Source organism: Artemia sp. Qi Xiang Cuo, chromosome 5 (assembly GCF_049724085.1).
Source record: "Artemia sp. Qi Xiang Cuo chromosome 5, ASM4972408v1, whole genome shotgun sequence".
NCBI classification, from domain to species: Eukaryota; Metazoa; Arthropoda; class Branchiopoda; order Anostraca; family Artemiidae; genus Artemia; species Artemia sp. Qi Xiang Cuo.
In genome coordinates, this window is record NC_142798.1 from 80,427,520 (window position 1) to 80,499,608 (window position 72,089).

Sequence of the window (72,089 nt, forward strand, 5' to 3'; positions counted from 1 at the left end):
ACATCCTTTGCGATTCAGGGGTCATTCTTAAAGAATTAGAACAAGATTAGAACTTTAGCGTAAAGAGCGACGTATTGACGAGGGGGCAACCCCCTCATATTACGTATATGAGGAAGTTCAGTCCCTCATCAATGCCGTGCTCTTTACGCTAAAGTTCAAATTTTGTTAAATAATGGCCGACATAAGCATTGATTTGTTTGTCTTATTTTCCGGCCAATCTTAGCATGTAATTTTACCTTAAGAAGCTTCATAGCTATGATTTTTATGTGATAATAAACCAAAGATATTGTATGTCTTCGGCTTGTGGTTTTTATTAAATAAAAAAAATGAAGTTTTTCCAACTGAAAGTAAGGAATAACATTAAAACTTAAAACGAACATAAATTATTACGTATATCTTTTAAAGATCTTTTCTTTAAATCATCGCATTCAGTCATTTGAAGATTGCTCCACTTGTTACTTTCATTTTCGTAAAAATAGTTTTGACTGCTTTGGCTGTTTTGTTACTATGCATTACAATATTATTTTCGCTAACATCGCTAATTTAAGCTACGTGGGAGAATCTTTCCATGGACAAATTTCTCGTGGGGGATGAAAATCCATGTAAGGGTCAGCTGGATTTCCCCACTTATTTAAAACGACTAGCAATTGAATGAAAAACAAGTTTTTTTCAACTGAAAGTAAGAAGCAATTGAATGAAAAACAAGTTTTTTTTCAACTGAAAGTAAGAAGCAATATTAAAACTTAAAAAACAGAAAATATTAGAGATGGGTTGCCTCTCCTCAATAGCTCGCTCTTGCGCTAAAATTTCTTTTTTAACTTTTAAAAGAGGTTATTATTCTAATTAAAGAGTCTTTGTGATTCAGGAGTCATCAGATAATAAAGTAATGGCCATACGGCTCCATTTTAAAGAATAAATTAAAGATTAAAAAATAAATGAAATCCGAAACGAAAATAAATTAAATAAACAATCATAGCAAAAACACATACAACAAGTAATAATATAAATGGATAAATAGATCTTAAAGCGAGTAATACTTGAATTGAATATTCAAATCAAGCTTAAAACGAAAAAAAAATATTTTGCTATTGAATTGTAAATGAAACTAAAAACGAACAGAAATTAAATAAACAATCAATACTAGCAAACACACAATAGATATTAATTTAAAAGAATAAATAAATCTTAAAAATAGTGAAACTTAAGTTGAATATGCGAATCAAGCTTGAAAAGAACAAAAATCACTACAAACAAGGGTTTGGGTATCCCCTCCTTCTCTCACTGTAAAAGTCTACAACCTACTGCGTCATTTGGCGCTTTACTGAAAACTATGTGTCTTGGACAGTCTTGGAAAGTATAAACAAAATAAAATTGAATATTTGACATGCAATGATATTAATTGTTGAGATATCTATCAGTTCAAGACTTTACTTCACGGTAATTTTATTTTCATTTTCAATGCTGTAAGAACTGGAAAAGAAAATATTTGTAATATAATTCTTTTTCAATGGGACACCAATGACCCGGTAGGCTTTAGATTTTTACAATTAAGGAAGGGGGCAGTATCCAAACTCTTGTTTGTAGTGAAACTATATTCGTCTTGAACAATTTTAGAAGGAACTAACAAATTAAACTCAATATTTGATGTACAATGATATTAATTGACGAAAGCTCATCAGTTCAAAATTTTACTACAATTTTAATGTTTATTTTCAATATTAAGTACAAAAGAAAATATTTGTAATACAATTCGTTTTCAGTAAAGTACCAATGACGCAGTAAGTATTGGAATTTTACAGTAAGAGAAGGAGGCGATACCCAAACTCTTGTTTGTAGTGATTTTTGTTTGTTTCAAGCTTGATTTGCATATTCAATTTAAGTCCCACTCGTTTCAAGATTTATTTATTCATTTCAATTAATATCTATTGTATGTTTGTTTGCATTGATTGTTTATTTAATTTCTATTCGTTTTGAGTTTCATTTATAATTCAATAGCAAAATACTTTTTTTTTTCGTTTTAAGCTTGATTTGCATATTCAATTTAAGCATTACTCGCTTTAAGATATATTTATTACTTATATTATTACTTGTTGTATGTTTTTTTGCTATGATTGTTTATTTAATTCCTGTTCGTTTTGTGTTTTATTTATTCTTTAACAGTAATTTCTGGTCGTTTTGATCCGGAATTTTAACAGGTATTTGTATCTGCTGATCTTAAGTTCAAAATAGCCTTTACTTTTCGTTGAAAAACTTCTTTTTCGGAAAGTTTTTTTAAAATTAACTTTTAAACAACATTAACAAAAATCAAACTTAGGTTATTATTAGTTAAAAAAAGTAAAATTAATATGCAAATTTAGTTTTAATCGTTTATGTACAGTTTTAAATTTTAATATCGCTCCTTACTTTCAGTTGAAAACTTGTTTTTTCATTTAATTCAAAAAAGAAAAGCCTATTGCTTACACACAGCATTTGTCACTGGGAAGTATACTGACATTTTCCGAGAGGCAAATTTTCTCTGGGGAATTTTCAGTGGTGGGATTTGGGGGATGCCCCCTCTTAAACACTTCGCTCCTTATGCTAAAGTATGATTTTGTATCCCAATCTTTTATGAACAAAAAGTGAAACACAAGGTTCGTTCAATTAGAATAAGATAGCTTTTTGAACATTCTAAATAACGTTAGCGTGAAGAGTGAGGTATTATGGAAGGTGTACCCTCCCCATATCGTAATAATTTCTGTTCATTTAACGTTTAATGCTGATCCTTACTTTCAGTTGAAAAAAACCTGCTTTGTTTGTTTAATCACTCAAAGGCACAAACAATTCTCAGGGGAAACATTGAAATGCCGCTGATTTCACGCTTTGGATAAGTGAGTTAATAGAATATAGGCAGTTATGTTGCCTTTGCATCCAATTTGTCAACGTAGCATTAATCAGCAATATGAGCGTAGAATATGACGTAAATTATGTTAATAATGTACAAATATTTCTGATATAAAAATCTTTCTGTACAAATCTTTCGGCTATAACTGATAGACAGCTTCTTGGTTACTTAACGAAATAACTTCACTGCCATCTATAAATACGCAGCTGATAAATTACGAAAAAACAAAACATGGTTTCTGGATTTGCACAATCGAAATTTGAGGTTTTTGGTCAAGTTCAAGGTAGGCAACTGCAGATTCTTAGCAATGTCCTGACAGAACATAAAAACGAATTTCTTTTTTAGGACTAATGAGTTTTTTTTATTAGGAATGATGATGGTGTGACTTCTGATCTGAATTTTGGTAATAGCCTATTGTTTCAAGACAAATTTTGTAAACTAGCCTACAATAAAACCAAATCATTAAATTGCTGTGTTTGTATCAGAGAAAATTTAAGTAATAGTTAATTAAAATAAAGGGACTACTTGAAGACCTATAAAATTCTGAAGCCTAAGATAGGCCTACTTTAAAAAGAAGAAAACAATTCTGGGCCAGGGCTTTTTCTGAAGGAAATATCTCAGCATAAGCCTAGAATTGGGGCTGCTGAGAAGAAGAAGAGGAATGGTGTAGGGTAAACTGTGGCAGAATTGCAGTAAAAATGTGTGAACTACAATTAGGTTATTCTGTAGGCTATAGGCTATTATGAAGTAGCCTAGGCTAAGAATTGTGGTAGCCTAAGATTCTACTTTAGCCACTTTCAAATATCTTGGAGAGTGGTTAGGTTAGGAAAATGAAACTTTCAGGGATGGGTCTACAGGCTAAAGTATGTCCTGAAAAGGTATTTTGAAGTACCTGTAGTGTTTCTCAATTTAAGATTTATTTAGACCCAGGCACCTACAAAATAATAAAGCATAAGCACAAGCAAGGTAAGCAAGCATCAACACAAGCCCAGGCACAAGCACAAGATCATATTGCTTCATCCTCCTTCTTCCATAATTCTAAAGACTCATCATATTATTCCTTGGAACTATGAATCACTCATTGCAGATGGTGCTAGGCTTGTATCTTCTTTGTATTATTTCACTAACTGATCAGATGACATAATAAACTGTTATGGCTATTCTGTTCTTGGTTCTTTGATGGACTTCAACTATATACATGCAGTGGATACTGCTGAGGGTTGTAAGTTCTATTGAGCAGGGGGTCTTACAATCCAGCCAGACCTTGTAGTAGTATTACCTGCCCCAGCACTATCAGCATTTTCTTTGCAATGGTGATCAGTTATGTTATCTGGTCTGGTGCAAGGTTCAGAATTGATGCTGGTCCCAGTGGCATTCCACATGCTGGTCTCCCACATTGTCTCTGGCATATCATTGCTACTCTGGGGAGGCTGATCCAGGAGAGAAGACTCATGTATAGGTTTTCTGTTTCTTCTCAGTTCTTTGCCTTCTCTTTGCAAAAGGTGGTAGGATCTTGGGCTATCAGCCATTGCTATCACACAGGCAGTGTCCCAGACCCCATTGGGTTGCTTTTGATACAGGACAGTGTTGCCAGGTTTTACTGACTTCAAGGTTTTGGCATGTTGATCATAGCTTGTTTTTTGACGTGTCTGTGCTTCTGTGCAGCATTGTCTGAATTCTTCAGTTGGAACTTCCTTCTTTTGCAGGTGATCTGGAGCACATGGGACAATGGACTGCAACTGGCAGCTCAGTAACAGCTGAGATGGTGAGGTGAACCCATCTACTGGCATATTCCTATGTTCAAGTAGAGCAAGGTAAGGGTCATTGTTTTTTTCAGCAGACTTCACAAGAATTTGTTTACATGTCTGGACAGTTTTTTTGGCAAGTCCATTGGATTGTGGAAAGTTCAGGCTGGATATGACATGTTTGATGCCCCAGTCAGATGTGAATTTTTGAAACTCAGAGGAGGTGTACTGGCTTCCATTGTCTGTCATCAGTGAATAGGGGATACCATGCCTTGCAAAGTGTGATTTGAGCTTTGCAATGACTTCACCTGAGGTCATATCTTTGAGTCTGTTCATCTCAAAAAACCTACTATGATAATCAACCAAAACCTGGTAAGTTGTGCCCTTCCAGCTGAATAGATCTGATGCAACATACTGCCATGGCAACTGCGGTATCTTAGTTGGGATAAGGGTTTCTTTCTGATTGTTCTGACTAAACCTCTGACATGCAGAACGTGTTTGGATTATTCTTTTGATGTCTGCATTCAGACCTGGCCAATAGACAAGCATTATTGCTTGCTGCTTAGTTTTTTCAATCCCTAGGTGAGATGCATGCAGTTGTTTTAGTGTGTCAGACCTAAGTTTCTCAGGGATTACTATTCTCTTGCCCTTGAATATAATGCCATTTTGAAAGAAAAGCTCCTTCTGGACTGTCCAGTATGGCAAAAGATCCATACTGCAGAGCTTGAGGCTGCTTGGCCATTCTTTGCTTATGATGCAGGACAGTTTAGCCAGTTGAGGGTCTTCCTGCGTTTCCCATGAGATTTCCATGAGTTTTGTGTTGCTGACAGGTAGAAATCTAACAACTTGATGAATATAGATTTCCAGCTCCCTATGCGGGCTCTCATCAGTGTCAGCAAGATGTAATCTTGATAACGTATCTGCTATGGGTATCTCTTTTCCAGGTCGGTAAGTAAAGGTCAGATCATATGGTTGAATTTGTAGCATCATTCTCTGAATTCTCAGCAGTGCTTTCTGAAGAGGCTTTGACAGTATAGCCTCCAGCAGATGGTGATCCATAGTAATGCTTATTTTCCTGCCATATAGACAATGGTGAAAATATCTACAACCAAAAACAATAGCATACAACTCCTTCTCGAGTTGTGAGTACTTCTGTTCAGTTGTGTTCAATGACCTGGCTGCATAAGCAATGGCATTTCCTTCCGACAAGATGTATGCTCCAAGGCCATGTGAAGAAGCGTCAATGGTGAGATCTAGCATTTTGCAAGTTGGGTTGAAGAAACTCAGGTGTGATACCATTGACTTCTTAACTGCATTTAAGGCTTCTTTATGTTTCTCTTTCCAGATAAATTCCTTCTGCTTTAAAAGGTCTTGCAAGTCCTTGTTTTGGGAGGAAAGATTAGGGATGTATTTAGCCAAGAAGTTCAACATTCCTAGCAAAGTGGCCAATTCCTCTTTGTTGTTTGGTCTTGGCATGTCATTGATTGCATGCAGTTTTTGTGGATTGGGTTGCATCCAGCTTGAGTTCACAATATGTCCAAAGTAGTACACAGAAGGGGCACTTCTCTTGATTGAATTTTATCCCTTTGGCTCTTGCTCTTTCCAGTACTGCAGAGAGTCACCTATCATGCTCTTCTATAGTTGAGCTGTAAACCAGTAGGTCATCAACAATGACTGCAAACCCATCTAACCCTTCAAGGGCTTCTTCAATTTTCTTTTGGAACTCGTCTTGTGCTGAAATTATCCCAAAAGGCATGCATTTGAAGTGGTATCTACCATGAATAGTATTGAAGGTTGTCATACCAGACAATTTGTGATCCAAGACAAGCAACCAGTAGCCAGATCTAGCACCCAGCTTGCTGAAGTATTTTGTTCCATGTAATTTCGTGGTTATATCTTTGAGAGTAGGTATGGGGTAGAATGGGAACTTGATGGATTTGTTCAGCTCCACTGGATTGATGCAGATTCTTAAGCTCCCATCCTTTTTTTCAATGGCGACCATGGCATTTACCCATTTCCTGGGTGTGGTTACCTTCTCTATTATACCTTGTTCCTCCATTCTGTCTAGCTCTTGTTTCAGCTTATCTTTGAGAGATGCAGGCACTTTTCTTGGTGGATACACCTTTGGCATGCTGTCCTCCTTCAAATAAAAATTGCATTTTCCTTCTAATCTTCCAATACCTTTGAATAGGTCCTTGTATTTTTCAACAGTGTTGCTGACATTATTTATGGTTGGTTCATTTTCTATGTTCATCACCAACTTCACTAGGTTCATATCAATGCTGGATCTGAAGCCAAGGATTGGTAACAAGTTGGCTTTGACTACATAGAAAGGCAACTTTTCTGGCGCTGAAGAAAGGTAAGTACATTTGACTTGGCAATTTCCTCTCACTGGGATTCTGAAACCACAGTAGCTAGTCAGTTTCTGAGTTGATGGAATGATGTCTGGTTTGGGTTTAAGTAAGTCAAAGTACTTAGCAGGGAGAATGTTAGCTTGTGCGCCAGTATCTAGTTTAAAACGAACTGGAATCTGATTGTTGATACTAAGCATGACAAAAGCTTCATCCCTACTGTCAGTTGTCTCAATTGCATGCAGGAAGATTTCATCTTCTGTCTCCTTGCATCCTGAATTACTGATGTTATCATCTGTGACAGCATCAGTGGCTTTCGAGCTTTTGCAAACATGTGCAAAATGGTTAGGCTTTTTGCACTTGGCACAAGTCTTCCCTTTGGCTGGGCACAAATGGTATGGCGTGAACTCCCCACCAAAGAAATAGCAGACTTGGGATTTCCAAGGGCCTGAATATCTATGGTCCTGTTTGTTTCTTTCCATAGAATGGCATGTACTCCTATGCAGTAGGTCTACTTCCTTCTTTATGGTAGCCTCTTTTTCTTCAAACATTTTCAATTGCACCTGGATCATTTGTGTAGTTTGCATTTCTGTTCTGCTGTTTGCAATGTAAGAGAGTCTCCCTCTATCAGTAGCCATTCTCTTGTTTGGGTATCTTGTATTCCACAAACTATACAGTCTTGTACCATTTCATTGGGTTTGTCATACCCACATGGTCTAACTAGCTTTTTCAGTTCTGTAATGAAGTTTTCAATAGTCTCTAGGTTTGTTTGATCTCTCTTGTGGAACAAAAATATTGCAAAAAGGCTGGTTGTTTTTGATGCTGCACGTTCATGAAACTTGGTCAGATAGACCTCAATCTTGTCAGAGTCATCACCATGTACTGTGAATGTGTCAAAGATTTCTCATCCCTTGTCTCCTGTCCATATCAAAAGGTAGGCGCACATGACCTTCTCTGACTTCCCTGACAGTGGGCTGCTGAACATGAGCTTGGCATGCTTTTCAAACCTTTTCCATTCATCACTAAGACATCTGGCATCCCAGTTTATTGTTGGCTGATCTACATCCATGGTTGGTTTTGAGGAGTGCTTCTGCGTGGTCAGTCTGATTCCACTTCTGACACCATGTAGTGTTTCTCAATTTAAGATTTATTTAGACCCAGGCACCTACAAAATAATAAAGCATAAGCACAAGCAAGCATATGTCCCTGCTTAGAAATCAGAAGAAGGTTAACATAGAAGCTTGGCAATACTTTCTCAGAGTATGTCGTTTTGCTCTGGATTCATTACTGAAACTTGTGTTTTCCTAACCCAACACCTTTCCAAGATAGCAAAAAGTAGCTAAACTAGAATTTTACCATGTTTCCTTCTGAGGAAACCCTTACCTAGAATTTTCCTTAGTAAATCAGGATTAAGCTAAGACATAAGGCTCAAAACACTTTCCTTATGTCTTGTCTGAGCAGTAACCTAGATCTATTTTGTAAGGTTACACTTTTTTAGACAATATTGTAAAAGGTCATCAAAAGTTGGAGTTTTTTTGGAAGCAGGAATGAGTAAGGATATGTACTTCAAAATACCACCTCAGGAGATCATTAGGGCTCTGAATCCATTCCTGACAGCTCTGTTCACCTAACTCAACTATATTTCAAGATAGGCTACACAAAAGCCCCTAGGCCTAATATAGAATTTTACCATTTACTAGTCTTCAAATTTTTATGGGCTTCTTTCAAATGGTCCTCTGGCTGTACCTATTCCTAATGTATTCAGTTTTTTTTTTATATTCACTTCTTCTACTGCTACTAACAACTCACCACAGCCCCAAGCTGCCCAAGGCCAACACAGTTGTGCATGCCCCTCCTCTATCCCAATCAATTAAAGGCTTTTCTCTTTAGCCCCTCCCCAAAAATTTCCTTTAGATCCTTCTTTGCAAACTCTTCCTACCCTATTTAAGAATACCATGCTTTTTGTTTGGTTGTAGATAAATGGCCAAAAAGGATGATGTTTTGGCAATCTAGTTTAGCTTGCTCAATTAAAAGTGTAAATGAGCAAGTTAGGCTATCCACTTGATCAATCTCCTGATTACCCAACATTGTTAATTTACCTTCATTTATTCCTAGTCTGAGTGACTTAGTCTTCTTAACTTCAATTTTTCAGACCTATTCTAGCACCCTGAACTCTCAAAATCTTCAAAAATTCAATCATTTTGGTAAAATTTCCATGTAGAACACTCTGATCATCTGCATAATCTGAGTCTAGGAGAGTTTTACCTTTCCATTTGGTTCCATGCTCTCCCATAGCCTTTGCCATATTCCTTAGGATAAGGTCCATCAAAATCTTTGCTTCACAACTCCTCTCCTTTAAAGTTTATGGATCCCTTGGGGGTCAGTGATTTTAATTATTGAAGGAGTTTTGTTATTTGTTTATTTAAAGTCTATCTATTTATCTATCTTTGTAAATGATCTAGGCCTATCTATCTATCTAAATGATCCATGTGAACGAAGATATAACACAACCCTGCTTAACTTCTCATCCAACACCAAACCAACTACAAAGCTAATGTTGTAATTTCATTTTTAATTTGCCCAAACTAAATCTCTCATGTAACCATATACCAGTCAATGCTAAAAAAAAACTGCTGAATAAGGTCTAAATTATAAGTAACGTTGCAATTAATCTGGTTTAAATTTTGCATACTTGTCATGTAAATACATTCTAAGACCTCAATGGCTGTACATGACATATGAAACAGAAAAGAAATGATACAATATATGAAAAATAAAATCAAATAGGTGAGAAGAAACAAGGATTTTGTCAGCCAGTAGTAAAATATGAAGACAAGAAACAAATATTTTGACAAGGACCTCTGCCGAGTTGTCCTCAGTGCTCATAAAAAACAAAATCTAACCTTTTGAAGTGAACTCTACAAGAAGAGAAAAGATACTTAATAAAAAAAAACTAGCTAGAAATCAATGAAAGAATTCACCAATTGGATTAGATAAGCATTCCTTGCTTTGCAATAGATTTTGCCTGTCTGCAGCCTCAGTTTTTATTAGATATGCAGACAGGTTGTCTTAAATTAGACTGAGTGAAAATATTGATGAAGTCTTTTTATTATCAAGTCTTTTTAGTGTGTCTCTATTTATAGCAAAATTTATGGTTTTTTTTTTTTTTTTTTTTTTTTTTTTTTTTTTTTAATATCTCGGTTGCCTCTTTAAAATATATTGGTAGGCCACTTACAGTAGATATTAAAGTTGCCTCTTCAAAAAGGACTAAAATATCAGGATTTTCAAAGATATGGAGGGACAAAACAAAATCAAAGTTGTCATTTTTATTTTCAAATCTCAGAGACATATCTATTGAAATTTAGCATTGATGCAATTGTTCCCCCAGATGTTGATGGTTCCTACCAATATAAAATTTGTTGCATGAACACAGGACTCTGTAGACACCACTACCCAGTACTATGAACACAGGACTCTGTAGACACCACTATCCAGTACTAGTTGAACATTTTTTCAACTCGGGAAAGGACAAAACTGACCCTATACTGGGTAGTGGTGTTTACAGAGTCCCATGTTCATTTGGGAAAGTTTATGTTGGTAGGACCCATCAACTATTGGGAGAGCAATTGCTTGAACACAGAATTTCAATAAATAAGTCCCTGAGATTTGAAAATAAAAATGACCACTTTGATTCTGATTCAGCCCTCCTTATATTTGAAATTGCTGATTGTTTTTTTTTTTTGAAGAGACAACTTCAATATCTACTGTAAGTGGCCTACTACAATCTTTTAAAGAGGGAACTGAAATGAAACAATATATAAACTGGAACTTTGCCATAAATAGAGACACAGGAGATATTTCCTTAAGCCCAATTTATTATAACTTAATATTAAAAGAATCAGTATTTTTGCCCAGTCTATTTAAGACAACCTGTCCACATATCTAATGGAAATTGAGGTTGCAGAGAGGAAAATTCTGTTGCAAAGCAAAGAATACTTATCCAATCCAATTGGTGAATTGTCTTTCCTTTATTTCTGGTTGATTTTTTGATTCAGCATCTTTTCTCTTCTTGTAGAGTTCACTTTCAAAGGTTAGATTTTGTTTTTGGTTTTTCTTGTGAGCACTGAGGACAACTTGGCAGAGGTCCTTGTCAAAATATTTGCTTGTTTCTGTCTTCATATTCATATGGCTAATGGCTTTATATGGCGAATGGCTGAAAAAATTGTCATTTTCCTCCCCTATTTGATTTAATTTTTCATTGATTATACCCTTTATTTTCTTTGTTTCATACATTACATACTGAGACAAGGATAATTTGAACAAAAAATACCATCAAATTAATATCTTACAGTAAGAAACAGACTTTAGGCAGAAAAATAAAGGAAGTTCATTTGGGGGACTTTGGGTATTCCCCTCATGGAGAAAACTTTATGATATCATTCCTGCAGTTTTGGATGTTTCAATCAGTGGCTGCTTATAGACCCCGGCGCCGCGCCGGCGGATCGACCGAACGCCGCCGACGAGAGGCCCGGTTGAACGCCGCAGGCGCGCCGCTGCCGGCAGAGGCGGCGGCGTTTGGTCGACTTTAAATCAATTTTGCGGTAATTCTTTATTGCGTCAACCGCAAAGTCGGAGCTTTTCCTTCTCGTGTGGTTTAGTATTTCAATTTTCCTGATTAGAAATCAAGCAGGGCTTGCACTATCCCCGAATTTTCGGGTATTTCGCCAAAAATCTATGCGTCACCCCGAAAAAAAATTTGGTTCCCGGAATCCTCGAAAATCACGGAACCACCCCTAGCGATTTATCACCAGTGACTTTCCCTGCCAAATATTACTTTGCTTACCATAATTCTTCACTACTCTCTTATTCATTAATTTTCGTCTCTTTTGTTACTTTGAATAAAAACCAGACAGATGCAATATGCAATTGCAGATATTGCAGTATACACATTCTTCATATGTTGACAAAAACAAAACTATCGTCTTTATGAAATGAGTTTAAATCATTTAGAATTCAGTTTCCCAATCGCTATTTCTTACACCATTCGTAGTCAAGAATTTTAATTTCAAGTTTAACAGAATTATAGAACGTATTCACTACTATACAGCTTCAGCCTTCAGTTGGATTTTGAAATTGACAGCCGACAGATTGCTTTTACTGCTGAATTGTAAGTTTGCAGATTTTTTTTTTTTTGCTGTTTTAAGCTAATATTTTCTTAATTTTTAGTACTCAATTTTTGAACTCCTGATAGAAAATACAATCTTCTTTCTGAAACAATTTTACCCCCCCCCCCCCCCAAAAAAAACAACCATCTATTGAGACAAAATTTAGCTATAGACTAAGCTATTTAAAAGGACGGGGAATTAAAGATTGAACCGGAAGTTACCCCAAAAATATGATTCATAAATAAATTGTAAGTTTTTGCCTATAAGGGGGGGGGGGTAGGGGATTATCATTTTTAAATGATAATACCTCATTTTTTTATTGAAAGGAGGGATGCCAAAAAGATAATTAGTTTTTTCATTTAAAGTGGAGACAGAAGAAAATGATATTAAATTCCCTGGGAAACCATTGAAATATTTTGATAGACCCAGGGCCCCCCACTAGGACTTGTTCATTGTCTAAGGTATTTTGCGATTTCTCATAGGCTACTGGCCTAATTTGCCTTTTGTGTGTGCTCCCTCTTAATTAGATTTTTTGGATCCTATTGAATGCCACGACGAATCTATGAGTTTTCCAATAATTTGAGGTATAAGTGAATAATTTCGACATTTATGTTGTTGTCTTTGTACCTCTTTACTCATACCCCCAATTTTTTTTTTCAAGGAACACTAAGCTGTGTAACGTTATTTTGCGTGTTTGTTTGAACCATATAGTGACTTAGTTAAATATTAAGTAAATTATTTTTCTAACGAAGGCTGAAACGGTATCCTATCAAGGTGGGATCCAGAGGGGGGGGGGGGGGCGGGAGTTATTACATTTAAATGATAATATCTCGACATTTTTTTTATTGAAAGCAGGGATCCCAAAAGGTTATTTTTTTTTTAATTTAAAGCAGAGACAGCATCCTATCAAGGTGGTATCCAGAAAGGGGGGAGGGGTAGTGAGCTATTATATTTAAATGATAATACCTCGTTTTTTTTAAAGCAGGGGTCCCAATAAGTTAATTATTTTTTTTTATTTAAAGCAGAGACGGTATCCTATCAAGATGGTATCCGGATGGGGGAGGAGGGGCTTAGGGAGTTATTATATTTAAGTGATAGTACCTTGATTTTTTTTTCATTGAAAGCAGGGATGCCAAAAAGTTGAAAAGTTGACAAAAATTAACAAGATTTTCGTGAGTTATACTTGATACAGCACTTGCATGGTTTTACCGTCCAAAGGGAAAGGACCATATGCGCCCAACCCATTTTTTTTCTTATTGATGCGACGCGTTTACTTCGAAAACATTCATTCATAAGTACCAGGCAGATTCACCCTAAAACGAATTGGTGTGACGAAAGCGATATCCACATCCCCACCTAACTTTGCGTTCGAGTGACAATGGCACCCTTTTTCCAAGGCCCAAATAACATTAAAAGGCCAGGTCGTAATAAAAGCTTTCAAATTGATAGGTTCAAGGGGGGGTCTTAGACAGCCTTATGACCTCAGGGTACTAGATCTTGCAACGCTCTTAGGTGTCTACAGTGGTTTAAAAAGTTCGATCACCCCACAAAAGATTACCAAAAATATGCACACAAATGTAACATTTGGAATATTATAACAATTTTTTCAAAGCTTTGAAGAAAAGCAAAAAAGGCTAAATACCCCTAATTACGCTTGAAATCTATTTTAAAAAGAAACTCTTTGGAGATTTTCATGGAAATGACCATAGCAGAAGCTTTGAGCCTGGGTGGGGATCAAAGAGGAGTCTTGAGTATTTTGACCACAGGTGGCTTATTGTTGCGACTTTCTTAAATTCGGTAATTTTTGTGAGCATTTGGAAATCAAAGCTTAAACTCAATAACTGATGCTAAGTGTCTTACATTTTGCTGGGATTAAAAGTGACGAACTAGGATGAAAATCTCAACATCTTCCTGGAGCTACTTCAGTCTGCATATTATTTCATTTAATTACATTTAAAATGGATGAGCTTTTCATTTTTTACCTAAGAAAATAGGTAACACTTCATTTTTCTTCATACCGAATAAACCATTAAGTTTTTTTTTTCATTTTAATTGAAGTGTTCTCATGTGAAGTGTTGATGAAATTTGTGTTGATGAAAAGTAAAAAATACAAAATGACAATGTCCATTAAGCCTAATGGCTTCTGCGACCATCTCTTCACTAAAAAGCCACAGGTGGATTAAAAGTGACGAACTAGGATGAAAATCTCAACATCTTCCTGGAGCTACTTCAGTCTGCATATTATTTCATTTTATTACATTTAAAATGGATGAGCTTTTCATTTTTTACAATCATCATGTATTTTTCAATTTGATAAATTTACTCCTTTTAGATGCAGTTTATAATTAGACTGATATTAGGTATTTATCAGTTTATAATTTGGAATGAATCTCCAAAAGAAAAAATGAATAATATCCAAAAGACCAGCCAAAAGCAATAAAAAAGCAGCAGTTCAGCCTTAGCATACATGACATATTCTATAAAGAAGCCAAAAAAACTTTAAAATGAATTTTTTTTTAAAAATGTTATTAAAAACCAGTTTTTAATACAAGAAGGTTTTTAGGAATCCAAAAGAGCAAAAAAAAAAAAAAATCAATATCAAAGTCGCCCATCTCAACTGTTTTAAAGGAGAAAAAAAAGATATAGGCAAAAGATGTTATGAAAAGATTAAGCTTCTAAGTTCAAACTTATATTCAAAGTTTTTAACCAAATAACTGACAAATTTTGTGATATGGTATTTAAAGTTTTGTGTGCAGTTATGCTCGATGAAAAAAACCTACTAATTTTGATAATTATTTATGTTACGAATACATAGCTAATTGATACTTCAACTACTCGTATTATGCAAGGGTTCTGAAACGCCACAGTCATTTCGTTTCTACCAAATTTCTGCTTCTCTTGAAGAATAACGAAGAAGACTAGTTTCCAGCCAACGGCTTGTTAAGTTTTGAGCTCATGAATAGGCTCGAATCTGTTGTAAATTTAAGCTGTGATTTGAGAAAGACTGATGGAAACATTAATGTTTGCGGTGAACATTGATCGCGCCGGCGGCGCGCCACCGACATGTTACTTGCGGCGCGGCACGCTGTTTTTGGCCCCGCCGCCACCGGTCTTCCCTCATCCGTGCGGCGCCGGGGTCTAGCTGCTTATGTTGGTGTAATTAAATATTTTGTATAAAATGTTAGTTGTGTTGGTAATTTTGGATTTATTGGCTATCTTATGCATCACGTCTATAGTTCGCAAATCAGTGAATCAATGATAATTGATTGAACTAATTGTTGATGAAATAATTCATAGTAATAGGCTAATTAGCAATTCTGTTACAACTTCGCATACTTTGAAAAGTATAAAGGACCCTACATGCTGCTAAGATTACTGTTAGCACTTAACTTCATTGGTGATTACTGTCTTGCTATTGTTGCATTGTTTATTGGTTTGAGTAACATATTTCAGGCAAAAACAGCCTACAAGTTCTATTGAGATAAGGTCACTATTTGCACAAATCTATGATTCAATGACAATTGATTGAATTAATTGTCTATGAATTAATTCATACTAATAATTAGTAATTCTGTTACAACTATGCATACTTTGAAAAATATAAAGGACCCTACATGTTGCTAAGATTACTGTTGGCACTAAATTTCATTGGTGATTACTGTCTTGCTATTATTTTATTGTTTCTTGGTTTTGAGTAATATATCTCTGGCAAAAACAGCTTACAAGTTTTATTGACATAAGTTCACATCAATGACAATTTAGGTTCAACCAGATTGTATGTATGTCACATAAAGGAAAAAGTATAAATGTCTTCCTTGAAGCAAAACTACTTTGGAAAACACTGGCTGCCTTTACTTTTTAACTAATATAACTTGTTTGAAATTTAAAACACTTTCGAAAGTGCTTGGGAAGTTTCATTCACCTGGATAAACAACTCCCAAGTCAAACATTTAATCAGGCAGATAGTTTCTCCTTAAAAACTGTGTCCCTTGACTAAATGCATGGTACTCTGGAGACTAGGACATCTTTCCTGATTTACATGACCCCATTAGACCTTGTCTCCCCCGCTTAGCTTCCTTGGCAATTCCAACATGTTCACCTATCCATACCGTTACTGAGAGGTTCCGGAAAAGTTTTATCCCCGTTATTTTGGCATACCTAAATAATCCCTGAACTATGCTCTCTACCAAAATTAACTCATCCGTCCCTTATTTTAGTTGTTGTGTATGTTCACAATAATCATGCGTAATTTTTTTCTCTTTATCTTTGTCGCTTTTATTTTCCCTTTTTTGATACTTATTTATGTTAAATTTCTTTTTTGTTAAAATGTAAATATTTCTTTTGACAACTAATTTGGCTTGATTTTAAGTGTTTTTTATTTATGTATTTGACCTTGAACACGATTTTGGCAATGTTTTTCTTCTTGACTGTGATTTTCTTTTATCCCCCGCCCCTTTTTCTTCTATTTTTCTGTTTCTATTCTAGCCATTTGTTAAATTCTTATCGAACATTTTTATGCTTGATTAGTGTTTCTTTTCTTGTTGTATTATTTGTTTCTTTGTTTTGCTTTGTCTACATCTTTTTGACATGTGAAACGAATTCGGCTCTATTAGAGCTTGTGATAGCCTTTGGAAAATAAATATTATTTTATCTTACTATTGCTCAAAATTAGTAGTTTTTGTAGTTTAAAATCTTGATTAACTTTGGTTTAGAAAAACACCCTTATTTCTTTTTCACATTTTAAAATGCATATATTCAAATATAAAGTGGTAAAGAAGTTTATTCAAAGGATAATTTTCCCTGACTTTTTGTAGGCTATATGATTGGCTGATTACATATATTTTGAATTTGATTTGTATTGTTTATATTTGACCTATTATGCATAATCAGAACTGATTCCTGTCATAATTAGGCTAATAATAGATCTAGTGTCAAAAGGTTCATACCCCAAATTAGACTTAAAAAGATAGGTATTTCCTATTTGTACAGTAGTTCCAGAGCTGAAATAAGGTCTTTTATGGCAAGCTAATTGTTGATCAATAATTCAAAAATAAATTGTGTTTAATCAGTATCAGTAGATCAATATAACTTTTGTGAGAGAATACATTTTATTATTGTCAGAGATAAACAACAATATTTTCAAAATCAATTGGACACGTTTTAGCATTTTTAATTAAACTCATGTTTATTTCTATGTTTTTCAGTGTTTATCTACCTTTTCACTGTTTCGTTAAAGAGGGCATGGGCTGGACGAGATTCAATTTTAAGGGAGGAGAGGGGGTATGAATTGCTATTGATAATATTGATAATATTATTATTGATAATATTAATCTATGATGCTATTGATCATAATAAAAGCAATTTCAGCATATTGTTAATCAAATTTGTCACTAAGACTAGTTTGAAAAGCATTAATGATATAAACTTAGGAATTCTAGAGAATATAACTCTAGTCTTAAGTTATAGTTATGATTAGGTCTACATTAAAAAAAGAAGCTAAATTGCTTTTAAATTCAAAAATGTGCATATTTTAGCCAGAGACCCATAATACTCTTGTCCAACCAAGGAAGGGAGGGGGAGGGCGTATATAAAATTTATTTAAGTTTGCCAATTACCAATCATATTTTACTGTGATACTTTTTTTATTTTGTTTTAGAAAATCTTAGAAACGCACCCCAAAAAAAAGGGGGGGGGGATATCTTCCTGAAATTATATCAAATTGAGTATGTTCAATAACCCTTTATAGGAGGTTTCAGGCTCCTATACACATAAACAAAAATGTTGTATTTTCCACCTACTCCCCTATTTGTCAAAGTTATATAATCCTACAATAATCTGTCTCCATTGACTTTAAAAATGAATTCAAAGTTCAGTGTAGACTCAGACGCTGTTATTTCAGATCTTGGTAAGATCCTCAGGATATAATGGGAATTCTATATCAAACTTGTCAATTTTTAGGCAATCTTTCTTTATCTCTCTCTTGTATTCTCTGATACTTTTTTATCTGTACTTTTTCTACCCTTGTTTAAAAAAAATTTTTTTGTTATTGTATTGAAATGCGATTTTTATTCATTTCTTATTTTATAGCTATTATTTTTTTCAGGAGTGTTTTTTCGTAAGGTAAGCTCTGCTTTTAATTTAATTGCTTAATGTTTAGACTTATTCCTATTCCTTGATTAATACCTTTTTAACTGAATATCTGAATGATTTAACAATGTTTGTGTAAATATTTGTTTGTAATACCTTTGTCTTATAATTTTGTAAATGTTGAAGATCAAGATGATCCTTAGCTCGTAATTTAATTGACTTATATCACAAATTTGTTGAATTTAGGGTTTTTGATATACTTTTAAAGGTTCACCCTATCTCATTCATTACAAGTTTTTTTTAGTTTGTATGGCCAAACTATTCAGAACTGATTTGTTACTCTTGGGCAATCCATCCAAAGAGAGGAGACCAAATGCAAATTGATGGCAAAACTTGGAAAAAATAGTATTTGCATAACTTGTATAGCTTTGATAAGAGATCCAAATAAACTCCAGAAAATTAAAAGACAACACCTACTTTCCCGGAAAAACTAGAGAAAACATTCAGTTTCTTGCGTTTTTTTGCCAGAGACCAAGACATTTAGTTTTAATTAAACTTCTAAGAAAGCGTAAATTTAGTTTTTTTGATTGAATGGAGCAGATATATATTTAAGTTCAGGAAAGGGCAGCTCCTGGAAACATTCTATTATACCTGCTTGGAAAACATTAAAAATCAGCTCAAAATAAGTCTCATTGAACACTTTGACAGCTGTGGAAGTTTCCTGTTGTGCTAACTGATTGAAATATGTGCACACACAGGATGCAAATTAATTATGCTGTATGCGCATTGATTAGACAGCGTTTTGCTAATAATTGGTAAGAGATTATAGGTTTCCTTTGTTTTAAACTGGCCTCCTATCACCCTTTCGAACTGTTGACATATCTAAGATTCCTTATCAGTTTTTACCTTGCTTTGGAAGCTCCCTGTAATGATGGGAAAATTTGCTAATGGGCCCTTTGTCTTTGAGACTGTCAGCTGATGTTGAAACTCGCAAAATAAAATTTATGGTATCAAACGTCCTTAAAAATGTATTTTTTGCAAGTTTGTGTCTAATAACAAATGACTGAAAAGATGCATTTTTAGTATGGTAATGCTCTTCTAAATAAGTTTACAAATACTTGAGGAATGTCACTTACTATGACAATTATTTTATTACTATTAAATTCTATATTGTTCTTTTTTCTCATGATTGACCTGCCTTAGCTATATTCCCAAAAAATCAAATAAGTTAAACTTCGATGCTTCCTCTAAGTTGCTTCTCAAATTTATTAAATTTTATCATAAATTGGTATGGTGTTTTTTAAATCTCATTGTGAACGGGGCTTTAGCTTGTGGAAACAGAATTGTCACCTAAAGAAAATTTTACTAACAGTTTGAAGAAAATCTTACTAACAGTTTGAAGAAGCATATCGATTGGATAATAAATTAAAGGAACAATTTTGTGAATGGGGAAAATCTTATTGTAAATAGTGGTTTAGCTTGTAGAAGCAGAATTGTCAACTAAAGATAATGTTGATAACAGCTTGAAGAAGCATATTAATTGGATAAATTAGAGGAGCAATTTCGTGAATGGTGAAAATCTTATCGTAAATAAGGCCTTAGCTTGTGGAAACAGAATTGTCAACTATAAGGAAATGTTACTAACAATTTGAAGAAGCAGAATTGTCAACTAAAGATAATGTTGATAACAGTTCGAAGAAGCATATCAATTGGATAAATTAGAGGAGCAATTTCGTGAATGGTGAAAACCTTATCGTAAATAAAGCCTTAGCTTGTGGAAACAGAATTGTCAACTAAAGGAAATGTTACTAACAGTTTGAAGAAGCAGAATTGTCAACTAAAGATAATGGTGATAACAGTTTGAAGAAGCATATCAATTGGATGAATTAGAGGAGCAATTTCGTGAATGGTGAAAACCTTATCGTAAATAAAGCCTTAGCTTGTGGAAGCAGAATTGTCAACTAAAGATAATGTTGATAGCAGTTTGAAGAAGCATATCAATTGGATAGATTAGAGGAGCAATTTCGTGAATGGTTAAAATCTTATCGTAAATGAGGCCTTAGCTTGTGGAAGCAGAATTGTCGACTAAAGATAATGTTGATAACAGTTGGAATAAGCATATCATTTGGATAAATTAGAGGAGCAATTTCGTGAATGGTGAAAATCTTATTGTAAATGAGGCCTCAGCTTGTGGAAACAGAATTTTCAACTAAAGGAAATGTTACTAACAGTTTGAAGAAGCATATCAAAGGAGTAATTTAGTGAATGGTGAAAATCTTATCGTAAATGAAGTCTTAGCTTGTGGAAGCAGAATTGTCAACTAAAGATAATGTTGAAAACAGTTTGAAGAAGCATATCAATTCGACAAATTAGTGGAACAATTTCGTGAACGGTGAAAATCTTATCGTAAATGGAGCCTTAGCTTGTGGAAGTAGAAATGTCAACTAAAGATAATCTTGATAACAGTTTTACCCTCAATTTTGATAAATTTTGATCAATTTTGATCAATCTTGATAAATTTTACCCTCAATTTTAAACACATGTCATGGTTTTTGAGTAAAATAGCTCTCTACAATATAAGAAATATTTTTTAAGATTTAAGGTTACAGTTGGCAACACACTGTTTTTGAATTTCTTTATTATTCAATAATTAATTTACATAAAAAACACTTCAATATAGTGTCCCCCATAAGGCTCCATGACCTGGAATGAACAGGGGGGGGGGAATAACACAAAATGAAAGAAATATATATATTAAAAACAAAATCAAATCTCCACTTCAAAAATCACCAAAATCACAAGCAAGGCAGGGGAATAGTGCTTGATTTCAAACCGAACAACCAATAAACTGAAATGATATTGATTATTAAAGTAATTTTTCTTTTCTGTTGGACATGAAAATGAAGCAGCAAACTTACTAGTAATAATGCATCAGATAACCCACTGACATATAGCAATACTGTTGTAATTTTATTCAAGAAATTTTGTTTATTTGCGGTTTGAAGCTGGATATGTTGCCCTTAATTATGTTTTTTTTTTTAAGTTGGGGGCTACATTCTTCCCCTCTGCATAAACTATTTTCAAACTGAAAGAATCATTCTGCATGTTTTATTTGAATGTCTGTCTGATTGGGTGCGAAAGGAAGTTTTTTTGGCTGTTTTTAATTACCATTTCTGCCCTTAAGCTGAATCAACCATCTTCAAAGAAATTACTAGTATCATGAAGAAGATAATCTAGACCTTGGATAGTTTCTATTAACAGCAATAACTGTTCTACACAGCAGCTGTAAGAGGTGAAACTACCTTCATTGTGGCTCATATACCTCTCTGCACGGAAAGAAGAAAAACAAGTTAGAAACAATATTTCAAATTCCAATACAATTATAGAAATGCAACACAAAACTATAAAACACAAAAGTCATCCACAGTTTTTTCTAAAATGAAGAAATCTCCAAATTCCATTTTTGTTCCTCAGTCTTTGAGGTTTGTACTCAAAATCTACAGTTTTCTCTAACAACGTTAGAAGCTATTAGAGGATTTCACTTACAAATGTTAGAATTTTTTGTTAGTTTGCGGAAGTACAAAAGTTAAAGTAGTTACAAACAGCTTTAATTAGAATGATGAAAACAAGGCTTAAATTTCATGTTAATTTATCTCTGACCTTTATGTTCAACAAGTCATGTCTTAGCCAGCCAGTCGCGAAAAACCAAAAGAAAATGAAGTTGGTTTATAAAACTGGCTTGTTAAAATTATTTGGCGTTATTTGCGGGCGGGAAAGCAAGGCCAGTGTAGCTGTTCATTGTTTATTTTTAGTATTTGTGACTAATAGAAAACTGCCAGACGGCCATTAGTAATAACACACGAGTCTGCTTGACTTGGAAAACAAATTGAGCTGCTAGTACAAAATGTTTTTTTTGGCTAGGGGTTTCGTCACTAAATTCAAATTATTACACACATGGCTTTAATAAAACTTCCAATTTTGACTTTTTTGAATAGTTGTTTTTGGAAACTTTCGAAAATTATGACTGAAAACATTATTAATGCTAGCTTGTTGATAAAATTGGTAATGACAATGGAAGTGTAGTCAATTTTTAAATAACCTGCCTTTTTGGTCGTTAAAGCTAGGTTGGCTTTGTGTTCAGCTCAAGAATAATGCCCTTAAAGTAAAAGAGAAAGGGTGAATTTACATCTGAGCTTAGTTGGATTGACCAATCCTTTCTGAAAAAACCTATTTCGTATTTTTTTTCTATCTCATTGATAATTGTTTGATCTTAACCCAAGGCTTGCCTAAAGGCTAGATTTTCAATAAGATTTCAAATCTATTTAACAGCAAATAAACTTAAATTATATCCCTCTGTCAATTATGTCACATTGTAAATTATGCGACATGTCACTCTTGTTTATGCCCTCCTTTGGAGAAAACACTACAACAACAAACGATTAGTACTGTCTAATTTCCCATTTAAAACTCTTTCCAAATATAAGGGTCGCTACTATGACAACTGCCCTCCCCCTAAATAATGGGGCTAAATATAGTCTTAAGCTACATACAAAACTACAAGAAAACAGTATGATAATAAATTTTTTACTTTATAATATACTGAAAGTATCTATTAACCAGACTTTCACGTTTCCTTCCCTTTGCATTCTCGTTTTACATGATTTTTAGGTAATGCATCTATAGAACTATTTTCATCATTTCACAATCACATAATCCTTTAGCTGGGCAAAGAATAAATTGTCCATTAACAAAAAGATGCAATGATTCAAGCAATGAAACGCAATGAATAAATGGCTATATCTGCCCCCAAAGGGGGTGGGGCAATTGTTGTGGTAGCAACCATTATATTTGAAAAGGGTGTTGATAGGGGAATCAAATGGTACTAGTTTTTTGTTATCTCCTTCAGAAAAGGGCATCAATAAGAATGATACTTCAAGTTTGTTTGATGTGAAACAGATTTGAAATGTTATTGAAAATCTAGCCTCTAGGCATGCCTTAGGTACAAGAAAGCTTTTTATAATTGAGATTTTTTTTATAATTGTTGCTAAATTAAATAATGAATGATAAAAATCTGAGAAGAAAATTTATGATAAAGAAAAAATTACTAAAATATATTATTTGCCTTTGATGGTGGGATAATCTTATTTCACAGTTTTGTTTGGTATTATAGTAGGGCCTATTGTGGATTTGTTATACAAGGTTAGCCTCCCTTGACCCTCTCCTGCTCTTAAGTTGTTTATTCCTGTCCTTTTTTTGTTTTTCAAGTCATTTGTGATATTTTTGTCTTTTTGCATATGATACAGTTGTTTTATGATAGGCCTTTGCTTCAAAATCAGCTCTCTGTTTGCTGTGTTTTGGCATTTTGATCTTTTGTTTTTGTTTGTCTAATCTTATCTATTAAGTGGTAATGAGTCCATTTTATTGTTAATCATAGTTTATTAAAGAGTTATATAACTTATTCGCTATGTATTTTGTAATATTCCTGCTTTCAAATAGATTTATCAGGGGCAACGCTATAGCGTTGCCTATAGTAAAGAACCATAAGGTTTCAATGTTTTATTATTTGTTAGTATTTTTTTTTCCGGAGGCACTGCAAATGGAAAAGGTGGTTGTATAAACTTCAAAGGGGGCTCATACGATTGGAAATTGGAAGTTTTAGTTTCTTTTTTTAAGAGTCAATAGGGATCGGAGGGCAGCTAGCCCCTCCCCCTTACCTTTTCTCCCAAATGGATCCGATCAAAATTTTGAGATAGCTATTTTGTTCAAAATAATCCAAAATAACTATGCCTCTGGAGTTGAAGCCCCCCACAGCCCCCCGGAGCAAGGGCTGCAAATTATGCTAGTTAATCATTGTTAACATATAAGGTTTTTATGGAAGGGGTAGTTGTATAAACTTTGGTGGGGGCTCATTCGATTGGGAATCGAAATTTCTAGTGCCTTTTTGAAGAGTTGAAGTGATCGGAGGGTAACCATTCCTCTTCTCACGCATTTCTTCCCCAATTGCATTCTATCAAAAGTTTCAGGTATTTCAAGTCCAATAACTATAACTCAGGGGTTGATAACCCCCCCCCCCACAATCCCCAGGACAAGGGCTGTAACTTATGCAAGTTTCCTATTGCGGACATAAAAGATTGTTTTTATGAAGAAAAGAGGGTCTGTTTGATTCTGGATCTCTAAAATTGGAAATCGGAAGCTCTAGTGCCCTTTCCAAGAATCAAAAGTGATTGGAGGGCAACTAGCCCCCCCCCCACATGCCTTTTCCCCCCCAATGCACCCGATCAAAATTTTGAGATAGTAATTTGGTTCAAAATAGTCCAAAGTTCATATAATACGTTTGGGGGGGGGGTACGACCTTATTGGCTTATTGTGTTGTTTTTGGGGGGTTGGGCAGGGTTTGTCAACCCTGGAGGCACAGTTATTTGATCTTTGGATTAGGCAAAGGCTGTGAGTTTACTTTTCTATATTTACTTTTGACTTCTTTTAGAGAATGTTAAACAAAATTAAAACACACTATGTGCATGCTGGTTGTCAAAAAGACGCATCAGCAGTATATCAGGAACGGCTGAGGGCATTAAGTTGAAACTTTCAGGGCATGTTGAACAGTGCTTGGACATTCAGGAAATGCTGAGAGGATTTTATACTAAATCAAAAGAAACTATGTGCATCCAGGTTATCAACAGAGTATATCTGCAATATTTTAGGAGCAACTAAGAATCAGAATATTCCATCAAAATATGCTATGTGAATCTCGGTTGTCAGAAAGGCGTGTCTGAAATATCCCAGGAGCGACTAATCATAGTTCAACAATTTAGTTGAAATTTTCTGGGAATTTCGAGGGGTTGTTGAAATAAATTAAAAACCACTAATTAGAACTGTTAAATAAGAAGTAGAATTTAATTTTTACGCCAGAGGCATAAAAAAACCGGAGAAATATCCACTATATATAAACCCAATCCAAATCTTTGGTAATCGAAAACGAACAGAAATTAATTAAAAAAGAAACTCCGAAAAAAAGTTTTTCTAAGAAAAGTAACGAGCCATATTAAACTTCAGACCTGTAGAAGTAAATTCCTAAAATCATTCAAACTAAAAGCGATCAAACATTACTGTTAAAGAATAAATGAAACCCAAAACGAACCGAAATTAAAAAAAGCGATCATAGAAAACAGCATGTACTAATATAGATGAGTAAATAAATCTTAAAACGAGTAAGAGTTAAATTGAATGTTCAAGTCAAACTTAAAACCAACAAAAATCACTACAGAATAATACACAACAGGATTTTCGCTACTGTCCTTTTCCCCCTTCCCTAAATGTAAAAGTCTAAAGCTTGTTGCATCATTCGCGCTTTACTGAAAACGAAATATGTTACAAATATTTTCTTTTATATTTACAACACAAAAAAATCAAATAGAAATTGCAGTGAAATAAAATTTAAATCTGCTTCAATGAGTACCTCCACGCATCGATGAAGACTTCCTTATTGAGCCCCCTAAATATTTAGGGAAATTAAACCCCCTATTAAACTTGACACACGAAAGTTATTGTGAAATGATGACACTTGGCGTTTTATAATTGTTTCCATTATTTTTAGTTGTTTTTGTTGTTTAACAAAAACATTTAGTTTAACAAAAAACATTGTTGTTTAACAAAAAACATTTAGTTGTTTTTCATTATTTTTAGTTGTTTTTTCCATTATTTTTAGCTGTTAATTGTTTCCATTATTTCTAGTATACTAAACAAGAAGCAGAACGACTTGGTTTGAAAGGATGGTGTACCAACACAAATGAGGGAACCGTAAAAGGAGTTATTGAAGGTCCACTAGATAAAATTAAGTTGATGTAAGTTTTCCCTTGTATCAATTTTCTCGTGTGCTTAATTTAAAATATTTCCTCTAACGTTTTTTCTGTGTGTTTCCCAACCAGAATAAACAGATTGTATCCAGTTATTATGCGTGCAAACGTGGTTCTGTTACTTTGCAGTGAATTTTTGCCCACGAGTAATGTAAATTTCTTCAAGTAAAAAAAGCAGTTGTACAGATTAAAAGAAATTTATATAATAGAAATAAAATTCTTGTAAATTGAGTATGCTTTAACTGCAGATTTCTTTTCAAAAACAAAATCAAAATCCCACAAATCAATTAGTTCGTTGTAATAAACTGAAAGTAAGGAGCAGCTTTTCTTTTTTTCAGAGGGATATGCCCTATTTAAGCGACCAAAAAGACTGGTGGGCAACTAGCCCCACCTCCACGTCCTTTTATCCCTAAATGCATCTGATTAAAATTCTGAGATAACCGTTTCGTTCAACATAGTTGAAAGGCCCAATAACTATGTCTCTGGGGGTGACATAACCCTCACAGCTCCTGGGGAAAGGGCTCTACAATACGATACGAATTTATTATCTCAAATAACAAGAATTAAATGAGACGCAATATAATTTAAATAATCAGTCTTCCTCGTCACTTACTTATTAAAATGAGACACAAAATACTGTCGACAAGACAATCTGTATCGGTTGGTAGCCACGGGCTTACAAGGCTCGAGTTTATTCTGGTGCTTTGCATTACACTCTGTTCGTGCCGGTTCAAGGAACAAATCTCAATACCTGCTTGACTCCAAAAGCTTCTGTCCAAAGGCCATTGTAAGCTGGTGTCGCCTGGCATCACGTCCATCTAGGCCTAGGATTTTAAGGCTATCATCATAATTCGTGAATTCCGGAACTAATATCACACGGGTAGCTCGTTCCTGCACATTCTCAAGGTAATTTCTTTGCTCTTTACGTAGCCCCGGATGCCACACAGGACAAGCATACTCTAAAATACTCCGAATGTTCAGTTTATAAAAAATCAACAGTGAAAAACGACTAAAACCGAATCGCCAAATTGTGACTAGATTACGCAACGCTATATTTGCCTTCTTATTTATATGATCCATCCATGACATTTTTGAGTTAAAAGTCAAACCTAAAATTGTCATATTATTTACAATTGGCACATTTATATCACTTTGACTAGGAACTTTTTTTTTAACGAGATTCTTATAAGTGCTGACCTTTTCCTATTAATTGAAAGCCGTTTTTCTTCACAGTCAGCCTCCAAACGGTGAATTATGTCATCCGTACTAATCATGGATCCTAGCTTATGAAGTATCAGCAATGATAAATCATCTGCAAACTTCCCTCTGTTTTCATGCCAAGTCGCAATTTTGTTACACAGTATTAAAAATAAAACAGGTCCCGTTTTGGTACCTTGGGGTATTCCACAGAAAACCTCATGAAAATCTGATTGTACCCCATCAGCACTAACACACTGTTGCCGTCCGTGTAAAAAAAAACTATAAACTATACGAATTAAAAAGGTCTAAAATCTGTCATTGACTCAAGAATATCCGGAGGGCTTGATTTTGTCGAAAGCCTTTTCTAAATCTGCTTGCAATATTTCTACAAATGCATCTTTATTTTCTAGATGCTCCTGGGCTTCTTCCACAATTTTGATGAGATAATGTACTGTGCTAGATTCTTTAATAAACCCATACTGACAGGGATATATTTTATCACAGAAATCTTCTAGTAACCATTTCTTTAGAAAATGTTTGAAAACTTTAGATACAATAGGGGTCAAATATATAGGTCGTAGGTCACTCACCCCTTTTGGATTCGAAACTTTAGGTATTGGCGTTACAACTGATTTTTTTTTAAATTATCCGGAAAGGTACCGCTCAAAATACATTGGTTTAAAAAGGCAGTCAGAAAAAGGTTCAGCTAGAAAGGCTGTGTTTTCTTTGTACAGGGTTTCTGGAATGTCTCCAGGGTTACAGCCAAGGGGGGAACACTGGGAATTGGTGGATTGCTTCTGCAAATAGTAGCAAAATGCTTATTAATAGCGTTTGCGTCGAGCTTATTCCCAGATTCGTCGTATACGCTTACACTTTGCCTTACAGAGCCAGTGAGAAGCCGTATTCCTTTATAGTAACCGGCTGGATTTGTGGTCATGAGCTCGTTCATTTTTGAACCGTATGACTCTCAGCCAATCTACATTCATAGACCACTTGATTTCTCTGCTTGGAAGCTTCACCTATCTTCTCCTTTTTATGGAACCTGTTGCGTTTGCGTATCAGCCTTTTCAGGCGCGAGTTAACCCAGGGCTTGCCAGCTGAGTTTACTGTGACTGTCTTCCCTGGAAAATACACATCATAAGCTATCCGTAATTCAGTGGAAAATATTTTATACATGTAGTTGACATTGCAGTTTTCGTACAAACTTTTCCAGTTTTTCGAAATAGCCCATTTAGCGAATAGCTCTTTTCCAGACTCAGTCAGAGGCCGGCTTGAAAAAATTCGCTTGGTTCCTATTCTCTTTTTCTCCCTGGGACACCAGTGCACACGGAAGTGTGTACTTTTACCAAGACTCGGCAACGTCACTGGATCACTATAGAAATCGGAAATATCTGTGAAGATGAGATCAATGACAGACTTTTGAGTTGTCTTTTCACGAATAACTTGCTTCAAGCTTAGCGATCGTTCAATCCAGCTTGGTAGTAGGTCGTTGAAGTCACCCACAAGAACCACAGAACTGTTTGGGTGTCTCAATTTAATCTCATCTAAACATGCTTGTAGGTGGGGTAGGATCTCCCGCCTGTAACTCGACCGCGGCGGAAAATAGAGTACTCCAACTACGATCGAGGAAAACTTACGGGGAAGAACTTTTAGTCTCAGTATTACCCATAACAGCTCATAGTCGGTAGTCTGAGACCCTTCATATATCTGATGCGGTATATCGTTTCGAATATACATACCTACTCCTCCTCCACGTGTGACGACAGCACCTTCCTTGTTTCGCCTACTCTTGATGAGAAAATTATAGTTACTTATCTGGGTGTTAAACTCATTGGCAGACCACGTCTCTTTTATGCAGCAAATATCAATTCTATTGTCATTTAGTCTTGTCGAAAGTTCCGTCACTTTATTGCTTAAAGACTGGGCATTAACAAGGAGAAAGAGGGGAGGTCGTAGGAACTAGCTATTTCTTTCTTTTTATCTACCTGGGGTAGATCGCCGAAAAATGCTGGAAGTTTCCCAAATTATTAGAACTTGTTCGGACAACGTGCGTGGGGGCTGCAGGGACCCCAAGAGATTGCTAGTGGCTCGCCATACTCCAGTTAAGTTATGTAATTTGCCCATTGTTTACATATAGTATTTGTTATTGTGAAATATACAGAAATTTATCAGTGGGGGGGGGGTTCACAGGGAGAAATTTTCAAGAGAAGTAAAGTTCCTGGAGGGAATTTTACCGGGGGGGGGGGGAATTTCCTGGTGTGATTTGAAATACGGTCATAAAAAAAATTCAACATAATTATTTTCACATAATTATTTCAACGGACAGAAATTATTACAAATATGTGTGGGAAGGGTTGTGCCCTCCTCAGTCCCTCGCTATTTAAGACTTTAATAGTAATAGTAATTTATTAACACACACAAGGACAATACATTTTACTCACTACCGACCCAAGAACCTGGGGTCAGGTTGTCCTAAGGGTAGGCATATGTCAAAATTTCATATTCACAACAGAAATATACAACCTAGGCCTAAAAAAAAATAAAATAAAAGAAAAAATCATTCCCCTTCGCACGCAGTTCCTACCACCAATCACAAAATTACCATACTTGTCCTCCAGGTACATAAAAAAAAAACAAACATTAAAAAAAAAAAAAAAAAAAAAAAAAAAATTTAAAAATCATATTTCTCATATAAAATTCCTTTTATTTTATTTTTAAATTCCTTCAGATCCCCTATTTCTCTTAACTCTTTATTAACCCCATTCCACAACTTTAATCCCCTATAAATAGGCGAGAATGTCGACCTGGCAGACACCACGAGCGGGGCATGTAAATTTTCCCTTTGGCGAGTTTCATGATCATGAATCGAAGATCTAGCTTTTAGCATTCCTGAAAAGCAAGACGGTAATAATTCATTATTATATTTGAACATAAATTGAAGGCTATAAAAATCTCTAAGGCCTGCAGCAGGTAATACTTTTACATCAATATAGGTAGCTCTAACGGATACAAGATTTGATTTACCAGTCAACACACGGATTCCATTATTTTGGATCACTCGAACTCGATTAGTAATTGATGGAAACGTACTCAGCCAAATAGATGAGCAATACAATATATGTGGATGTATAATAGAAAAATACAAAGTGCGAAGAACAGAAGGGGTAATACATGTTTCAATTTACGCAGTATTCCCAGATTACGGCACAGGATTCCTGACACCTTTTCAACATGTTTCCTAAAAGATAGTGTTTCATCTAGCATAATACCCAAATATCTAACACACTGATCACGCTTAACTTTACCTTCCAGGTAACTCACTTCTTGGATCCATGGGTAGTAATTAGATGTACGCGAAAATATTACAAAACTGCTCTTTGATGGGTTCACTTTTATTTTATTAACTCTTAGCCAGCTAGACACTTGATCTAAACACTGTGTCATTAATTCAACTAAAAGGCGTTCTGTTTTTGCAATGCAAATCAATGAAGTATCATCGGCAAATAGAGGTACTGTAACGTCACTGTCACTGTGAAACATGTCGCTCATTTTAGTTTTCGCATCCTTCAGGGACAGTACAAGATCATTTACAAATATCAAAAATAGCAAGGGGCCAAGAACGGACCCTTGTGGCACACCACATTTCATATCTACAACGGAAGAAGTAGATCCATTTATTCGCACATACTGCTGCCTATTAGACAAAAAACTACGTAGGAAATCAAGAGCAGGCCCTCTAATCCCATAAAATTCACATTTTTCAAGCAATATACCATGGTCTACAGTGTCGAAAGCTTTTATAATGTCCAAAAAGATGGTAGACACTTTAAAACCAAGGTCCAGGGCAGTGTTCACAACACCACAGAGATAAGCCACAGCTTGTTCGGTCGTGCGTCCATTTCTGAATCCAAACTGGGTGGATGTTAGTATTGAATGGCACTCTAAATAATGGTACAACCTCCGGGAAAAGCACTTTTCCACAAGTCTTGACATGACCGGTAAAACGGAAATCGGGCGATAGTTACTTACCTCACTGTGATCACCCCCTTATGAACCGGTGTAATTCGTGCCAACTTGAAACAAGATGGAAATACTCCCTGTTTAAAACAAAGATTTATTAGGTTAACTAATACATGCGATATAGCTGGCCACAGATATTTAATTATCCGTAGAGACAAAATGTCACTACCAGCTGCACTATTTTTCATGTCGAAAATTATTTCTTTTACTTCACTCTCGGTCACCGGTTTCAGGTAAACTGAAAATTCTGTTTCGCTATTTCCAAGGTAATGTTGGAAAGGGCGGTCGCCATCCACTATTCTTACTCCCTCAGCCACATTATGTCCAACTGTAGCGAAGTGGTCAACAAATTCTTGGGCTATATCAGACGGGTCACATAATTCTGCACCTACTCGACCAATAATCTGATCCGGGGCGACTGTGTGGGGAGGATTTATGAGCTGTTTAATTATCCGCCATGTTTTATTGGGGTTTCCAGCTGCATCACCAAACTTTTTCTTATAATGAGCTTCCTTTGCTTTTCGCAAAAGTCTATTTAATGCATTTCTGTAGTTTTTGTATATCCTTTCATTAACATCACTAGGTTGTAACATTTTCTTTTTAAACAGCAAATCCCTTCGATTTATTGATCTGAGCAATCCTTTTGTCACCCACGGCTTCTTAGGCATTTCTCTGCGAGCTCTTTTCCGTACCTCTTCAGTGCAACTAATCAGCAGATTATGCAGTTTATTATAGAATTTCACAAACTTCGCATCAGCATGATCAGGTAGAGCTAGCTCTTCATCCCAATTAACATCCATTATTTTGTTTTTACAATCACGGAGGGCACTAGGATCCAGTACTTGTGTAATCTTATTAAACCTGCCATTTACCGAAGGAGAAGTCTGCGTCGATGTTGAATATGAGCCAAAAACACCAAAGTGGTCCGAGGTATCACTAACCAGGACACACGGATTAGAAAACGGTACATTTGTAAAAATATTATCAAGGCACTTCGCAGTTGACGCAGTTACTCGAGTACTTACATTAATTGACGGAATCAGGTCATAAGAAATCATCATATCTAATAGAAGATTAGTCTTTTGACCAGGATCAATTAGGTCAACGTTTAAATCACCCATCAAAAAACACGGGGTCTCCACTGGAATCTTCTCTAGCTGCTGCTCAAGGAGGTCCACAAATTCATCAAACGCACTCGATGTAGGGGGTTAAGAAAAAATAAAAAAACATTGTATTTTATAAATCTAAAACTTTAACACACACGACTCAAATACCATTTCTTTATAAACCGACATATCACTTTTTACCGTTACCTTAATATCCGAGCGAACATACGCTGCCAATCCCCCATGTTGACGAAGCTCCCGATTTTTGGTGAATAAAGAGTATCCAGGAATCCGCAGCAATTCAGAATTATGCTTGTTAAGCCAGGTTTCCGTAAGGCCTATTACCTGAAATACAGAGAGACTAGATATATCATTAATAAAATCAAAGCTAGAATTCAACCCTTGGCAATTTATATGGAAAATACTGATCTGCTTCTCATCCCCCCGGCTCTCCGAAGGGACATCACTCAAAAACACATACCTTGAATCCTCACATGCCAGCCGACAGCATCCACCAGGATCAACATTCTCACTCAAAATTTCATTATATCTTTCAAAACTTACTTTTTTACTTTCCAACTCCTTAAAATCAGGTGTACCTGGAGGTGATTCATTCATTCTAACCAATTCTTACAAGAAACCTTGCGTGCGAAAGAGGGAACCAATAAAGCATATAAAATGTCCACGGCATTCGGTTACAAAAGACAACACATAAAAAAAAAACAAATTCCAATTTACTCCCAACCATCTGGTCATTCATAAATAATGTCAATATTCTTTTCCAAAATAGAACTATATTATCGAACCAAATTCCGGTCGCAGTTAACGGGCATTGGTAATTTTCACCAAAACACATACAACAAAGAAACAAAAACAAAAACACGTATTGGGTTTCTGCATTCGCAGTTTCGCCCATTACAATCCCTAATACTAGTGGGTATCGTAGCTATTTCAAATCATCACATTTATTAACACACATTTCATAACACACGAAAAAAAAAAAAAAAAAAAAATAAAATGTAAAAAAAAAAAAAAAAAAAAAAAACCAACAAAAATACAAAAGAAAAAAAAATCTTTATAGGAAAATAACGAAAATAATATTTAACTGGAAAAAAAAATCATAAATAATAATATAAATTAATAATGCAAATAAAGAAAAAAAAAATACGGAAAAAATAAAGTAAAAAGAAAATAAAATAGACTAAAAAAAGAGAAAATAAATTCAATTAAGAGCAATAACAATCAATAGCTATCACTAATCAGCCATCACATCACCAGGTGCGTCAAACCGTCCGCCACTTCTTTCTCCTCGCATACGCTCTGGACTATCTTTATTGCAACAATTTACTGCGCAATTCACTTTCGTTATTAGGAAAACAACGAAAATAATATTTAACTGGAGAAGAAAAAAGAAAAAAAAAAAAAATCAAAAATAATAATATAATTAATAATGCAAATAAAGAAAAAAAAAAAAAAAAAAAAAAAATACGTAAAAAATAAAATTAGAAGAAAATAGACTAAAAAAAAGAGAAAAAAAATTAAATTAATAGCAATAACAATCAATAGTTATCACTAATCAGCCATCACTTCACCAGGTGCGTCAAACCGTCCGCCACTTCTTTCTCCTCGCATACGCTCTGAACTATCATTATTGCGCAAATTACTGCGGGCAAACTGATCTAATTCAGGAATAGAATCTTCATGTGAGTATTTCGCCAGTGAACCATTAAGTCGGTTAAAATTCAGCATTGGTGGAAAGCTTTTCGATACCCAGGCTTCAATACCGATTTCACGGAGCTTAATTTTCTTACGCAGGAGGTCATTTCTCATCTTTCTGATTTCAGGAGGAGCGTCATCACTAATGTAAATATCGTGAAACCCAGCAATTGTCTTGCCCCTTAGCTTTTTAGCGCACTTCAGAATTCTCATTTTCTCATCTTTATCAGCAACCTCAACTTTAATAAACTTTTTTAGTTTATTAACCTGAAGCACTTTGAGGCGTGGTACCGGGGATAGCTCAAGTCCTTCTGTAATGATACTCGTGCAAATTTCCATAGCATTTTGTTGATTATCAGTTGGTACATTCCACACAATAATGTTGCTCTGAAGTTTTTCAAACTCCATCTTTGCAAGCCGGCATACTGTCTGGTTAATAGCGGACCTTTGGTTACTAATTTCATCTGTCATTATTTTGTACTGTTCATTAAGCAAATCCTTCTGATTTTCAATCGATGATATACGCTGGTCGCTTTCCACGTTTCTTTTCTGAAAGTCTGAATTTGAAACCTCTAGTTGCTTAACACGATCACCAAGCGACTTAATTTTATTTTCAAGTGAGTCCAGTTTATCACCATTGCCCTTGACAAGACTTATTAACGTGTTAATTTTTTCACCAAGACTCGATAATGTCACATTTTGAGACGAAGTTGAACTAGCCGACAAGTTTAGGAAACTTGGCATGTCATTTGTGGGATTATCACGCCTCCTTTTTCGTCCCATTTCTACCACGCAAAAAGAAAAAGAAAACCAAAATTGGGCTTGGCTTACCTCAGAAAGGATTGAATTTTTTATCCACGCCAATCCGAACGTGCAATTCGCTCAGCCACCGTTAATAGGGCACGGCTAACACCCCTCACAGCTACAGAAACAGCTATCCAAATTACAGGAACATCGGCAAAACAGCAATGACTTTACCGTTAGGCACAACCAGTCAAAACTGATTCACTTGCAGTAGCAAAAATTCACAAATCGCCACTGGCATCTGATATAGCCACGACACCCACGAACGAGGTCTTACTCGGTCAAGAGCATACTGAAGACTGACTCTTTTTATAGAAGGCGTTGTCGTAGAAACTTCAAAAAAAGGGCTCATTAGATTGGAAATTCAAAGGGATAGTGCCTTTTTTAATAGTCGAAAGTGATTGGAGGGCAACTAGCCCCCCCCCCTTCGCCCCTCATTCCCCCAAACACATCCAAACAAAATTTTGAGATAGCTATTTTGTTCAGCGTCGTTGATTTTCGTATAGAAAATATGTTTTTGAGGAGGAAACTACCCCACAAACCTCAAGGCAAGGGTTTAAGTTATACCCTGGGGACATATAAGGTTTTTATAGAATACGGTGTCGTAAAAACTTCAAAAAAGGCTCATTCGATTGGAAATTCCGAGGGCTACGGCCCTTGTAATATTCGAAGGTAATTTTAGGACCACTAACCCCCTTCTTACGCCCACCTTTTCCCCAAACATATCCATTCAAAATTTTAAGACAGCCATTTTTTTAAACGTTGTTTTAACTTCTGGAAATTAGGTCTTTGAGGATTGCAACTCCCCCAAAGCCCTCAGGGCAAGGGTGGTAATTTAAGAATTCTCCGAATCCTTCATATTATTTCTTATGGAAGGGATGCTCGTATAAACTTTAGAGAGGGCTCATTTCATTGAAAATGGAAAGTTCTTGTTCACTTTTTAAGAGTCAAAAGAGATTGAAGGGCAACTAGCCCCTCTCCCTCCTCCACGCCCTAAATGCATCAGATAAAAATTTTGAGATAGATATTTTGTTAAAATAGTTCAAAGTTCTGATAACAAAAAACTTCGGTGTCGACAAAGCCAACCAGGGCCCGGGGGTAGGCGTTTTAAGTTTGGCCATTGGGCATAACTCATTAAGGGGGTCTTATAACTTATTGCAAGGGTTTTTATACGGGAAGGACGCATAGGAAATATATTATATTTATCCAATTATAAGGTTAAAATACATACTCTGTGATAGATGCAAAATTGCTTTGGCACACAAAATCCTATTAAGGTCAATTCCAAACAGTCGTGATCCCTTTGTGTCAGCAAGTGAAATGTCTAAACCCCCTTATTGGAGCTATTTTTTTCAATCCATTCATTGTTGTCAATCGCTGTCCACAAGTTATGCAAGCTGTCTATTGCTCTTATATAAAGTTTTTATCAAAGAGGTAATTTTATTGACTTTGAATAAAGTCTCATTTGGTATAAACTGAAAGTTCTAGATCCATTTATTAAAGCCAAGAATAATTGGACAGTAAGCACCCCCCCATGCCATAAAAACTTGAAACTTTTTGCAATCAAAATCGAACGAAAATTAATTAAAAAAAAATTCCGAAAAATAAGTTTTTCAAAGAAAAGTTATTAAAGTTACCTACTGCGTCATTAAAGTTACAAAAGTGAAATCATTTCAAAGAATTGTTTTCAGTAAAGCACCAATGACGCAGTATATTTTCGGCTTCTGCAGTGAGGCGATACCCAAACTCTTGTTTGTAGTTATTTTTATTCGATTCAAACTTGATTTGCATATTCAATTTAAGTTTCTCTCGTTTTATGATTTATTTATTCATTTTCATTAATATATATTGTACGTTTGTTCGCATTGATTGTTTATTTAATTTCTGTTCGTTTTAAGTTTCATTTATACTTTAATAGCAAAATATTTGTTTTCGTTTTAAGCTTGATTTTCATATTCAATCTAGCCCTCCTCAGTCCCTCGCTATTTAAGACTTTAGTGTAAAGAGCAGGGGATTTGGGAAGGGGTAGCCCCCCCCCCCTTGTATCAGGAATAATTTCTGTTCGTTTTATATTTTAATGTTGCCTCTTACTCTTATTTGAAATAACTTGGTTGAAATAACCTGATATTTAATAAAGTATCAGGAATAATCTCTGCTCGTTTTAAATTTTAATGTTGCTCCTTACTTTTAGTTGAAATAACTTGTTTTTTTTTATTTAATGTATTTAGAAATAAAGCATACATAAATACACTCACTTCATTTAGTAAATAATTCAATATTATTGATTTTGACTATTATTGATACTATTGGTTAATAATTGATTTTGTGTTTTGCACAATGATTGGGAAATGGGAATTCGTCTCTGATAGAAAAAAGTAATTCCATCTAGCTTCAAGTAGGAAATAATAGAATTAATTATGAAAACGAAATAAAGAAATAACAATATTTTCTCAATGGTCAATTTCGTGGACTCTGAAGAGCTGTGCTTCTATCTACATTATTTTTATCTTTATTTAATCCATCAAGGTAATTCTTAGTTTTTAGGATCCAATGAAAATCTTGTAGTTTCCTTTTACAATCTTTTTGAATCTGGCTTTCCTGACTTTTCATACAGGGCTCAAATTAAAACTAGCGATCTATAACTTTGTAGATCTATAACTACGTAGTAAAACTACGTAGTGGCAAGTACGGGGGGGGGGGTTGTTTCTACATCTGATTTGGTCCAAGACAATGAGAACTCTGGATGCAAACATAACTGTAAAATCGATAAAATGTATTTCAAAGTCTTCCCTGTTTGACAACTTAAGCGTGTTTCGGCATGCCAAGATTATCCGCTAAATAAGATTAACTACTTTTATAGATTATGAATAGACATTTGCTTTAGCCGATAGAAGAGCTTGTGTGAAGGTCCTATCCTTGTGGGGTATACCAGGTAAATACATAAAAGTGATTAGTGCTATACATAAGATTTATATTGCTGCGATTAAGTTTAGAAGTGAGGTTAGTAACTGGTTTGGTGTTGAATCAGGAGTGAAGAAGGGCCATGTCTCTCTCTCGTTTATACGGATCATTTTGACGGACTTCGTCCCAAGATACACGGCAAAGGCTATGGGAGTGTCTGAAATTAAATGGGCATCTAAAACTCTCCTAGACTTAAATTGTGTAGGTCATTTGAGTGTACTGGATATTCTTTTGCTTTGCAAAATGAATGAATTTTTGGGGGTTTTGAGAGTTCAGGTTGCAAGAATAGGATGAAAATTATTGTTAAGAAGACGAAGTTGCTTAGACTAGGGATAAATGAAGGTGAAGAGTTGATGTTGACTAACAAGAAGAACGATCAAGGGAATAGCTTCACATACCTGGTTTGTGTTATTAGTGAAGATGGCGGGTATAGTGAAGATATAAAATGTAGAATAGCCAAGACTCGGTTTTTTTTTTTCGCAGTTGAAATAAGTCTGTGAACCTAAGATAAGAATATTAGAAGCTACAATGATGATAGTAGTAAAGTATGGTTCGGAAGTTTTTCTTGTTGGCCTCCAGTAAACGCGTTAATTTTGAAGTTCGATTTCATTGAGAATGGTTATTTCATGTTGCAAGAAAAAACTTGGTGACAAACCTTATTTGCGCTTTCACAGGTATGTTATTTTTTATAAGATGCTTCTTTCTGATATTATTTTAGATGATGTGGAGATGTTAAGGGGAATTGTCTGGGGGGGGGGAAATTTTTACCGGGTTGGAATTGTTTAGAATATTTTTCCTTAGGGGGGATTTCCATGGGATAAATTTTCCAGGGGGAATTTTCTGCGGGATTAACTTTCTTCTAGGGGATGTGGTATTTGCGGGAAAACTTATCTACAGAGGAGGGCATATTCTGCATGATTTTAAAAACAAACAGAGAATCTTTCAAGTGAATGTGCGCTACTAAAAAACTTTCACCCGAAATTGACCACAAGAAATTTTCCTGGCGGGGGAGGACTATTTTACATAGGAAGAATTTTCCATGCAGGGCGAGCCGAATTTCCCACCATTATTTCATAACAATCAGAAATTAAATATAAAAAAATAGTTTTTTTTTCAACTGAAAGTAAGGAGGAAAATCAAAACTTAAAACAAACACAAATTATTACGTATATGAGGGAGAGGGGTGTCCCCGTCCTCAATACCTCCCTATTTACGCTGAAGTTTGGCCTTTGTCCCGATTCTTTAAAAACTACTCCTAAAACACAAGTGTCGTTCAATTAGAATAAAAACCCTTTTCAAAAGTTCTAAAAAAGTCAGAATTTAGCCGAAAGAAAGAGGCATTGAGACAGGAGCAATCCTCCTTATGTAAGTAATGATTTTTGTTCGTTTTAAGTTTTGATGTTGCTTCTTACTTTCAGTTGAAATAACTTTTTTTTTTTTTTAAATTTAATTATATACAAAACATACATAATAATAAGGTCAATGCTTAGGATTATTAATTAAAAAAAAACTTTCCGAAAAATAAGTTTTTCAAAGAAAAGTAAAGGCCATTTTAAACTTAAGCTCAGGAGATACAAATACCTGTTAAAATTCAAACTCAAAACGACCAGAAATTACTATTAAAGAATAAATGAAACCCAAAACAAACAGAAATTAAATAAACAATCCTAGCAAAAAACATACAACAAGTAATAATATAAAATGAATAAATAGATCTTAAAGCGAGTAATGCTTAAATTGAATATGAAAATCAAGCTGAAAACGAAAAAATGTTTTGCTATTGAAGAATAAATGAAACCTAAAACGAACAGAAATTAAATAAACAATCAATGCAAACAAACATACAAAAGATGTTAATGTAAATGAATAAATAAATCTTAAAACGAGAGAAACTTAAATTGAATATGCAAATCAAGTTTGAATCGAATAAAAATAACTACAAACAAGAGTTTGGGTATCGCCTCACTGCAGAAGCCGAAAATATACTGCGTCATTGGTGCTTTACTGAAAACAATTCTTTGAAATGATTTCACTTTTGTAACTTTAATGACGCAGTAGGTAACTTTAATAACTTTTCTTTGAAAAACTTATTTTTCGGAGTTTTTTTTTAATTAATTTTCGCTCCTTTTTGATGGCGAAAAGTTTCGAGTTTTTATGGCATGGGGGGGTGCTTACTGTCCGATTATTCTTGACTTGAATAAACGAATCTATAACTTTCAATGTAAATCGAATGAGGGTTTTTTCAAAGTCTATACGATTACCTCTTTGATAAAGACCTTATATATGAACAATAGACAGCTTGCATAACTTGTGGACAGCGATTGACAACAATGAATGGATTGAAAAAATAGCTCTAATAAGGGGGTTTAGACATTTCACTTGCTGACACAAAGGGATCACGACTGTTTGGAATTGACCTTAATAAGATTTTGTGTGCCAAAGCAATTATGCATCTATCACAGAGTATGTATTTTAACCTTATAATTGGATGATTATAATAGATTTCCTATGTGTTTTTCCCATACAAAACCCCTTCACATAAGTTATAAACCCCCCTAAATAAGTTATTCCCCAGGGCATAACTTACAACGCCTACCCCCGGGCCCTGGTGGGCTGTGTCGACACCGGAGTTTTTTGTTATCAGAACTTTGAACTATTTTTAACAAAATATCTATCTCAAAATTTTTATCTGATGTATTTAAAGCATGGAGGAGGGAGAGGGGCTAGTAGCCCTTCAATCTCTTTTGACTCTTAAAAAGTGAACAAGAACTTTCCATTTTCAATGAAATGAGCCCTCTCTAAAGTTTATACGAGCATCCCTTCCATAAGAAATAATATGAAGGATTCGGAGAATCCTTAAATTACAACCCTTGCCCTGAGGGCTTTGGGGGAGTTGTAATCCTCAAAGACCTAATTTACAGAACTTAAAACTACGTTTAATAAAATCGCTGTCTTAAAATTTTGATTGGATGTGTTTGGGGAAAAGGGGGGCGTGAGAGGGGGTTAGTTGCCCTCAAATCACTTTCGACTATTACAAAGGGCACTAGCCCTCGGAATTTCCAATCGAATGAGCCTTATTTGAAGTTTCTACGACACCGCCTTCTATAAAAACCTTATATGTCCCCAGGGTATAACTTAAACCCTTGCCTTGAGGTTTGTGGGGTAGTTTCCTCCTCAAAAACATATTTTCTATACGAAAATCAACGACGCTGAACAAAATAGCTATCTCAAAATTTTGTTTGGATGTGTTTGGGGGAATGATGGGCGAAGGGGGGGGGGCTAGGTGCCCTCCAATCACTTTCGACTATTAAAAAAGGCACTATCCCTTTGAATTTCCAATCGAATGAGTCCTTTTTGAAGTTTCTACGACTACGCCTTCTAAAAAACCTTATATGCCCTCAGGGTATAACTTTAAAGCCTTGCCCTGAGGGTTTTGGGGGATTGTCCTCCTCAAAAACATATTTTCTATCTTGAAATCAACTACTCTGAACAAAATGGCTATCTAAAAATTTGGATTTAATGTGTTTGGGGGAATGATGGGCGTGGGGGGGCTAGTTGCCCTCCAATTACTTTCGACTATTAAAAAGGGCACTAGCCCTTTGAATTTCCAATCGAATGTGCCTGTTTTGAAGTTTCTACGACACCGCCTTCTATAAAAAACCTTATATGCCCCAAGGGCATAACTTAAAACTCTTGCCCTGAGGGTTGTGGGGGAGTTTCCTCCTCAAAATATATTTTCTATCTGGAAATCAACTACGCTGAACAAAATGGCCCAAATAACAACACTTTCGACAATTTAAAAGGGCTCTAACCCTATGAATTTCCAATCGAATGAGCCTTTTTTGAAGTTTTTACGACAACGCCTTCTATAAAAACCTTATATGCCCCCAGGGCATAAATTAAAACCCTTGTCCTGAGGGCTGTGGGGGATTTTCCTCCTCAAAAATATATTTTCTATCTGGAAATCAACTACGCTGAACAAAATGGCTATCTCAGAATTTTGATTGGATGTGTTTGGGGGAATGATGGGCGTAGGGGGGGGGGGGCTTGTTGCCCACCAATCATTTTCGACTGTTAAAAATGGCACTAGAACTCTCGATTTATAATCGAATGAGCCCCCTTTGAAGTTTCTACGACGACCCCTTCCATATGAAGTGCCTCTGGGAAAAAAAAAAATAAAAATAAAACATTGGAGCCGTATGGACTTTACTATAGGCAACGCTACAGCGTTGCTGAACAAAATGGCTATCTCAAAATTTTGATTGGATGTGTTTGGGGGAATGATGGGCGAAGGGGGGCTAGTTGCCCTCCAGTCACTTTCGACTATTAATAAGGGCACTAGCGCTTTGTATTTCCGATCGAATGAGCCTTTTTTGAAGTTTTACGACAACGCCTTCTATAAAAACCTTATATGCCCCCAGGGCATAACTTAAAATCCTTGTCCTAAGGGTTGTGGGGGATTGTCCTCCTCAAAAACCTATTTTCTATCTGGAAATCAACTACGCTGAACAAAATGGCTATCTCAAAATTTTGATTGGATGTGTTTGGGGAAATGATGGGCGTGGGGGGGGCTAGTTGCCTTCAATCACTTTCGAGAATTAAAAGAGGCACTAGCCCTTTGAATTTCCAATCGAATGAGCCTCTTTTTAAATTTCTATCAATACGCCTTATATAAAAACCTTTTATGCCCCAAGGGCATAACTTAAAACCCTTGCCCTGAGGGTTTTGGGGGAGTTTCCTCCTCAAAATATATTTTCTATCTGGAAATCAACTACGCTGAACAAAATGGCCCAGATAACATCACTTTCGACTATTTAAAAAGGGCACTAGCCCTTTGAATATCTAATCGAAAGAGCCTTTTTTGAAGTCTTTACGACAACTCCTTGTATAAAAACCTTATATGCCCCCAGGGCATAACTTAAAACCCTTGCCCTGAGGGTTGTGGGGGATTGTCCTCCTCAAAAATATATTTTTTTATCTGGAAACCAACCAAGCTGAACATAATGACTATCTCAAAATTTTGATTGGATGTGTTTTGGGAACTGATGGGCGTGGGGGGGGCTAGTTGCCCTCCAATCATTTTCGACTGTTAAAAGGGGCACTAGAACTCTCGATTTCCAATCGAATGAGCCCCGTTTGAAGTTTCTACGACGACCCCTTCCATATGAAGTGCCTCTGGGAAAAAAAAATAATAAATAATAAAACATTGGAGCCGTATGGCCTTTACTATAGGCAACGCTACAGCGTTGCTGAATAAAATGGCTATCTAAAAATTTTGATTGGATGTGTTTGGGGGGATGATGGGCGAAGGGGGGGGGGCTAGTTGCCCTCCAATCAATGTCGACTATTAAAAATGGCACTAGCCCTTTGAATTTCCAATCGAATGAGCCTGTTTTGAAGTTTTTACGACAACGCCTTCTATAAAAACCTTATATGCCCCCAGGGCATACCTTAAAACCCTTGTCCTAAGGGTTGTGGGGGATTGTCCTCCTCAAAAACCTATTTTCTATCTGGAAATCAACTACGCTGAACAAAATGGCTATCTCAAAATTTTGATTGAATGTGTTTGGGGGAATGATGGGCGTGGGGGGCTAGTTGCCCTCCAATCATTTTCGATTGTTAAAAGGGGCACTAGAACTCTCGATTTCCAATCGAATGATCCCCCTTTGAAGTTTCTACGACGACCCCTTCCATATGAAGTGCCTCTGGGGAAAAAAATAATAATAAATAATAATACATTGGAGCCGTATGGCCTTTACAATAGTGATTTATAAAAGTGATAAAAGTGATTTATCAGGAAAAACATGCAGACTACCCTGCTCCCCCTTCTGTGAATGAAGGTTTACCATTCTCATAAAATATTTTTGTTAAAGACTGTGTATTTCCTTTAGTTTGTATAAATTACTACTATTGCCAACGCCTTTTCCAAAGAAGATTATCACCACTAGTAAAACAAAAATCTAGTAAATTTAGAGGATCTAGTAAATTTCCCGAAATCTAGTAAAAAGTCATGATTTGTAGTAAACAAAATTTGTGTTATTTTCCATGAATTCAGGGGGGAAAATTAGGGTCCCTTCATTACAAAATCTGATTTCGATTACGTTATGTATTATGGCTACTATTGCTCTCATTTTTGCGATTTCGCGTCAACCCTAGCACTTAAAAATCTCTACTTTTCTCTCGGCTTCTTCTTTATACTCGCTTTGAAAGGCAAACTATTTAAAATCAGGACTTCTGTGAATGAAGGTTTACCATTCTCATAAAATATTTTTGTTAAAGCCTGTGTATTTCCTTTAGTTTGTATAAATTACTACTATCGCCAACGCCTTTTCCAAAGAAGATTATCACCACTAGTAAAACAAAAATCTAGTAAATTTAGAGGATCTAGTAAATTTCCCGAAATATAGTAAAAAGTCATGATTTGTAGTAAACAAAATTTGTGTTATTTTCCATGAATTCAGGGGGGAAAATTAGGGTCCCTTCATTACAAAATCTGATTTCGATTACGTTATGTATTATGGCTACTATTGCTATAAATCATTTCTGAGACCACAATGGCTAATCATGATAAAACGAAACAATAGTAAAAAAACAAAAAAATGAGGATTATACAAACCAGTGAAACATATGAACTAAAATGCAAATATTTCGGTCAATACCTCCGCTTGACCGTCATCATTGCATGATAATAACATCAAAATTAATAATAAAACTCCATGGATACTATAAAAAAAAAAAAAAAAAAAAAAAAATTCCAACCTTGAAACGAAACGCAACTAAAATTTGAAGACCCACTCCATGTAACGGTGAAAGTTTAACTGAATTAAAAAATACAGTACTGAATGGGAAGTCAGTATTTTAATTTATACATATCATTTTTAAAGGCTAAACACTTTCAAGTTAAAACATTATCAGAGATAAGTTTAGGTTGAAAAATGTGATTTTTTTTAATATTTAATTAAAAACGATAAGAATTAATTAGTTAATTATAAATGGGGCTTAAATAGGTTTCTCCCGTGTCTCTATTGAGAGCAACCTTTCGGTGAATGTACTTTTTTATCTCAACTGCCTCCCTGAAAACTTGGATGAGACCTTTAACAGGGACCCTGTTAAAGGTCTCATCCAAGTTTTCAGGGAGGCATTTGAGATAAAAAAAAGTGCATTCACCGAAAGGTTGCTCTCAATAGAGACACGGGAGAAACTTATTTAAGCCCCATTTATAATGAACTAATTAATTCTGATCGTTTTTACTTAAATATTAAAAAAAATCACATTTTGCAAACTAACCTAATATCTGATTATGTTTTACCTGGAAAGCATTTAGCTTTTAAAAATGCTTTGTATAAATTAAAAAATTGAATTCCTATTCAGTACTGTATTTTTTCATTCAGTTACCCTTTCAACGTTACATGGAGTGGGTATTAAATTTTTAGTTGCGTTTCGTTTCAAGGTTGGAAATTTTTTTTTTTTTATAGTATTCATGGAGTTTTATTATTAATTTTGATGTTATTATCCTGCACTGAGGACGGTCAAGCGGAGGTCTTGACCGAAATATTTGCATTTTAGTTCATATGTTTCACTGGCTTGTATAATCCTCGTTTTTCTCTTTTTTTACTATTGTTTCGTTTTATTGCTACTATTGCTCTCATTTTTGCGATTTCGCGTCAACCCTAGCACTTAAAAATCTCTACTTTTCTCTCGGCTTCTTCTTTATACTCGCTTTGAAAGGCAAACTATTTAAAATCAGGACTGGTATTACGGCTTAATTTGTTTTCAGAAAATTTTTCCAAACTCTCATAACAGCTGCTACGTTTGTTAGTTAGCTTTGTCCCTTTTTAAAGACGCTGCTGGAAATGAACTTTTTCCATACTTGCCCAAGTTCTTTCTGACTCTTTGCAGCTTGCCAAATTCAAGTGCTGGAGCAGAGAGACAGTTCTTGATTTTGTCGGTCATCAAAACTGAAAAACCTGAATAGGCTAAATGTCTCGAGTGTTTCGTCCCTGATGAAAACGAAGCAATTTGTTCTCAGGTCTTCAAGTGGAGTACATGACTAGGTGATCTTCAGCGATTTGACTCGGGCTATCAAGAAATGGAATCAAGTAGATCCCTTCAGTCAAAATTCGACACTAGTAGATACTTTAAATTCGGATGAGGTCGAGGACGATTAAAGCCTTTTAAGTGTGACTTTTTTTTTAATTGTGACTACATATTTTTCTTCTTACTTTTCAATTAGTATTATTTGCCTGACCTGAAGACTATTGACACAATATTATTATTTTAATCTAATTATTGTATGTTATATAAGGTTTCTTTTTCTTGGCAGCCCTAGTCCAATTTGAGGTGCACTTTTTAATTTACATACTTTTACAACTAAACCGAGAGCCGATTACGTCATTCCATTTTAAAATGATATAGATTTTTTTGGTTTTTGATTCCCTTGAATACGAACGAGAGAGAATCCAGAAAAAATCAGTTAAAAAAAAATCCAAAATTAGTTACTTTAAAATGTGCCAGAAATCTTTGTAAGCAGCTTATCCCTTATTTAAAGACCAGCCCAATTAGTGTTTTAAAACTGGCAAATTTCCTCTTAAAAATGCAAAAAGGGTTTCGATTTCAAACCGAAAAACGGAAACTGGGGGCAAATTTTAAAAGCCGTCACTTTCAAACACACCTCAGATTCTAAGCACTCCATCTCCTGAATTGCTTTGTGAATATGAGTTGGTGTTGTTTTTCTTCGTTAATTGTTTTTGATAATTCAATATAGCTGAATTTTGTGACCTGAAGACCATTTATAAATTTATAACTCGGCTTCACGATAAGGATTTAAAGAGTCTAGCATTCCACACTATTGTTTGATGTCTTTGATACATCGCATCCCGAATATGAAGCCTATCCACTAGTGTATCCAAATAATAAAAAAAAGGATAAAAAATTTTCTTTTGAGCATTTAGTAAAAAAAGATGCGATTTAGTAAATTTTTCCTCTCAGATTTAGTAAATTTTTCCAAGCAAGGGTGGCAACCCTGTTCATACGAGATCTGGTATCTATTAAAATTTATAAATCTATGGTTCTGAAGCATGGGCTCTTGGGAAGGCAGAAGAAGATTTGTCATAGAGGAATTGTCTGAGGATAGTTTTAGGTACTGGTTTGACTGACTGTATTTCAGACAACGAAGCGTACGAAAAATATGACTCTATCTCTGTTCCTCTTGTTATAATGAAAGAAAGGTTGAGATGGCTAGGTCATTTTTTATGGATGAAGGATGGCAGATCGCCCAAGACCTTCTTTTTTGGCAGATCATCTGGAAGCAAGCGAAAAGTCCTTGGTCGTCCTTGAATCCGATAGGAAGAGGTCATAAGGGAGTATTTAAGGGAAATGGGAACATCTTGGGAGGGGGTAAAGAGTGGAGCTTTGGATATATTGAGATAGGGGAGGAGCTTGTGCAGCTGTGTTGGCCTCAGGCGGCTTGATGCTGCAGAAAGGAGCTAAAAATGGGGTCAAATGTTAGGAGGATATCACCCTGAAACTTTATGGATAAGTACTAGGATCAATAACACCCTCTAGTCCCACAAAGAGTAGGATAACCAAGGATAAAAGACGTTACTCCCTTTTGATGGGCCAGTCTGCTATCCTAATATGTATATTAAAGTGTTTATATTAATGTTTATCCGTAGTTATCCATATTGTTTCAGCTAACTCATGGCTGCATCAGTATTTGCTATTAGCTATTTTAGATTACTCTTTAGAAATTCGAGTTAACCCCAATATTAACATCTACACAATCTAATCCTTTTACGCATTACTATGCACACAGGATGGCTGGCCTCCATCCCCCCTTGCACTTCCCGGCTGAAGGGCCTTGAGGTGGAGATCAGCATTACCGGTTTGGACTTTTAAGTCTAGTGCCGTTTATCCTTTACTTACCGTTTATCTAGTGCCGTTTATCCTTTACCGTTTATCCTTTATCGTTTATCCTTAAGTTAATCCTTTACCTTTTTTTTACTACTTTGTACATTAAAAACGATCTAAAATATTGCGCTCACAGCTCTTTCTTTTGGCACAGCTGATGAGAGTTTGCTTCGAAACAGGCAAGTTGTTCTAATTACAGGCAATATTTTTTTTTTCTTTATTTATGTACGACGGAAACAAAGAACAAATAATAATAATAATAATAAAATTAAGAAAAACACAAAACTAAACGAGGGTGATTTTCAGTGAATAAAGCGAAAAGACAATGCAGATATTTCGGCAAAGACCTCTGTTAAGCCGTTCCCATTGCTGAAAAGGGATTGAAAAGAACCAATACAAATCAAAGACCATTCAAAAATTTGATTGGGTGTGAATTTCTTATGTTATGTATAGCCAATGTGGTCTTAGAGCATATTTACGTTCTTTTTCTTTTCAGGAAAGACTGGCTGCAGCACAAAGGAAGTCCACAATCAAAGATTGAGCGTACAGTGTTTTCTGAGGAAGAACAAATTGGAAGTCTAACTCACAGAGAATTTAAGATAAAAAAATAGTTTTTTCTACCTTGTGATCCTCAACAATAACAAATTTCCTGTTTATTTGTAAAAGTTTCAGTGTAATTACATTACAATATGGTCAGATCTAGTGATAATGATGAGTATAGATATAGATCTAAAGACTCAAGTAAGCGCTGCTCAGACACACGGAGTTTGTCCGACAGCTTTCTAGACTCGAGGAGGATCAAAAGAGAAGAGTATGGCAGGAGCGGCTGTCCAGAAATTTGGGGTGATTCGCCTACTTCCACAGACGGTTGGTTTTTAGTTGCGGATACCTTAGATACTAGTGGAGCATATGAAAGCAACCAATCAGAGAACGAGAAAGATTCATTGCTGAAAAAATCAAAGAAAGAGAAGAAAAGGAAAAAGAAAAGAGAATCAAGATCTTCAAGTTCAAGTACTTCTTCAAGCGAAACTAGAAAACATAAAAAGAATAAGAAAAAGAAGAAACACAAAAAGAAAAAAAGTTTAGATTATGACGATGCGGATGAATGGGTCGAAGCTCCTTTGTCTGTTAAAATTGGTGGACAATCTGCAGAACTACTTGACGAAGATGAAGGTATTGGCCCAACCCTGCGTCCGACTGTACGACTTGATGCTAAAGAGATGGGGAAGGCTTTACTTCCAGGTGAAGGCGCTGCTATGGCTGCATTTGTTGCAGAAGGAAAGCGAATTCCAAGAAGAGGTGAAATAGGACTTACCTCCGAAGAAATTGACTCTTATGAAAAAATTGGCTACGTCATGAGTGGTAGTAGACATCGTCGTATGGAGGCCGTTCGTCTTCGCAAAGAAAATCAAATTTACTCTGCTGATGAAAAGCGAGCTCTAGCCATGTTCAGCAAGGAAGAAAGACAAAAGCGTGAGAACAAAATTCTTTCTCAGTTCAGGGAGATGGTTACAAAGAAGACTCGGGAAAAATAAACTGTTTTGTTTGGACGGGCACCGCTAGCCCCCCTCCCATGGGAAACGAGAAGGCATTTAAAAAGCGTATAGAAAAAAGAAAATGAGAAATATTCCCTTTAAATCCTGGTAAGAAAAACAAAGTTTCTGATAGCACTTCTTCCTCCCTCCCTCCATAGGAAATTTCATGTTGGCACTCATGAACATTTGCCCCTGAAGTCTTATGTGCTGTAATTAGTATTTGTACAAAGACTAGACTTAAGTTTTGATTGTTCTTTATGTCATTTAACTTTACTTAGTTTGAATAAAACGTTGAGAATCAATCTTCTGGGTGTGCTGCAGTTCTATTCATCTTTATTTTAGAAGGTTTTCCTCATATTTTCTTTTTTTTCTAATTTCAACTGTATAACGTTAAGAGAACTATTCTTAACTGTTTATGTCTAGTTGCTATAAATATGACAACTTTGAAAAGCCGTCCTGGGTAAGTGGACGTGCGCTGGGTTGAGAATTCTTTGTCCAAGGGGCACGGGTTCGACATCCTGTGCGAAAGCACAGGATGGCTGGCTCCCAGCCCCCCATTGCACTTCCTGCCTGAAGGGTCACGAAACGGAGATCAGCACCGCCGATTTGGACCTTAAGAGTCTAGTGCCGTCATACTTACTTACTTTTACTTACTTTTTACTTTGAAACGAAAAGGAACAATGCACGGGGAAGTCTATTCGAAAGGGAAAAAGTCCGGCACTTGGACCTAGACCATCTCTTACTAACGCTCATTCTTTTTAAGATTGATGGATGAGATGCAACGGTCATATGCTGTATTTTTCATTTTAACCATACTCCAACGTATATTTAGTCAAGAACAGGAAAAATTACATTTTTTCTTGAGACAGCCTGGGGTCTGGGGTATAATTACGATAGATAGCAGCAAAACAGGAAAATACCTGACAGTGTTATAGTTATATGCGCTTTTGTTAATATGCACTCTGCACGCTTAGTGCTTTTTATCTGATATTTTATATTATTTATCCAGACAGAAGCACAGCCTAATGTTTTGCCAATAATAGCCTAGCATTACCTTATTGCTTAGTTGAGAACAGGACAGAAACTAGACTGCACCACAATCCTCCTGCCCAGTGGCGTAATTTCGTCAAAATCCTATAGGGGGAGGGGGCAAAATTGGAGCCAATTAATACAAATCAAGTAAAAATGACAGTGAAAACTGAAAAATGAGCCATATAGAACCATAATGGTAAAGATATCCTAAAGAAAACTGACCCGTCTCTGTAGATGCTTGGATTATGCCGGTTATCTTAGTTTTGACAATATCGCTTCCTGCCATATAGCAAATTACACCCCTGTCTCTACCCTTGGCTCTTTTCATCTGATATTTTCTATGAGTTATCCAAACAGAAGTATCTTTGACCATTTTTGCTCACGTGTGGTCCCCTTATTTTGTAGTAAATAATTTTGAAACCAAATTGTCTTTCCATCTACAATTAAAACGAAATGAAAATATTGAAAAACCGGTAAATCTTTTACCAATTAAATAAAAAAAACAAGTTTTTTAAACTGAAAGTAAGGAGCGACATTAAAACTTTAAACGAACAGAAATTATTCCGTATATGAAAGGGGCTGTCCCCACCTCAACGCCTCGCTCTTTACGCTAAAAATTAACACTGTCTCACAACTTTATTTTTTAAAATAATAAAAAACTTAAGCGTAAAGAGCGAGGCGTTTAGGAGGGGACAGCCCCTTTCATATACGGAATAATTTCTGTGCGTTTTAAGTTTCAATGTCGCTCCTTACTTTCAGTTTAAAAAACTTGTTTTTTTTTTATTTAAGTTCTGATCTTTTTTTAGTGAATACAGGGGATGTTTCCCTCCTCTTTAAAAAATCGAGTAAATTTTCTCAGGCTCGTAGCCTTTTATGAGTAACGTTAAACTTAATAAAATTTATATATTTAGAATCAGCATTATAAACACATTCTTTTGATACATTTATTGACATCAAAATTCCGTTTTTAAAAGTTTCGATTACTATTGAGCCGTATCGCTTGTTTTTTTTATTGTTTTTTTTATTACGTATATGTTATTACGTATATGAGGGGGTTCTCCCCTTGGTCAATACCACACTCTTTACGTTAAAAGTTAAAAAAAAAATTGATTAACAAACCCCTGAATCACAAAGGCCGTTTAATTAGAATAGATAGCTCTTTTGAAAGCACTTAAAAAAAATTGTTGCGTAAAGAGCGAGGTATTGACTTGGAGGAGAACCCCCCCTCACATACGTTATAATTTCTGTTCGTTTTAAGTTCTAATATTCCTTCTTACATTTCAGTTGAAAAAACTTGTTTTTTTTTTACTTAATTTCTGATCGTTTTTTAAATAATGCTTGGAAATCCGGCGCCCCCTTCATAGAACTGTCCCTTACCCGAAAGAAACATCCTCCACGGAAATATTCTCCAGATTAACCCCCTCGTCTAGCCCTCCCCCCTCCAGAAAAAATCCTTCCTGAAAATGGTTGTATACTTCCCAATAACCAAAAAATAATGCTGGCAAGTCCGGCGCCCCCTACATGGCACTTTCCCTTCCCCCATGAAAACTTCCTTCCTGAACAGATCCTCCAACATAACCCCCGACCCACCCTTCCCTCCCACTACCAGAAAAAAAACCTCCTGAAAACTTTTGTATACTTCCCAATAACCAATACTATATGTTAACATTGGGTAAAGTTCATAACTTTTAGCCCTCCCTCTGGTAACTTCGGGGGATTAAGTCATCCTAAAAGACATTTTTATCATATTTTCGACCATGTTGAACAAAATGGCTATCTCAAAATTTTGATCGGGTGATTTCGGGAAAAAAATAAGATTGGGAGGGGGCCTAGTAGCCCTCCATTTATTTTGTCATTTAAAAAGGGCAATAGAACTTTGAATTTCCGCTCAAATAAGCTCCCCACGATATTCTAGGACCACTGGTTCGATACGATCACCCCTGGGAGAAAACAAACAAACAAACAAATACACACGCATCGGTGATCTTTCTTCTGTCAAAATATGTAAAATTCCACATTTTTGTAGATAGGAGCTTGAAACCTCTGCAGTAGGGTTCTCTGATACGCTGAATCTGATGGTATGATTTTCATTAAGGTTCTATAACTTTTAAGGGGCCTTTCCCTATTTTTCGAAAATCATCCAAATTTTCTCAGGCGCATAACTTTTGATGAGTAGCACTAAACTTGATGAAAATTATATATTTGAAATCAGCATTGAAATTTGATTCTTTTGATGTATCTATTGGTATCAAAAACCCGTTTTCTAGAGTTTCGGTTACCATTGAGCCGGGTCGCTCCTTACTTACAGTTCGTTACCACGAACTGTTTGATAATAACAATAAAAGTCTGAATATTTATTATGGGCACAAACCAGTTTTTTTGTCTATGCTATTAAAGAGTTTTGCCCGTTTTCCAATACTAATTAAAAAGAAAACTTTCCGAAAAATAAGTTTTTCAAAGAAAAGTAAAGGCCATTTTAAACTTAAGCTCAGAATATAAAAATACATTTCAAAATGAAAAATAAAAACGACAAGAAATTACTATTAAAGAATAAATTAAACCCAAAACAAACAGAAATTTAATAAACAATCATAGCAAAAAACATACAACAAGTAATAATATAAATGAATAAATAGATCTTAAAGCGAGTAATGCCTAGATTGAATATGAAAATCAAGCTTAAAAGGAAAACCGTAAAACCTACTGCGTCATTGGCGCTTTACTGGAAACTGCATGAGTCTTGAACAGTCTTGGAAAGTATAAACAAAATCAAATTGAATATTAGATATATAATGATATTAATTGTTGAAAGATCCATCAGTTCAAGATTTTGTTTTCACTGTAATTTTATTTTGATTTTCAATGCTGTAAGAACCGGAAAAGAAAGTATTTGTAATATAATTCGTTTTCAGTGAAGCGCCAATGACACAGCAGGCTTTAGGTTTTTCCAGTTAAAGAAGGGGGCAGTATCCAAACTCTTGTTTGTAGTGAAACTATATTTGTCTCGAACAATCTTGGAAAGAACTAATAAACTGAATATTTGATGTACAATGATATTACTTGCTGAAAGCTCATCAGTCCAAAATTTTACATAATGTTAATATTTATTTTCAATATTAAGTACAAAAGAAAATATTTGTAATATAATTCGTTTTCAGTAAAGCGCCAGTGACCCAGTAGGTTTTAGGCTTTTGCAGTGGGAGAAGGAGGCGATACCCAAACTCTTGTATGTAGTTATTTTTGTTCGATTCTAGCTTGATTTGCATATTCAATTTAAGTTTCACTCGTTTTAAGATTTATTTATTCATTTAAATTAATATTTATTGTATGTTTTTTTGCATTGATTGTTTATTTAATTTCTGTTCGTTTAAGTTTCATTTATGCTTCAATAGCAAATTTTTTTTTTTTTCGTTTTAAGCTTGACTTTCATATTCGATCCAAGCATTACTCGCTTTAAGATCTATTTATTCATTTATATTATTACTTGTTGTATGTTTTTGCTATGATTGTTTATTTAATTTCTGTTTGTTTTGGATTTCATTTATTCTTTAATAGTAATTTCTGGTCGTTTTTATTTTGAATTTTAAAAGGTATTTGTATCTGCTGAGCTTAATTTGAAAATGGCCTTTACTTTTCTTTGAAAAACTTATTCTTCAGAATTTTTTTTAAATTAATTTTTGTTCGTTTTTGATTGCAAAAAGTTCCAAGGTTTTATGGCATGGGGGGGGGGGGGGGGCTTACGGCCCAATTATTCTTGACTTTTAAAAAAGTAGCTAGAACTTACAATTTAATTCAAATGAGCTTTTTCCAAAGTCTATACGATTACCCCTTTGATAAAAACCTTATATATAAACAAAGAACAGCTTGCATAACGAACAGCCCTTGCCTTGGGGGGAGTGGGAGGTTTTTTCAACCCCCGAGACATAATTATTTTAATTACTTCACCTTTTGGCTATTTTTGACATAATAGCCATCTCAAAATTTGCAAAAAAAAAAAATGGCTATCTCACAGTTCTTATCAGATGGGTTTGAGAAAAAAGGGCGTGGATGGGGGGGGGGCTAGGGGCCCCCCCCCCCAATCTCTTTTGACTCTTAAAAAGTGAACTAGAACTTTCAATTCCCAACCAAATGGGCCCTCCTTGAAGTTTATACGAGCATCTTTTCCATAAGAACCATATATGCCCCCAGGGCATAACTTACAACGCCTGCCCCCGGGCCCCGGGGTTTGTGTCGACACTGGAGTTTTTGTTATCTTATCTTTGAACTATTTTTAACAAAATATCTTTCTCAAAATTTTTATCAGATGCATTTAGGAAAAAAGGGCGTGGAGGGGCTGGTTACCCTCCGATATCTTTTGATGCTTAAAAAGTGAACTAATGAACTTCAATCATTGAAGTTCATTTGAAGTTTTGATTGAAGTGAACTTCAATCAAATGAGCCCTCTCTGCCGGAAAGTTCAATCTTTCCGGCACTTCATGATTGTATTCAAAAATTCATCACTGTGTCCAGTTTTTAGCAATCTCATCTTTATAGTATCCAATAATTGTTTCCGATTTTCAGCACGAATCTTGGCTTTTTTCTTCTTTCTTTTTCCCGCTCAAGCTTTTCTTCTACAAAAGCCATGAATGTATCAAGAAGTGTTTTTTGCTCTCCTTCAAAATCATTATCTTGATAATAATCAATACAAATTTGACTTTCGTTTTTAAACGACCTTGGACTATTCATTTTAACCTATTAATTCTTTTGGCAAAAAATACAAAATTCTACATTTTTGCAGATAGGAGCTTGGAGCCTCTAGAGTAAGGTTCTTTGATACGCTGAATCTGATGATGTGATTTTCATTAAGATTCTATGACTTTTAGGGGGTGATTTTTCCTTTTTTTTGAAAATAAAGCGAATTTTCTCAGGCTCGTAAATTTTGATGGATATGAGTAAACTTGATGAAAATTATATATTTAGAATCAGCATAAGAAATCCCATTCTTTTGATGTATCTGTTGATATTAAAATTCCGTTTTTTAGAATTTCGGTTGCTATTGAGACGAGTAGCTCTTACTATACAGTTCGTTACCACGAACTGTATAACAGGAAAAACAGAAACAGGAAAAGGAACGAACAGGAAAAAGCCTACGGCTTTTTCTTCTTTGAAATGGTAAGAGACGAACCTCAAACAATCAAGTAGCTAACTAACTCCAATGTATGCAATGATTGGTTGCAATGTAATTTCTGTTTGGTTTGGGTTTCATTTATTTATTGATACTGATTTGTGGTAGTTGTATTCCTGATAGATTATTTGATTCTATTTTTGTTCATTTTGGTTTAATGGAGTTCTTTACTTTTTTAAAAAAACTTATTTTGTTGAAAAGGCTTTTTTTTAATTAATTTCTGTTCGTTTTATATTGACATAGTGTTTTTTCTGGGAGAAAGACTGAGCCCCTTATATAGTTAAATAACCATAAAAACCTTAAATACCCCCTGGGCATAGCTTAAAACCCTTGCCCCTAATCTCTGCGGATTGTTTCAACCAAAAAGGCCTTGTTATATGATGTTTTAACCATATTGAATTAAATAGCTTTCTCAAAATTTCTACTAGACGCATTTCGGGACAATACGACGTGTGTGTGTGTGTGGGGGGGGGGGGGGGTGTGGGGATAGCTGCCCTCCGATCACTTTGACTCTTAAAAAGAACATTAGAGGGTCTGATTACCAATCCAATGAGACCCCTCCGAAGTTTTTATGACCACGCTTTCTGTAAAAATCTTATAAGTCCCCAGGGCATAACTTACAACCCTTACCCTGAGGACTGGGGGTTTTGTTATCCTCAAAGACATAATTTTCAGACCATTCTGATACGCTGAACAAAATGGGCTATCTCAAAATTTTGATTGGAAGTTTTTGGGGAAATTATATGCGTGGGGGGGGGGGGGCATTTGCTTTTGATCACTTTCTACTAATAAAAAGGCACTAATCTTCTCAATTTCCAATCGAATGAGCCCTTTTTCAAGCCTCTACGACAAAGCTTTCAATAAAAGCCTTACATGCCAAAGGGGCATAACTTACGACCCTTGTCCTAAGGGCTATAGGGGGAGGATTGTCATCCTCAATGACATAATTTCCACACCTTTCAACTACGTTGAACAAAATGGCCATATCAAAATTTTGATCGGAAATGCTTGGGGAAATGATGGGCGTGGGAGGGGGGGGGGATTCTCCCTCCAAATACCTTCGACTATTAGAAAGGGCAATAGCCCTTTCAATTTCCAACCGAATGAGCCCTTTTTGAAATTTTTACGACAACGCTTTCTATAAAAATATAATCTGCCCCCGAGACATAACTTACAACCTTAGCCCTGAGGGCTGTGAGGGGGGGGGGGGTTATCATCCTCAATAACCTAATTTTCAGAACTTTCAACTACGTTCAACAAAATGGCTATCTAAAAATGTTTGATTGGATGTGTTTGGGGAAAACTTGGGCTTTACAGGGGGGGGGGGGGTTATTTACCCTCCAATCGCTTTCGACTATTAAAAAGGGCACTAGCCCTCTCAATTTCCAATTGAATGAGCCCCTTTTGAAGTTTCTACGACAACGCTATCTATAAAACCTTAAATGCCCCCAGGGCATAACTTACAACTTTTGCCCTGAGGGCTCAAGGGGGTTTTTCATCCTCAAATACATAATTTCTAGAACTTTTAACTATGTTGAACAAAATTGCTATCTCAAAATTTTGATTGGATGTGTTTGGGGAGATAGTGGGCGTGAGAGCGGGGTTAGTTGTCCTTCAATCACTTTCGACTATTAAAAGGGCAGTAGCTCTTTCAATTTCCAATTGAATAAGCCTTTTTTGAAGTTTCTACAACATCGCTTTCTATAAAAACCTTTTATACCCCCAGGGCATAATTTACAACCCTTGCCCTGAGGGCTGTTGGGGGGGGGGGTTGTCATCCTCCAAGACATAATTTCCAGAACTTTCAACTACGTTGGAAAAATTGCTATATCACAATTTTGATTGTATGTGTTTGGGGAAACGGTGGGCGTGAGAGGGGTTAGTTACCCTCCAATCATTTTCAACTATTAAAAAGGGCACTAGCCATTTCAATTTCCAATCGAATGAACCCCTTATGACGTTTCTACGACTAGGCTTTCTATAAAAACCTTATACTTACCCAGAGCATAATTTACAACCCTTGCCCCGAGGGCTGTGGGGGGGGGGGGGGTTGTCAAACACAAATACCTAATTTCAAGAACTATTAAACACGTTTAAAAAATGGCTATCTAAAAATTTTTATTGGATGTGTTTGGGGAAAAGGTGAACGTGAGAGGGGGGTGAGTTACCCTCCAATCACTTTCGACTATTAACAAGGGCACTAGCCCTTTGAATTTCCTATCGAATGACCCCTTTTTCAAGTTTCTACGAAAAAGCTTTCAATAAAAACCTTATATGTCCCCAGGGCATAACCTACAACCCTTGCCCTGAAGACTGTGGGGGGGGGGGGCAGGTGTCCTGCTCAAAGACATTATTTCCAGACTTTTCAACTGCGTTGAACAAAATGACTATCTCAAAATTTTGATTGTACGTGTTTGGGGGAATGGTGGGTGTGAGAGAGGTTAGTTGCCCTCCAATCATTTTCAACTATTAAAAGTGGCACTAGCCATTTCAATTTCCAGTCGAATGAGCCCTTTTTCAAGTTTCTACGACAACGCTTTCTATAAAAACCTTATAAGCCCCCAGGGCATAACTTACAACCCTTGGTGATAGAGGGATGGGCGTGGGCGTGAGAGAGGGATTAGTTACCCTCCAATCACTTTCGACTATTAAAAAGGGCACTATTTCCAGTCGAATGAGCCCTTTTTGAAATTTCTACGACAACGCTTTCTATAAGAAAAACCTTATATTCTCCCAGGGCACAACTTCGAACCCTTGCCCTGAGGGCTGTGGGAGGAGTTTCATCCTCAAAAACATAATTTCCGGACTTTTTAAATACTTCGAACAAAATGGCTATCTCATAATTTTCATTGGATGTGTTTAGGGAAATGGTGGGTGTGAGAGGGGTGTTAGTTATCCTCCAATACCTTTCGACTATTATAAAATGCATAAGCCCATCTAATTGCCAATTGAATGAACCCTTTTTGAAGTTTCTACAACATCGCTATCTATAAAAACCTTATATGCTCCAAGGGCATAACTTACAACCCTTGCTCTAAGGGCTCTGAGGAGGTTATCATCCTCAAAAACTTAATTTCTAAAACTTTTAATTACGTTGAACAAAATGGCTATCTAAAAATTTTGATTGGATGTGTTTATGGAAATGATGGGTGTGAAAGGGGTGTTAGTTGCCTTCCAATCACTTTCGACTATTAAAAAGGACTCTAGCAATTCCAATTTTCAATCGAATGAGCCCTTTTCGAAGTTTTTACGACAACTCCTTCAATACGAAGTGCCCTGGTATGGAAAAATAAAAAAAATTCGATACGAAGTCCCCCAAAAATGTTTGGGGGAATGATGGGCGTGAGAGGGGGGTTAGTTGTCTTCTAATTACTTTCAATTATTAAATAGGACACTAGCCCTTTCAATTTTCAATCGAATAAGCCCTTTTTGAAGCCTCTATGACAAAGCTTTCAATAAAAGCCTTATATGCCCCAGGGACATAACTTACGACCCTTGTCCTAAGGGCTATAGGGGGGAGGATTGTCATCCTCAATGACATAATTTCCACACCTTTCAACTACGTTGAACAAAATGACCATATCAAAATATTGATCGGAAATGTTTGGGGAAATTATGGCCGTAGAGGGGGGGGGGGATTCTCCCTCCAAATACTTTTGACTATTAAAACGGGCAATAGCCCTTTTATTTTCCGATCGAATGAGCTTTCTATAACGCTTTCTATAAAAATTTAATCTGCCCCCAAGACATAACTTACAACCTTAGCCCTGAGGGCTGTGAGGGGGTGGGGGTTATCATCCTCAATAACCTAATTTTCAGAACTTTCAACTTCGTTCAACAAAATGGTTATCTAAAAATTTTTGATTGGATGTGTTTGGGGAAAACTTGGGCGTTACAGGGGGGTTATTTACCCTCCAATCGCTTTCGACTATTAAAAAGGGCACTAGCCCTCTCAATTTCCAATTGAATGAGTCCCTTTTGAAGTTTCTACGACAACGCTATCTATAAAACCTTAAATGCCCCCAGGGCATAACTTACAACTTTTGCCCTGAGGGCTCAAGGGGGGTTTTCATCCTTAAAGACCTAATTTCTAGAACTCTTAAATACGTTGAACAAAATGGCTATCTCGAAACTTTGATTGGATCTGTTTGGGGAGATAGTGGGCGTGAGAGCGTGGTTAGTTGCCCTCCAATCACTTTCGACTATTAAAAGGGCACTAGCCCTTTCAATTTCCAATTGAATAAGCCCTTTTTGAAGTTTCTACAACATCGCTTTCTATAAAAACCTTTTATACCCCCAGGGCATAGTTGTCTTCTAATTACTTTCAATTATTAAATAGGACACTTCTAATTACTTTCAATTATTAAATAGGACACTAGCCCTTTCAATTTCCAATCGAATGAGCCCTTTTTCAAGTTTTAAGACACCGCTTTCAATAAAAACCTTATATGCCCCCAGGGCATAACTTACTACCCTTGCTCTGAAGACTGTGGGGGGAGGGGTGTCCAGCTCCATTATATAATTTCCGGACCTTTCAACTACGTTGAACAAAACGGCTATCTCAAAATTTTGACTGGATATGTTTGGGGAAATGGGGGGTGTGAAAGGGATGTTAATTACCCCTCAATCACTTTCAACTATTAAAAAAGGCACTAGGCCTTTTAGTTTCTGATTAAATGAGCCCTTTTTGAAGTTTCTGTGGCCATATTTTCTATTAAAACATTATATGCCCCCAGGGCATAACTTAGAACCCTTGCCCTGAGGGCTGTGGCGGGGTTGTCATCCTTAAAAACCTAATTTCCAAAACTTTCAACTACGTTGAACAAAATGGCTATCTAAAAAATGTTATTGGATGTGTTTGGGGAAAAGGTGAACGTGAGAGGGGGGTAAGTTGCCTTTCAGTCACTTTCGACTATTAAATAGGGCACTGGTCCTTTGAATTTTTCTATCAAATGAGCCCTTTTTCAACTTTCTACTACAAAGGTTTCAATAAAAACCTTATATGTCCCCAGTGCATAACTTATAACCCTTGCCCTGAAGACTGTGGGGGGAGTGTCCAGGTCAAAGACATAATATCCAGAACTTTCAACTGTGTTGAACAAAATGGGTATCTCAAAATTTTTATTGTATGTGTTTGGGGAAATGGTGGGCGTGAGAGGGGTTAGTTGCACTCCAATCATTTTCAACTATTAAAAAGGGTACTAGCCATTTCAATTTCCAGTCGAATGAGCCCTTTTTGAAGTTTCTACGACAAGGATTTCTATAAAACGTCATATGCCCCCAGGGCATAACGTGCAACCCTTGCCCTGAGGGCTGTGCTTGTGGAGGGGGGGGGGGGGGTCATACTCAAAGATCTATTTTCCAGAACTTTCGACTACGTTGAACAAAAGGGCTATCTCAAAATTTTTGATTGGATGTTGTTTGGGGAAAAGGTGGGCGTGAGAGAGGGTTAGTTGCCTTCCAATCGCTTTCGACTATTAAAAAGGGCACTAGCCCTTTGAATTTCCAATCGAATAAGCCCTTTATCAAGTTTCTAAAACAAAGCTTTCAATAAAAAACTTATATGCCCCAAGGGAATAATTTACAATCTTAACCCTGAGGACTCTGAGGGGAGTGTCATCCTCAAAGACCTAATTTCCAGAACTTTCAACTACGTTGAACAAAATGTCTATCTTAAAATTTTAATTGGGTGTGTTTGGGAAAATGGTGGGCGTGAGAGAGGGGTTAGCTACCTTCCAATCATTTTCGACTATTAAAAAGGGCACTAGCCCTTTCAATTTCCAGTCGAATGAGCCCCTTTTGAAGTTTCTGCGACAACGCTTTCTATAAGAAAAACCTTATATGGCCCCAGGGCATAACTTACAACCCTTGCCCTGAGGGCTGTGGGGGAGTGTCTTCCTGAACAACATAATTTTCGCATTTTTTAACTACTTCGAATGGCTATCTCAAGATTGATTGGATGTGTTTGGGGAAATGGTGGGTGTGGGAGGGGTGTTAGTTGTCCTCCAATTACTTTCGACTATTAAAAAAGACAGAAGCCTTTCTAATTGCCAATTGAATGAGCCCTTTTTGAAGTTTCTACAACATTGCTATCTATAAAAATCTTATATGCCCCTAGTGCATGAGTTAAAACCCTTGCCCTGAGGGCTGTGAGGGGGTTACCATCCCCAAAGACCCAATTTCCAAAACTTTTAATTACGTTGAACAAAATAGCAATCTAAAAATCTTGGTTGGATGTGTTTTTGGAAATGGTGGGTGTGGAAGGGGTGTTAGTTGCCGTCCAATCGCTTTTGACTATTAAAAAAGGCTCTAGCCATTCCAATTTCCAATCGAATGAGCCCTTTTCGAAGTTTTTAGGACAACTCCTTCAATACGAAGTGCCCTGGTATGTAAAAATTAAATAATTCGATACGAACTCCCCCAAAAATATTTGGGGGAATGGTGAGCGTGAGGGGGGGGGTAGTTGTCTTCCAATTACTTTCAATTAATAAATAGAGCACTAGCCCTTTGAATTTCCAATCGAATGAGCCCTTTTTCTAGTTTTTAAGACAAGACTTTCAATAAAAAACTATATGCCCTCAGGGCATAACTTAAAACCCTTGCCCTGAAGACCGTGGGGGGAGTGTCCAGCACAAAGATATAATTTCCGGACCTTTCAACTACGTTGAACAAAATGACTATCTCAAAATTTTGACTGGATTTATTTGGGGAAATGGTGGGCGTGGATTGGATGTTAGTTGCCCTCCAATCACTTTCGACTATTAAAAACGGCACTAGCCATTTCAATCGAATGAGTCCTTTTTGAAGTTTCTACGACAACACTTTCTATAAAAACCTTAAACGCCCCCAGAGCATAACTTACAACCCTTGCCCTGAGGGCTCTGGGGGGTTGTCATCCTCAAATACCTAATTCCCAGAAATTTCAACTACGTTGATAAAAAGGGCTATCTCAAAATTTCGATTGGATGAGTTTGGGGAAAAGGTGGGCGTGAGAGCCCCCAAGCTCTTTCGACTATTAAAAATGGCACTAGCCCTTTGAATTTTCAATCGAATGAGCCTTTTTTGAAGTTTTCACGACAACACTTTCTATAAAAAACCTTATATGCCCCCAGGGTATAACTTATAACCCTCGCCCTGAGGGCTGTGGGAGAGTGTCCTCCTCAAAACATATTTTCTTTCTGGAAATCCACTACGCTGAACATAATGGCTATCTCAAATTTTGATTGGATGTAGTCGGGAAAATGGTGGGCGCGGAAGGGCGTTAGTTGCCTTCCAATCACTTTCGACTATTAAAAAGGGCATAAGCCACTCCAATTTCCAATCTAATGAGCTCTTTTCGAAGTTTCTACGACAGTTCCTTGGATACGAAGTGCCCTGGTCTAAAGGAAAAAATAATAAATTGTGCCAACATCGTTCTTTTTTTAGGCAACGCGATCGCGCTGCCTATGATACATACTACCAAAGTTAGTGAAGCTCTCCACCGGATCAATCTTTTCGTTATTCAACGTCACCTTTTTCTGCACTTATTCATAGCCTTAGTGATGTAGTCTTGTTAACATTAGTTTTTTTTTTAGTGTTTTCAGTTCGTGTACAACTGTTGGATGGAAGTTTATCGTCGCTCATACGCCTTTTTTTTAGTACTCTGATTCACAGTATTACAAAGAGAATAAACTGAGCATTTGTATTTGAATTTTTTTACCTGAGACTTATATGCTATGCGATGCGCAGCGATGTAAATACGCTTCAAATGAGTCTTGAATTACTTGTTGAAGGATACAAACCTGTTGAGTTGTCGGTCAATGCTGCTAAGATGGAGTTCCTCATTCACGAACGTGCATGTATGGTGCCGGCTACAGAGTAGTGTGGTTGTAATTGCAGATGGCCATGCTAGACGTTCCAGTCATTCTCTGAAGTACCTTGTTGTAAGATATAAAACTAATATAAAAAAATAGTCGAACAATAATAGTTGATAGCGTTATAACGGGTATAAGGATAAGTTACGTGAAAGTGGCTTCGCTGAAATTCAGTGCAAATAGAAAAGTTTTGTCAAACCTTTATTCATCAATTGTTTTACTAGTTATTTATTATGTTTCACAAATGTGGCCTATCTCATACATAGAAATTACTGACAGATCAGCTTTTTTTTAAGTACCTGAATTTTCTCCTCCGACTCCCTCATTACACCAGAAATACATATCAAACAGTTCGTGGTAACGAACTGTAAGTAAGGAGCGACCCGGCTCAATGGTAACCGAAACTGTAGAAAACGGAATTTTGATACCAATAGATACATCAAAAGAATCAGATTTTAATTCTGATTTCAAATATATAAGTTTCATCAAGTTTAGTTCTACCTATGAAACGTTACGCGCCTGAGAAAATTTGCCTGATTCTCGAAAAAAGGGAGAAATACCCCCTAAAAGTTGTAGAACCTTAATGAAAATCACACCATCTTATTCAGCGTATCAGAGAATCTTACTGCGGAGGTTTCAAGCTCCTATCTGCAAAATTGTGGAATTTTGCATTTTTTGCCAGAAGAAAGATCATGGATACGTGTTTATTTTATTTTATTGTTTTCCCCAGGGGTGAACGTATTTACCCAGTGGTCCTAGAATATCGTAATAGGACTCGTTGGAGCGGAAATTAAAAGTTCTAGTGCCCTTTTTAAGTGACAAAAAAAAATGGAGGGCAACTAGGTCCCCTCCCATGCTCATTTTTTTCCCAAAGTCACCCGATCAAAATTTTGAGATAGCCATTTTGTTCAGCATGGTCGAAAATATGAAAACTATGTCTTTTAGGATGACTTAATCCCCCGAAGTCCCCGGGGGGAGGGCTGAAAGTTATAAACTTTACCCAATGTTAACATATAGTATTGGTTATTGGGAAGTATACAGACGTTTTCAGAGGGGACTTTTTCTGGTAGTGGGAGGGGGGGGGTTCGGGGGTTATGTGGGAGGATCTTTCCATGAAGGAATTTTTCATGGGAGAACAAACATTTCTATGAAGGGGGTACCGGATTTCCCAACATTTTTAAAAAAAGGATTAGAAATTATATATAAAAAAAACAGGTTTGTCTAGTGAAAGCAAGGAGTAACATCATAACTTAAATCGACAGAAAATATTACATATATGATTAGGTTCATCCCCTAGTCAATACCTCGCTCTTTAAGCCAAATATTTTTTAGTACTTTCATAAGAGCTATTTATTCTAATTAACTGCTTTTGTTATTAAGGGGTCATTTTTAAAGATTTGGAATAAGATTCTAACTTTAGATTAAAGAGCAAAGTATTGACTAAGGGGCGAACCCTCTAATATACGTATTAAAAATTATAGGAGTATAGAGGTTCGCTACGTAAGTTAATTCGTAAGTTACGTATATTTAATACTAATAAAAACGTTTCTAAATAAAATTAAACAGGTTTCGAGGAAGACATTTAACCAAATAAAAGTAAAATTAATATTAATTTTTTTTTATTATTCATATACGATGAGCCAAAAACAAAACCTGCATTAATTCAAAAATGTTCAAAAATTAAATAAAAAAAACAAGTTTTTTTAACTGAAAGTAAGGAACGACGTCAAAACTTAAAACGAACAGAAATTATTCCGTATATGAAAGGGGCTGTCCCCTCCTCAACGCCTCGCTCTTTACGCTAAAGTTTGACTTTCCCACAACTTTATTTTTTTAAACAATGAAAAACTTTAGCGTAAAGAGCGAGGCGTTGAGGAGGGGACAGCCCCTTTCATATACGGAATAATTTCTGTTCGTTTTAAGTTTTAACGTCGTTCCTCACTTTCAGTTGAAAAAAATTTTTTTTTTTTATTTAATCTGTAATGGAGAATGAATATAAATCACGCAGTTTTAATTCAGCCGCCCGAGCTCAAAGACCATGCTCGTGTAAAAGCTCTGATTGGTCTTTCAGCTTGTATATGCATATACTTGATTTGTAGTACCGTTTGCTGAATGTTCGATTTTTTGTATTTTGAACATACATTTAGACAAAGTTTTCTTATTAGTTTGTTTCATTTTTTATTTTTGCCATTGTTCTTTTACTCCGCTCATTCTTCTTTTGTTGTATGGCGAGTCATAAATGAAATTCCTTCATTGATTTTCGCAACGAACTTTTATCCTAAGATTAATCGAAACAATAATTACCATTCCTGAATCAGTTTCAGATGGTGATTCTTTTCCACTTGACAGTAATTTTCGAAATACGGTTTTAAATTCTCAGTTACTGTAGGCTAGGGTTCGGTCCTAACTAGGTTACCCTTAAAGGGCAACCATTATTAAGTCTTGACATTAAGGTATATGTTTCCCCTAAACAAGTGAATTCGCACCACTATAATTAGCTATAACTATATTATCTATAATTAGTTATATAATAATTATATAACTAGCCTATATACTACATTTATAAATATATACTATATACTAATTATATATATATATATATATATATATATATATATATATATATATATATATATATATATATATATATATATAAAGTATAGTCCTTCTAATGAATTCTAAGAGCCCTCCGTACCAAACAGGTTTTTCTGGTAGTCCTATTCTACCGGGTCATTACACCTTTGCCAAGAGGAACGAGTATAACTTGATTGGTGATTAGGATTTGAATAAAAGGAATAGTTTTTTACATCTTAGTGTTAAATGACCAATGACTAAAGGAATATTTGAAGGTGGAGAAAAAAGGGGTAATTAGCGATTGGATAATTTTAACAAGAAATGACCGAAAAGTGTTTTGGTTTGCACAGTGTTGTCAATTTTAAGTAGTTTAGAAATAAAAAAAATTAACAAGAAATGGCTGAAAAGTATTTTGAGGGAGTTGAGTTGCACGAGGGTTCAGTTACATACGGATTCAGTTACATGGGGATTAGTGAAATGGGGTCGAGTAGCACGGAGATTCAGATGTACAGGGTTTCAGTTATACAGGGGTTCAGTGATTTGGGGGGGTCAGTTGTACGGGGTTTCGGTTATACAGGGGTTCAGTTACATGGAGGGTTCAGTTATTTTTTCTGATTTTGTGTGTTTTCGCAAGAAAATAACTGGTCTTTTAGCAAACTTAGCCATAGCTACCTGAATTGATAGGTGATTTGAATAAAAGGAATTCAAATATTTTGTCTATGAAATAGAAGCTAACTCAATTTGCGAAAAGATATTCCATTTGAACAACTCTGATCTGATTGAATTGTTGCCGACAATGAGATTTAATCGCTGCTAAGCCTATTGTTATTGCGAAAGGGGTTACTCAATTTACTTCTTAGTGTTAAATGACAGATTTGCAAATACCATCATTTTTAAAAGCAGACAAAAAAATTGGTTTATTTACCCATTTATATACGGCAGGAGATAACTTAATTTGCTTATACAATGGTCTAGATTTATTAGTGATTTATTGTACCAGTGGAGACAAAAAAGGATTAAACTGATTATAAGTTAAGGTGACCCCAAAGGAGCTGTTAACTGGGGTAATTTGTTATAAAATTTGAAAAATACCTAACGACGAATCGGAAATGGTTGATTAAAATTTGCAAAAAAAAGGAGTAATGGGATTTGTGAATTGGAGGAGATGGGGTGGTTATGCACTGTATAATACACAAGTAATGTTTTGGAGAGTTAGGGGTCGTGTATGTCTCTTTGGGCTATGTGTGTCTCTTTTGGGGCGTTTGAATATTTTTGTTACTAAAGTATTATATTTTAATCATGTTTTATGATATTCGATTAGGATTAACTTAAATTCATTACTTCAGTGTTGTCGGGGGTAACACGTAAGTACCAAATTTTTAGTTCACTGCAGGGGATTTTCCACAAGGAGAATTTTCCATGGGGAGGGAATTTTCCAGGAGGTGAATTGCTACAAGTTTCACGGGAAATCATCCGTACATAGGTTTTTTCCAAATTTTTAAAGCAAATTTGCAAATGAAAAGAGGATTTTTGCACCAAACTTATGTTAATTTCTGCTCGTTTTGGGTTTTGATTCGATTATTTCCTACATTCTTTACAGTCTGAAGAAATTTAATTAAACAAATATTAAAGATTTTTTAACTAAACCAAGTAGCAAGTTTTAAAACTCATGACAGATTTTCTTAAAGAATTTGGAAAAAAATCCAACTTCACAATAAAGAGTATGGAGATAAGGATGAGACAGACTTTTGATCTTTTACATAATTAGATAAATAAAAACGGGGGGGGGGGGGGTGTTTTTGGGGGTTTTGCTTGTCACAGTTTTAAAATAGCTTTACGGGGATTGTGACACTCAGTTGCCGGATTCCGTGTGGTTTTTATTTATTCCAGTTTTTCTAAAAACCAGTATTGTCTATAACTTAATTTACGTTGGTTAAACTTCCGATGGTTAAGAAAGCGTAACAGGTAATTAAAGTATGAGGAACGGGATGCTATAATTAGAATGATTTTAAGTTGAAAAATTGTGACGTAAAAATAACTCAGTTATTTGCTTGCGTGTATAGGAATTCCCATGTTATTTGCTTGCTTGTATTTTGTGTTAAAATAAGTAGTTTTTGTATCTTTTAAAAGAGATTTAATGGGTTTGAGAGACTCAGTTGCCTAATTCCGTGTGATTTTTCTTTACTTGATGGTCATTAAAAACGAAATTTTTGTGTTAAATCAGTAGTTTTTGCATCTTTTAAAAGAGCTTTAAGGGGTTTGAGAGATGTACTGTATAATACACAAGTGATGTTTTGGAGCGTATTGTCAATTTAACGAGAAATGACCGAAAAGTGTTTTGTGGGGGATGGGTTGCATGGAGGGTTGAGTTGCATGAGAGTTCAGTTAAAGGGGGTATAGTTACACGGGGGTTTCGGTTATACAGGGGTTCAGTTACAAGGGAGTTCAGTTGCACGGGGGTTGAGTTAAATGGGGATTGAGTTCCACGAGAGTAGTGCTTTGTCGTGGTTTAGCTTGTCACAGTTTTAAAAGAGATTTACGGGGATTGAGAGACTCAGTTGCCGGATTCCGTGTGGTTTTTCTTTATTCCAGTTTTTATAAAAACCAGTATTGTCTATAACTTAATTTACGTTGGTTAAACTTCCGATGGTTAAGAAAGCGTAATATGTAATTAAAGTATGAGGAATGGGGTGCTATAATTAGATTGATTTTAAGTTGAAAAATTGTGACGTAAAAATAACTCAGGTATTTGCTTGCGTGTATAGGAATTCCCATGTTATTTGCTTGCTTGTATTTTGTGTTAAAATAAGTAGTTTTTGTATCTTTTAAAAGAGCTTTAAGGGGTTTGAGAGACTCAGTTGCCTAATTCCGTGTGATTTTTCTTTACTTGATGGTCATTAAAAACGAAATTTTTTGTATCTTTTAAAAGAGCTTTAAGGGGTTTGAGAGACTCAGTTACCTAATTCCGTGTGATTTTTCTTTACTTGATGGTCATTAAAAACGAAATTTTTGTGTTAAATCAGTAGTTTTTGTATCTTTTAAAAGAGCTTTAAGGGGTTTGAGAGATGTACTGTATAATACACAAGTGATGTTTTGGAGCGTATTGTCAATTTAACGAGAAATGACTGAAAAGTGTTTTGAGGGAGAAGGGTTGCATGGAGGGTTGAGTTGCATGAGAGTTCAGTTAAAGGGGGTACAGTTACACGGGGGTTTCGGTTATACAGGGGTTCACTTACAAGGGGGTTCAGTTGCACGGGGGTTGAGTTAAATGGGGATTGAGTTCCACGAGAGTAGTGCTTTGTCCTGGTTTAGCTTGTCACAGTTTTAAAAGAGCTTTATGGGGATTGAGTGACTCAGTTGCCGGATTCCGTGTGGTTTTTCTTTATTCCAGTTTTTCTAAAAACCAGTATTGTCTATAACTTAATTTACGTTGGTTAAACTTCCGATGGTTAAGAAAGCGTAACAGGTAATTAAAGTATGAGGAATGGGATGCTATAATTAGAATGATTTTAAGTTAAAAAATTGTGACGTAAAAATAAATCAGTTATTTGCTTGCGTGTATAGGAATTCCCATGTTATTTGCTTGCTTGTATTTTGTGTTAAAATAAGTAGTTTTTTTGTATCTTTTAAAAGAGCTTTAAGGGGTTTGAGAGACTCAGTTGCCTAATTCCGTGTGATTTTTCTTTACTTGATGGTCATTAAAAACGAAATTTTTGTGTTAAATCAGTAGTTTTTGTATCTTTTAAAAGAGCTTTAAGGGGTTTGAGAGATGTACTGTATAATACACAAGTGATGTTTTGGAGCGTATTGTCAATTTAACGAGAAATGACTGAAAAGTGTTTTGAGGGAGATGGGTTGCATGGAGGGTTGAGTTGCATGAGAGTTCCGTTAAAGGGGGTACAGTTACCCGGGGGTTTCAGTTATACAGGGGCTCAGTTACAAGGGGGTTCAGTTGCACGGGGGGTTGAGTTAAATGGGGATTGAGTTCCACGAGAGTAGTGCTTTGTCGTGGTTTAGCTTGTCACAGTTTTAAAAGAGCTTTACGGGGATTGAGAGACTCAGTTGCCGGATTCCGTGATGTTTTTCTTTATTCCAGTTTTTCTAAAAACCAGTATTGTCTATAACTTAATTTACGTTGGTTAAACTTCCGATGGTTAAGAAAGCGTAACAGGTAATTAAAGTATAAGGAATGGGATGCTATAATTAGAATGATTTTAAGTTGAAAAATTGTGACGTAAAAATAACTCAGTTATTTGCTTGCGTGTATAGGAATTCCAATGTTATGTGCTTGCTTGTATTTTGTGTTAAAATAAGTAGTTTTTTTATCTATTAACAGAGCTTTAAGGGGTTTGAGAGACTCAGTTGCATAATTCCGTGTGATTTTTGTTTACTTGATGGACATTAAAAAAGAAATTTTTTGTATCTTTTAAAAGAGCTTTAACGGGTTTGAGAGACTCAGTTGCCTAATTCCGTGTGATTTTTCTTTACTTGATAGTCATTAAAAACGAAATTTTTGTGTTAAATCAGTAGTTTTTGTATCTTTTAAAAGAGCTTTAAGGGGTTCGAGAGATGTACTGTATAATACACAAGTGATGTTTTGGAGCGTATTGTCAATTTAACGAGAAATGACTGAAAAGTATTTTGAGGGAGATGGGTTACATGGAGGATTGATTTGCATGAGAGTTCAGTTAAAGGGGGTACAGTTACACGGGGGTTTCGGTTATACAGGGGTTCAGTTACAAGGGGGTTCAGTGGCACTGGGGTTGAGTTAAATGGGGATTGAGTTCCACGACAGTAGTGCTTTGTCGTGGTTTAGATTGTCACAGTTTTAAAAGAGCTTTACGGGGATTGAGAGACTCAGTTGCCGGATTCCGTGTGGTTTTTCTTTACTCGGTGGTCATTAAAAACGAAATTTTTGTGTTAAATAAGTAGTTTTTGTATCTTTTAAAAGAGCTTTACGGGGATTGAGAGACTCAGTTCTACCTTGTCACAGTTACATTTTCTTGATTTTTCAAAGTTCATTTTGAATTTCTTTCGCTGAAATGCAAGAGTTAAAATATTTCAGTAGTGTTTGGTTGTGGTTTACCTTGTCACAGTTACATTTTCTTGATTTTTTCAAAGTTCATTTTGAATTTCTTTCGCTGAAATGCAAGAGTTGGAATATTTCAGTAGTGTTTGGTTGTGGTTTACCTTGTCACAGTTACATTTTCTTGATTTTTCAAAGTTCATTTTGAATTTCTGTCGATTAAATGCAAGAGTTGGAATATTTCAGTACTGTTTGGTTGTGATTTACCTTGTCACAGTTACATTTTCTTGATTTTTCAAAGTTCATTTTGAATTTCTTTCGCTGAAATGCAAGAGTTGGAATATTTCAGTAGTGTTTGGTTGTGGTTTACCTTGTCACAGTTACATTTTCTTGATTTCTCAAAGTTCATTTCGAATTTCTTTCGTTGAAATGCAAGAATTGGAATATTTCAGTAGTGTTTGGTTGTGGTTTACCTTGTCAAAGTTTCATTTTCTTGATTTTTCAAAGTTCATTTTGAATTTCTTTCGATGAAATTTTAGACTTGTAATAGTTCATTAGTTTTTGTTTTTTGTTGAAATTTTCACATTTACATCGTATTGATTTTTATTTTTTCATTTTTTAATTAATAAGTATAATATACATTTTTTTAAGTTTTAATTTTTGGTATGTTGTTTTTTAAAATGTCAAATGTACATTTTATTTATTTTTATAAGTTCATTTTGAATTTATTTCGATGAAATGGAAGATTTGGAATATTTCAGTAGTTTTTGGTTATGGTTTACCTTGTCACAGTTACATTTTCTTGATTTTTCAAAGTTCATTTTGAATTTCTTTCGTTGAAATGCAAGAGTTGGAATATTTCAGTAGTGTTTGGTTGTGGTTTACCTTGTCACAGTTACATTTTCTTGATTTTTCAAAGTTCATTTAGAATTTCTTTCTTTGAACTTCAAGAGTTGGAATATTTAAGTAGTGTTTGGTTGTGGTTTACCTTGTCACAGTTACATTTTCTTGATTTTTCAAAGTTCATTTTGAATTTCTTTCGTTGAAATGCAAGAGTTGGAATATTTCAGTAGTGTTTGGTTGTGGTTTACCTTGTCACAGTTACAT

The 72,089-nt window shown here is 35.6% G+C and overlaps 2 protein-coding genes across 2 annotated transcripts; both read left to right on the forward strand.

The window, feature by feature from the left end:
- Positions 1 to 3,079: 3,079 nt before the first annotated feature.
- On the forward strand, positions 3,080 to 48,434 carry LOC148952599 (acylphosphatase-1-like). Its single transcript, XM_089089975.1, has 4 exons — positions 3,080 to 3,164; positions 18,246 to 18,262; positions 25,961 to 26,070; positions 48,295 to 48,434. The coding sequence occupies exons 1-4, from the start codon at positions 3,113 to 3,115 to the stop codon at positions 48,407 to 48,409; spliced, it is 294 nt and encodes a 97-aa protein (XP_088946101.1). The 5' UTR covers positions 3,080 to 3,112; the 3' UTR covers positions 48,410 to 48,434.
- A 53-nt stretch (positions 48,435 to 48,487) lies between these two features.
- LOC148952600 (uncharacterized) lies at positions 48,488 to 49,635 on the forward strand. The gene has a single exon (XM_089089974.1). It carries the CDS (start codon positions 48,488 to 48,490, stop codon positions 49,331 to 49,333), a length of 846 nt encoding a protein of 281 aa, XP_088946100.1. The 3' UTR covers positions 49,334 to 49,635.
- Positions 49,636 to 72,089: the final 22,454 nt, after the last annotated feature.

Coding starts and splice junctions, on each gene's coding strand:
- LOC148952600 (XM_089089974.1), top strand. CDS start 48,488: ATGGTCAGATCTAGTGATAATGATGAGTATAGATATAGATCTAAAGAC.
- LOC148952599 (XM_089089975.1), top strand. CDS start 3,113: ATGGTTTCTGGATTTGCACAATCGAAATTTGAGGTTTTTGGTCAAGTT. Junction 26,071..48,294: donor CTAGATAAAATTAAGTTGAT/GTAAGTTTTCCC, acceptor TTTTCTTTTCAG/GAAAGACTGGCTGCAGCACA.